The sequence below is a fragment of the Aquarana catesbeiana genome, linkage group LG11 (genome assembly GCF_042186555.1).
Source record: "Aquarana catesbeiana isolate 2022-GZ linkage group LG11, ASM4218655v1, whole genome shotgun sequence".
In the NCBI taxonomy this organism is placed as follows: Eukaryota; Metazoa; Chordata; class Amphibia; order Anura; family Ranidae; genus Aquarana; species Aquarana catesbeiana.
The window spans coordinates 39,187,861-39,259,949 of NC_133334.1; the positions used below are offsets into that span (position 1 = coordinate 39,187,861).

The 72,089-nt window shown below is 42.3% G+C and overlaps 2 protein-coding genes across 2 annotated transcripts in view; both read right to left on the reverse strand.

The window, feature by feature from the left end:
- Positions 1-19,780: 19,780 nt before the first annotated feature.
- On the reverse strand, positions 19,781-20,740 carry LOC141111694 (olfactory receptor 2K2-like). Its single transcript, XM_073603841.1, has one exon. The coding sequence runs from the start codon at positions 20,738-20,740 to the stop codon at positions 19,781-19,783; it is 960 nt and encodes a 319-aa protein (XP_073459942.1).
- Positions 20,741-66,364: 45,624 nt separating this feature from the next.
- RAG1 (recombination activating 1) overlaps positions 66,365-72,089 on the reverse strand; it is an 8,908-nt gene continuing 3,183 nt past the window's right edge. The window contains exon 2 of the mRNA XM_073604184.1: positions 66,365-70,787. Coding sequence (XP_073460285.1) covers positions 67,636-70,776 — 3,141 coding nt within the window. The 5' untranslated portion in view covers positions 70,777-70,787 and the 3' untranslated portion in view covers positions 66,365-67,635. The remainder of the gene's footprint in view (positions 70,788-72,089) is intronic.

Here is a 72,089-nt window from a genome sequence, read left to right on the forward strand (position 1 = left end):
ATTCTTATTTTCTAGTACATTTTGATAGCTTCTCCCTCATTAAAAATGTCCTGCTGCTGGCCAATTTTACACTGTGGCATAATTCGGGCTCTCTTAATTCTCAGTTAAAGTTTGATAAAAATTGACCAGCAGCAAGAAAGATTTGCATCATCTGAAAGAAGGATAGTATCAATGAACTACTGGTCAAATTGGGCCTTTCATCACTCAATGTGTCGCTGCTGAAGATACCTGAAAAAAGCTTTATTTTCCCAAACTGAAATGTAGCAGATTGGATTGCTGCTACGGTATGTGAGCCAAAAAAAAATCCAGCCATTGTACACTGTACTAAAAAAAAAAAAAAAGATATGCGCTGTCTTGTGTGTATAAAATCAATACAAAATATATATACAGTATCTCACAAAAGTAAGTACACCTTTCAAATTTTTGTAAATATTTTATTATATCTTTTTATGTGACAACACTGAAGAAATGACACTTTGCTACAATGTAAAGTAGTGAGTGTACAGCTTGTATAACAGTGCAAATTTGCTGTCCCCTCAAAATAACTCAACACACAGCCATTAATGTCATAACCGCTGGCAACAAAAGTGAGTACACCCCTAAGTGAAAATTTCCAAATTGGGCCCAAAGTGTCAATATTTTGTGTGGCCACCATTATTTTCCAGCACTGCCTTAACCCTCTAGGACATGGAGTTCACCAGACCTTCACAGGTTGCCACTCGAGTCCTCTTCCACTCCTCCATGACGATATCACAGAGCTGGTGGATGTTAGAGACCTTGCGCTCCTTCACCTTCCGTTTGAGGATGCCCCACAGATGCTCAGTAGGGTTTAGCTCTGGAGACATGCTTGGCCAGTCCATCAACTTTACTCTCAGCTTCTTTAGCAAGGCAGTGGTCATCTTGGAGGTGTGTTTGGGGGCGTTATCATGTTGGAATGCTTCCCTGTGGCCCAGTCTCTGAATCATGCTCATGCTCTGCTACAGTATGTCACAGTACATGTTGGCATTCATGGTTCCCTCAATAAACTGTAGCTCCCCAGTGCCGGCAGCACTTATGCAGCCCCAGACCATGACACTCCCACCACCATGCTTGACTGTAGGCAAGACACACTTGTCTTTGTACTTCTCACCTGGTTGCCACCACACAAGCTTGACACCATCTGAACCAAATACGTTTACCTTGGTCTCATCAGACACAGGACATGGTTCTAGTAATCCATGTCCTTAGTCTTTAGAAGAGGCTTCCTTCTGGGATGACAGTGATGCAAAACAATTTGATGCAGTGTGCAGCATATGGTCTGAGCACTGACAGGCTGAACCCCCACCCCTTCAACATCTGCAGCAATGCTGGCAGCACTCATACGTCTATTTCCCAAAGACAACCTCTGAATATGACAATGAGCACATGCACTCAACTTCTTTGGTCGATCCATGGCGAGGCCTGTTCTAAGTAGAACCTTCCCAGTTAAACCGCTGTATGGTCTTGGCCACCGTGCTGTACCTCAGTTTCAGGGTCTTGGCAATCTTCCTATAGCCTAGGCCATCTTTTTTTCAGATTCTCAGAGAGTTCTTTGCCATGAAATGCCATGTTGAACTTCCAGTGACCAGTATGAGAGAGTGAGAGCAATAACACCAAATTTAACACACCTGCTCCCCATTCACACCTGAGACCTTGTAACACTAATGAGTCACAGGGAAAATGGCTCATTGGGTCCAATTTGGACATTTTCACTTAGGGGTGTACTCACTTTTGTTGCCAGCGATTTAGACATTAATGGCTGTGTGTTGAGTTATTTTGAGGGCACAGCAAATTTACTGTTATACAACCTGTACACTCACTGCCTTTTTTTTTTTTTAACAGTAGATTTTATTGGACAATTCAGCATTACAGAACAATCGGTTTGTAGTGTTACAATAGCATACAGGTATAAACATCAGTAGTTCACGTTTCCCTACAGGGAGTCACCTCCCAGCAAACAGTATCAATCCCAGGTGTGTCAATCCCCTCTCTGCCTTTGGTAAGTGTTCCCAACCATTGTCATTGCAGGTTTCATATACCTCCGAACATAGCATTCGAGTAACAAAAACGGGCAGCATAAAGAAAAAGAGGGCAGTGGGGGATGAGAAGGGGGGGAAGGGCAAGACGGGGGGGATAACCAAAGGATATTCCAATCAGCAGTACTCATGGGGGGGGAGGGAGATGCTCAAATATTAACCACAAACATCAATCCATGTGGACCAGACTTTATCAAACTTTCCCGCTTTCATATGTGAGCCAGCCTGTATAGTGGCAGCACCAAGTTCACCGTGCTTTGCCAAGAAGTGTGAGTAGGGGGTTCCTCCGACTTTCATTTACCAGTATCTCCCATCTGGCAGCGAGAAAGTCAGGCATAGTTTGCAGTATCTGTCCCCTTCTATATTGTCCATATGGCTTAATAATAGCACCTGTGGATCTACCTGCACTCTTGCTCCACTGGTGTCACTCAGAGTGGAGGCAGCAGCCGCCCAATAGGGTTGAAGTTTGGGACAGGACCACACCATGTGCCAGAATGTTCCCACCTCTTGTTTGCACCTTTGACAGCTTCGATTTCGTTGAGGGTAAATACAAGCTAATTTCTGTGGGGTTTAATAGGCTCTATGTAATAACTTGAGTTGTGCAAATCTATCTCTAGCTGCAATCATGGTGGGAATATATGAGGAGAGACACTCCTCCCATTCTTCCTCCCCCAGGGAAGGAATGTCGGCCCTCCATCTATCCCAGGATTTAGTTAGTTTTGTGTCATATGCTACTGTTAGATATAAATACAGGGAGGAGAGAGGCTTCCCCATTACACTGGAGGTCAAAAGGCACTCGATAAAGTCTGACTCTAGGGTCAAGGGTACCGTAAATTGGGCCCCGAAGGCATGCCTCAGCTGCCAGTATCTGAACTTAAAGGTGGTTGGTATTAAGTAAAGTCGTCTAAGTTCCTGAAAGGGCATGAGTTTGCCGTCAAGTAGTATGTGCTTCACAGTGGTGATCCCTTTTTTGTCCCAGACAGGGGGATCTGGAATACTATTTAAATGTGGTAGCATAGGATTACCCAGAGCCAAACCTGGGCGGGTGCACGGGGTGCTCTGCACCCGGGCGCTGAAGAGGGGGGGCACTGAAGTGTCAGAGTGAATGCGGGAGGGAGAGACAAACAGGGCATCGTTCCTGTACTTGTCACATCACACTGATCTGCTTCCCTGTCGGGGTCACATATGACCCCCCTGTGTGTGCCTGGGCAACCCAGTGCTTTCCTGTCCCGGTGGATATGTCTGGAGTGAGAGTTAGGGCTCTTAATGTACAGGCACCTTTAGGAACTGCCCAGGGGTCCTAGGTGCATGAAAGGGTCTTGAAGTTTCCTCCCAGCAGTCACTGCCCTGCAAACAGTTCCCCTCGCTGTGGTCGGCTCTTTTACATGTCAGGTCAGTCTCCTTATCTGTTTCTTATATCTCCAGACTCCAGCTGTCGCTCACTCCCAGCAGCAGCCACTATCCTGTCCTGCTCCCTTTCATCCTCGCACAGATCCATCCGTCTCTGCCGATCACACTGCTTCCCTCTCAGGTCCTTGTTAACCCTTGCTACCTTCTCCCAACCAGCCGGTTTGCCAACATTTAGCAGCCATGCTAATTTAGCCTCTATCCAAGTGACTGGAATTCTCTTCCTGACACCTTCCCAACAATAGTCCCTCACTCCCCTACCCCCTTCCAGTCTTCTTCTCTGGAGGCACTTCACCTTCACACAGGTGTGTGCCCCCCACCCTCATACACAAACATTGCAAATGGTCAGAATCCATCCCTCTCTAGCCCCTTGACCTCCATCTATTTGCCTCTTCCCCCCCCCCTTCCCTCATGCTGTCTGCTCTACAGCGTTTGTGTGCCTTAAACCTGATCTGTGACTGATCTCTGACTATTACCTGTGGAAGACCCGGCTTACCTGTGTCCATCCAGTTATCTGCCTACACCTGATCTCGGCCTGTTTGTGACTACTCTTCTGCCTGCTCCACTGGACCTCTGCTGCCCGCCTGATATCCGACCCGGCCTGCCTGACTATCCTTGTGTTGGTCCCATCTGTTCCTGGTTCCGATCCGGTCTGCCAAGCTGATCCAGTCTGCTAAGCTGATCCAGTCTGCCAAGCTGATCCAGTCTGCTAAGCTGATCCGGTCTGCTAACCTGATCCAGTCCGCTAAGCTGATCCAGTCTGCCAAGCTGATCCAGTCTGCTAAGCTGATCCAGTCTGCTAAACTGAACCAGTCTGCTAACCTGATCCAGTCTGCTAACCTGACCCAGTCTGCTAAGCTGATTCGGTCTGCTCATCCAGCCAGGCACCCGTACCACTCTTCACTCATACCCGCTGTCATCTCCAGTTCCCACCGAGAACTTTTACGTATGGACATAATTTTTTCACCATTGTTTTCCATAATCCTCGGTATGCCTTGGCTGGAAGCCCACAACCCTGCCATCAACTGGGCCACAGGGGAAGTTACCTTCTCTTCACCTTACTGCCAGCAGTTCTGTGGCTCTCATGATCCCCAGGGGCCATCTACTCTGATATGCCTGGACTCAGAAGCCGGAATACGTCAATCTTTTCCAGAAGCCTATCATGACTTTCTTGACGTGTTCAGTAAACAAGGAGCAGAGGCTCTACCACCCCATCGAGCCTATGACTGCCCCATTGAACTGTTTCCCGGAGCTGAAATTCCACTTGGTAGATTTTTCCCTTTGACAGAGGTAGAACAAGGGGCGTTAAAAGAATACATTGAGGAGAACCTGAAGAAAGGGTATATTCGCCTGTCCACGTCTCCAGCAGGCGCGGGCATCTTTTTCGTTGAAAAAAAAGACCATACCCTTCGACCTTGTGTGGACTATGACGAATTAAATAAAATTACAGTAAAAAATCGTTATCCTCTTCCCTTGGTACAAGAGTTATTTCAGAGACTGGGGACCGCCACTATTTTCACAAAACTCGATCTCAGTGGAGCCTATAATCTGGTCCGTATCAAGGACGGGGACGAGTGGAAGACTGCCTTCCGTACCTGAGTTGGGCACTTCAAGTACTTGGTGATGCCCTTTGGGGTGTGCAATGCCCCTGCCACTTTTCAATACTTTATTAATGATGTTCTTCGGGACTTTTTGGATTTATTTGTTATCGTCTACCTAGACAATATTTTAATTTTTTCTTCTCTTAAATCCCACCGCAGGCATGTCAGAAGTGTGTTTGTCCGACTTCGACAACACGGCTTGTACGCGAAATCTGAGAAGTGTGAGTTCAAGCAGGAAAGTATACAATTTTGAGGTTAATTATCTCCAGTAAGGGCCTCAAGATGGACCCCCAGAAGATTGCTGCAATCCTGGACTGGCCAGTCCCAGCAGACAAGAAGGGAATCCAACGTTTTGTTGGATTTGCCAACTTCTATCGTAAATTTATCAGAGGGTTCTTGGCTATTATTGCACCAATCACTCAGTTAACCAAACAGGGAACCCGCTTCCATTGGTCCCCTGAAGCCCAAAAAGCCTTTGAGGCCCTCAAAGGGCTCTTTACCTCCGCCCCTATTTTGAGACATCCGGATTCCTCTCTTCCATTTGTTCTTGAGGTGGACGCACCCGAAATTGCCGTAGGGGCAATATTGTCCCAAAGACAAGGAACCAGGTCTCTGCTTCACTCAGTAGCCTTCTTCTCACGTAAACTATCAACAGCAGAGAAGAACTAGGATGTGGGGGATCAGCAGTTGTTGGCGATAAAATCTGCGCTGGAAGAATGGCATTATCTGCTGGAAGGAGCTGCCCATCCAATCCTGATATTCACTGACCACCATAGGCATGCACAGGGGGTGTGCTGGGTGTGCCTGGGCACACCCTAATCACCCTGTATGCCAGGGCCGAAGATAAGGCAGTACAGCCATGCCCCATTAGTCAAAAAGGGGAGCCCAGGCAACTGCCAAGCAGGAGGACCAGCTGTACTGCTTTATTGAAGATATCAATCCTCTTGTTATTCTCATTGCAGTGCTTCTGGCTTCTCCTCCTCTCTCTCCCTCTGGCTGCACTGTAGGGTGATTGGTTCTAGCATCTGCACCTCCATCCTATCCTCAGTCCCTTTTTAAGTCTTAAATGTAAGACATCAGGAATCTGTGTAGAATCTTGATATTTCACTAAAGCCCCCCAAAGGGGCCGTTAAAAAAAGGTTAAAAAAAGAAATAAATAAAAATGTGAAAAATTTTAAAAAAACTAAATTTCAATAAAATAATAAAAATAAAAAAAAGGACTCGCTTACATGTGCTTTGCACTTGTCACTGCCTGTGCTCTGTGTTTGATCTTTGCAATAGATCCTAATGCAATAGGCTGCGCACACCTATGCCGACCACAAGAAGCTGGAATATCTCAGGTCTGCAAAGAGGTTGAAGCCACGACAAGCCAGGTGGGTGCTCTTTTTCTCCAGGTTTTCTTTCCATGTCATCTATCGCCCAGGCTCCAAGAACACTAAGCCTGGCGCTCTGTCTCGGATGTTCCACAAATTCAAAGAACTCTCTCCTCCGGATACCATCCTCGCTCCTGGTAATTTTCTCCTGCTTCAGGAAAACCTACTTTCCCGACTCAGACAAGCTTTCGCAGGGCAGACGCCTCCTTCTTAACCACAACTTCAGGTCAGAGATGGGCTGCTTTGGCACGAGAACAAGATCTACATTCCCGAAGGCCTACGAGTATCTGTTTTAGAACTTTATCAAGACCACGCACCAGACGGGCATTTCAGCATTACCAAAACCATCGACCTGGTACAGCGTACCTTTTGGTGGACTCAGTTATGGGAAGATTGTAAAAGATTTGTAGATACCTGCACTACTTGCATCAGGAACAAGAGTCATAAAACCAAGGCCTGGGGGCTACTAAAACCCTTGCCTGTCCCAGACAGACCATGGAGGATATTATCCATAGACTTTATTGTTGAGCTACTCCCAGCAGAAGATCATACCACTATCTTTGTGGTAGTTGATCATCTGTCAAAGATGGCACACTTTGTTCCAATGAAAGGCACTCCCTCGGCTCCTGAAACAGCACAGGTATTCATTAAAGAAATCATCAGACTTAACGGGGTACCAGCCAACATCTTCTCAGATCAGGGGGTACAGTTCACCTCCCGATTCTAGAGGGCCCTCTGCAAGGCCCTGGATATTGAATTATCATTTTCTTCCACCTATCATCCCCAGACCAATGGGCAAACTGAGAGGACTAACCAAAATCTTGAGCAGTATTTACGCTGTTTTTTCTCTTTTGCACAAGATGACTGGATTTCCCTGCTTCCATTGGCCGAATTCGCCTACAATAATTCCATTCACTCCGCCACCAAGCAGACCCCATTCTTTGCCAACTTTGGCTTTCACCCTTCGTTTCTACCCAATTCCCTCCCCGAATGTACGGTGCCAGCAGTTCAGGAGAAAATAAACTTCTTCTCTTCCAATAACCAACTTTTGCAGGAAACCATGACCAGGACTCAGGAGCACAACAAAATAACTTGGGACAGGAAGAGACGAGGTGAATTAGTACTGGTACCCGGTGACCTGGTGTGACTATCTACAGTGAACTTAAGAATGGCAAGTCCTTCGAAGAAGCTGGGCCCCAAGTTCTTAGGACCATTCCCGGTTAGAAGGAAAATCAACAAAGTGGCTTACGAAGTGGAACTCCCAGATTCACTAAAGATCCATCCAGTATTCCATGTGTCACTGTTGAAACCTTCTATTTCCAATCCTTTCCCAAATCGAAGTACTGCTCCCCTTGACCCTGTCATTGTAGACGGGGAGGAAGAATTTGAAGTAGAGGCTATCCTGGACTACAGGAGGAGAGGAAACCAGAACCGGTTCCTGAGTAAATGGAAGGGGTATGGACCCGAAGAAAATTCATGGGAACCCGAGGGGAATATCCACGCTAAGAGTCTGGTACAATCCTTTAAAAGGGCCCATCCCGAGAAGTTTGCCCGAATGGGCATCCGGAGGCTGCCCTTTGGGGGGGACAATATTATGAAGATCCTGCCAGTAACAGGAGCCCCAGGTTTCCTGGTTCACGGTCGCGGGCGCCATTGCGCATGTGCGCGCGCACACACGTGCACTCCTCTGCGTCAGGCGGGCTACAGCATTTGTGTGCCTTAAACCTGATCTGTGATTATTACCTGTGGAAGACCCTGCTTACCTGTGACCATCCAGTTATCTGCCTGCACCTGATCTCTGCCTGTTTGTGACTACTCTTCTGCCTGCTCCACTGTATCTCTGCTGTCTGCCTGATATCCGACCCGGCCTGTCTGACTATCCTTGTGTTGGTCCCATCTGTTCCTGGTTCTGATCCAGTCTGCCAAGCTAAACCATCTGCTAAGCTGATCCAGTCTGCCAAGCTGATCCAGTCTGCTAAGCTGATCCAGTCTGCCAAGCTGATCCAGTCTGCCAAGCTGATCCAGTCTGCTAACCTGATCCAGTCCGCTAAGCTGATCCAGTCTGCCAAGCTTATCCAGTCTGCAAAGCTGATCCAGACTGCTAAACTGAACCAGTCTGATAACCTGATCCAGTCTGCTAACCTGACCCAGTCTGCTAAGCTGATCCAGTTTGCTAAGCTGATCCAGTTTGCTGATCCAGCCAGGCACCCGTACCACTCCTCACTCCTGTGCCTTCTGTTACCTTACCAGGGGGCCGCGAGTGGGAGCAGTAAGGGAGGTCTTCCTCTGCAATTCGGGCTCAAAACCATCAGGTACGTGACAGAGCAGCTCTGCTTGAGGAGACCATATTTGTAGTATACACTGCCCCTAAACTGTACTCTCTTGCCCTCTGTACTGTGTCTGCTTACCCACCCCCTGTACTGTGCCCTGCTGCTCCCCCCTGTATTGTACCTCCCACCCCAGGACTGTACCCTCCTAACCCATGTACTGTGCCCTCCTGCCCCCCCCGTACTGTGCTCACTTACTCTCCCTGTACTGTACCCTCCTGCCCCCCATATTGTGCCCCTACCCTTGTACTGTACCCTCCTGCCCCCCTATACTGTGCCCCTACACCTGTACTGTGCCTACTTGCTCCCCCTGTACTGTACCCTCCTAACCACTGTACTGTGTCCTCCTGCCCCCCCCCATACTGTACCTTCCTGCCCCCCTTTGTACTGTGCCCTCCTGCTACTCCATACTGTACCTTCCTAGTGTTCACTCTCAGGCTGGGTTCACACTTGCTGCCGTCCTGGCTCACAGCTGGGGGTCCGGTGCAAACCTGTCAGTGGTGGAACAACCAGGGTCGCACCAGTTGCGCTTGTGACTGGGCCTAGCGTGATCTTCTGCTGTTTACCCAGAGGCGATGATCAGAGAGCGGACTCCTCACCCAGCGTCTCCACCCATTGAGTTCTCAGCTGCACTATGTATTACTGTATACTGCCTTAGTAACTGCACAGCGGACCGCTCACCCAGAGCCACTGTGTTTGCAGCTGCAAATCTCCATAGCCATTGGGAGGCAGAAGCTGGCTACTCTTGTCAGTTGACCAGGTGGAGTGTAGGGGGAGGAGCCGGAGGAGGTCTCCGCTGTATGAAGAGATTCCTTCTTGGGACAGTGACCTGGAGACACGTGGAGGAAGCCGGAGCATACACGGAACATGAAGCACAGAGTCCCAAGCTGAAAATGAGAGAGCGAGTGCCACAGATCCCAACCCTTAGAAACACTGCTACTGATCCCATCACACCCCAGACTGCCACTTCCCCCACACAGCACTGGCACTGCTCCCATCCCACCACCAGTGTCGCATCCATCCCCCACACACACCAACACTGCCACTGATCCCCCCCTTAGTGTCTGCCACTGATCCCCCCCTAGGGTCTGCCACTGATCCCCCCCAGCATCTGCCACTGATCCCCCCCCAGTGTCTGCCACTGATCATCCCCCTAGTGTTTGCCACTGATCCCATCCCCCTAGTGTCTGCCATTGATCCCACCCCCCCCCAGCATCTACCACTGATCCCCACCCAGTGTCTGCCACTGATCCCATCCCCTAGTGTCTGCCACTATACCCCCCAGCATCTACCACTGACCCCCCCAGTGTCTGCACTGATACTCCCCTAGTGTCTGGCACTATACCACCCCAGCATCTACCACTAACCCCCCCAAGTGTCTGCACTGATCCCCCTAGTGTCTGCCACTGATCCCATTCCCACAGCATCTGCCACTAACCCCCACCCCCAGTATCTACCACTGACCCCCCCCCAGTGTCTGCCACTGATCCCATTCCCCCCCCCCAGCATCTGCCACTATACCCCCCAGCATCTACCACTGACCCCCCCCCCCCCCCCCAGTGCCTGCACTAATGCCATCCCCGCTGTATCTACCACTGATCCCCCCCAGTGTCTGCCACTGATCCCCACTAGTGTCTTCCACTGATCCCATTCCCCCCCAGCATCTGACAATCCATTCATTCATAACTGAAGCATTGTAAACTATCTTTACATTGCTTCAGTTTGTGAAAGAAAGCAAAGATTCTGTGCAGCTGAGGCTACAGAGATGGAGATTGAGGCTGTGTCCTCAATTTCCTTTCTCTGTCTCAAAGGTGGAACATCAGAGGTCTGTTTAGACCCCTGATATATCACCAAAGCTCCCCAACGGGGCTCCTAAAAATTTTTTTAAAAATATTGTGAAAAAAATGAAATAATAAAAAAATAAATACTGACACCAGTGGCAGAACTACCAGGGTCACACTTGCAACCGAACCCTGGCGCTCCGCCACCGGTGGCAGAACTACCAGGGTCACACTTGCAACCGAACCCTGGCGCTCCGCCACCGGGCTTCGGGGGAGAGGTCGCAGGCCTGTAAGAAAGGGCCCCGACCAGGGGTCAGGGGGGCCCTTCATGGTTTCTTGCACTGAAGGTTCTAGTTACACCTCTGGTCCCTGTACACCAGTGGTTCTCAACCTCAGTCCTCAAGTACCCCCAACGGGCCACGTTTTCAGGTTTTCCTTAACTTTGCACAGCTGCTTTAAATCAATATCAATGACATGGTATTGATAAGAGCTATTTTATCTAAGGGAAGTTCCCAATACATGGCCCGTTGGGGGTACTTGAGGCCTGAGGTTGAGAACCACTGCTGTACACATATTCTGGTGCAAATCAGGTCAGAATCTCTGCCTGAAATTGCACCTGATTCAGAGCCAAAGACACACAGGACCCTTCTTCGATGCAGACCGCGGCTGCCCCGGAGGTGAATGAACCGGCACTATTGAGAGCCAGTCACAGTCTCCTGTCATGCGAAATTGGATGCATGGAAACCACATCCAATTCACAGAAGTGTGAACCTATTCTTAAAGTTTTCTTTGCCTCAACAGATATTCTCATAATAACATCAAGACCAATTCTGTCTTAGCCAGTTGAAACCTGATCTAACCGTATCTCTTAATAAATACAAAAGTCTTTATCAGTTATAAAATATACCAACCACCATTGTGTGTGTCTGTGTGATTTCTCCCTGTGTTGGGTGTATTTTGGATATATTTTTATTTTGTATACAGCAGACAGCTTCTAACTTTAACACATTCTGGGCCACATGCTTTTACATTAGGGGGGCACCTTACCTTCCCCCACACACAAGACACCTTGTTCCCATATTAAATGAACAAGAACCTCATCCCCACATCTGTTCCCCAAGAGGATGTGGGCGCTTTGTAGAGGCTATGAGAATCTGTGTTCCTATATATAATAAGTGTCAACATTGTTGGTCGGCAGCATGGAAGAATTGGTAAATGGCAAGCCTTCGTAATTGACATTGGGCTTTGAATTTTTTAATTTTATTTACAATAAAGCACTTTATTATGGTATGGTTATCTTAATCTTTTTTGTAATTAGTAATTTTAAGGGGACCCCAAGCAAATTTTAAAAGGGACAATACATATTTTAAAAATGTGGGAAAAAAATGCGGGGTTCTCTTAAAATTCAAACTAGCCATGCAGCCCGGGTGGCCAGGAAAGAGAGGGCAGTGAGCATGCGCTCCCTTGCTCTACCATACCAGGCCACATGCCTTTCAATATTGGGAAGGGAAACTTGCCCAAAGTCCAACAGGTTAAGGGCATCCCCCAGGCATGATAGTTAAAGGATTTTAGCATTTTGTTTCACCTTTAGCATTGTTAAAATTACTGCTCCCCACCAAGCAGAATTTTTTCTTACATCTTTCTTTGTGCTTTGGTACATGTGCCCACCCAGGGCAGTAGTGCCCACCCTTCCATATAATTTGTTTAACAATTCTTTGCCTATTTGCCTAGAACAGTGATCTCCAAACTGTGGCCCGTGGGGCCAGATGCAGCCATTTTCTTGCTTTTATCCAGCCCTTGGGGCAGTATTTCAGCTACTGATACTAACAGTGAGGCATAATTCCCCCCACTGACACCAATGAAGGGGCACAATCCCTCCCAATGACACCAAAGATGGGTCCCAATTCCTCCCATTGGTGCCAACAATGGGGCCCAATGACACCAACAATGGGGCCCAATTCCTCCCTTAGACACCAATAATAGGGCCCAATGACACTAATGATGGGGCCCTATTTCTCCCAATGACACCAATGATGGGGTACAATTCCTTCCACTGACTACAATGATGGGGCATTGTTTTTTCCTAATGACATCAGGACCTTTTCTATGCCCAATGGCCACAACCCGGCCCCCCTAATGTCTAAAGAACCGTAAACCCTTTGAATTGAAAGTTTGGGACCCCTGGCCTAGAAAATGGCCAGGTCTTATTTTTAACATTCAGCTCTCATTGACTTTAATGGGGTTCAAATTCAGTACTAGTACATCTGTAATGTTAGCTAAACCTGCCTCAAAGCAAATTCAGGTACATTCAGCTCATCCCTAATCCTTAATATCACAGTTTGGGTTGTATAGCAATTGTATATGCTATATATTTTTTTAATTTTCTATTTTTTCCCTACAAAAGTAGAGATACGCTTTAAGCCATGGTTCAAACTGTGCAAGTTGCTTGTGGGTGTAGGAATTGCATCTGTTCCCGCACCAGCAATCACCCACAGCCAAATTGCACTGCTCTTACGAGATGCGGGGGCTGCCATTCATAGAGAGGCTATGGGCTCAGTAGTCAGGGCAAATAGCCATGGGCACCCCTGGCTGGTACCTTCCTGCAAGCAGAGTGGTTCTGACAGATTATTCACTCTGACACAAGCCAATGAGAACTTGCCAATTCATGTTAATACATTCCTTGGTGGCATCTAGTAGTGATAGGATGGCTCAAAAGTCAAGGTTATCAATAAGAATCAGTTCTATTTGCTGGATCTGGTCTGTCTAAAGCCCACACGCATATCCAAAAGTCCCAGCACTAAACATTGTGGCTGCATAATGACATAATACATATAATCTTGCTCTAGGTAGTCGAGGCCTTCTCCAGGTTATGCAAATAGCTCCAGCAGGACAATCCAATCCCTAACTCGGGTGCCCCCCTTGGTCAGAACCTCTGTGTCATTAGATCGAGATAGACTCCCCTGGATGTAGCAGGCCTTGTGTGGCAAATAGTAAATTCAGCCTATAAGATTTGGGTGGTAATTGGTCCTTTTCTGGTTTTGATAGTACTGTTATTGTAGTCTCATTTATTGGCTTTCTTTTTTTGAGGTGGGTAGTGCCCCTAGTTTATTGACTTCAGTAACATAAAGAGCAGCTCCAGGAGCAGAACTTCTCCATAATTTTAATAGATATCTATCAGTAAACCATCATTCCTTGGTGCTTTATTATTTGAGGATTCTGTCGCTGCATTTTGTAGCTCCTCAATGGTAATTGGTGAATTCAACATAGACCATCTGCCTCTTCAACCTGGTACAAAAGCACATCATAAAAAATTGACAAGAGTGTATTGGTTACAACTTTTGTATTTATTTAGATTTTCAGAACTGTTTAGATTCCCATAGGATAGAGAGGGTATAAGTGAGAAGCTGTCCTGATATAGAGGATTTGGCATCAAAATAGGTGGTACCTGTTTGTGCTTTTGCTGTCATAACCAATACACTATATGGCACATGTTTGCCCCATCCTTATAATATTCCTGGGCTGTAAAGAATCTCTTGTTCCAACTTAGTCGTAAGGACATTTTTATATAACTGCTGAGCATTAGTCTACAACTTTTGCATCTCTGGGGTGGTTCATTAACATAAGTTAGTTCACCTCTCTCTATGCTTTCATGAGATCTACTGTAATTCCCAATGACAAAATTTAATTTTTATGCGTGAGATAAGACGTAGACGAGCCTATGATGTATTCCAGACAATACAACACTATTTCTGTTTCATAATCTTATGTTGACAACTTTGACGTTTGCAATACTATGGTAATTTTTCTTTCTTGATATATTATTTTTTCTAAATATGCAATGACCCAGGGCTGGAACAAGAGGTGGGGAGGGCAGAATGGGCACGTGCCCTGGGCACAGTGTGGAGGGAGGAACACTAAGAGCTTCAGCCTCTTTGTTCTCCTGCGCCTTATTGACAGGAGTGACTGCAGTGTCACTCATTGCAGAAGGAGCAGGGGGCTTAATAGCTACTGGAGCTGCTGGACTCTGCTCTCTTCTACCTTCAATTGCAGCCTACTGTGGGCAGAAAAGAGCCGGCCTCTGCTGAGAACACAGCTTAGTCTCAGTGAGGTGCTAAAGGGAAATGAAGGCAGAAATAAGATATACCTGTATTCAGATCACATTAGCTGTACATGTAATCTACCAGGTGCTAAAGAGGTGTAACCACATTAACACTAAAAATACTGAATGAACCCTTTGCACACTGCTATGTGGTCACTTCAGATGTAGACCTTGTAGCACTCCCCCATTTTGTGTCTGTTTGCCCCATGTTAGTATTGTGTCCACAGTAGCATTTGCAAACCAGAGTAGGACTGGCTAAAGACGCAGTTGGTCAGCTTAAACATGTATTGCAATGTATGTGAACTAAATATCCCTAATTTTTTATTGCAAAGTTTGCTAGAAAGGGTATAGCAGTGTGCAGAGAGATCATCCAGTATTTTTAGGGAAATGAAGGCAGACTGCTTCTCTTCCTGTCTTTTCTTGGCAAGTGACATATGGTCTGTATTGTGAGTACACAGTGGGGATGGGTCAACCTAGTCCTAGACCTCCCCTCTTCTCCTCAGAACTCTCCAAGTGTCCTTTAGCCTCCTCCCTTCCTCCTTAGAGCTCGTCACCCCCCCCCCCCCCCCCACCTCAGTGCCCCCACCCCCAGATCTTTAGTTCAATGCACTTTTTTCCTTCTATTGACATCACCAATACAGGGACCCTTTACCTTCCACTGACACCACCAATACAGGGACTTTTTTCCTTCCGTTGACACCACCAAATCAGGGACCTCTTTCCTCCTCTTTACACCACCAACACTAGATTTCTCTAGATTGAGGACCCAGCCTAGTTACTCTAAGTACCTTAAAATGCAGAGCATATTGTGGCTTAGGTGTGTTATGGACTGTTCTATGAGTAGCAAATCGTCCAGATAAGCTGTCACAGTTATGAGCTGAGCACTTAGATTTGCCAGGGGCGGGGCTAGAACTTTTGTGAACACTCGAGGAGCGGTAGCAAGACCAAAAGGAAGGGCCACAAATTGAAAGTGGTGCCGATCCACCACAAACCTTAGGAATCTTTGGTGAGCGGGAAATATTGGAACATGCAAATATGCATCATTGATGTCTATTGATGCTAGGAATTTTCCCCCCTGAAGGGTGGAGACTACTGAGTGGATAGACACCATGTGGAAAGGACGAATGTTTAGATATTGATTCAGGTCTTTTAGATCCAGAATAGGTCTGACATCTCCATTTGGTTTTGGAACCGTAAGGAGGTTTGAGTAGAACCCTGAGCCTTGCTCTCCCGGGGCCACCCCTATAATTACTCCCTGGGATAATAGGCGTTCTAAGGCCAGAAGTAAGGGCCTTCTTTTTTCTGGATCCCTGGAGACTCTTGACCTTAGGAAACGAGATGGCAGAAGCTCCCGGAACTTTTAGCCCAGAGACACCGTGGAGGCTACCCATCTGTCCTGAATTTCTTCCCGCCAGGCGCCTGCAAACTGCAGCAGCCTCCCCCCCACTCGGCCAAGTGGGGGCGCCCCTTCACAGGGAGGCTTTGGGGTTCTATTTACCAGATCTTGGACCCCAAGGTTTCTTTTGCCCTTGGGCTTGACTTTGGACCTTTCCCCTAGTATTTGATTGGGGAGGCCGTCGCCACTGCCTAGAGGATGAAGCTCCAGGGGTGGGGGACAGAGAGCGTCTAAATGAAGGATGTTTACTCTTCCTTTTGACTGGTAAAAACAAGGTTTTACCTCCGGTAATCTTCTGGATATACTTGTCCAGATCATCCCCAAACAGGCGTTCTCCATGAAACGGGAACCCAGTTAAATATTTTTTGCATGAAGCCTCAGCAGCCCAATGTTTAGGCCAAAGGTTCTGTGCATTTGTACCAGCAGGAGAGTGAGGCAAGATGCTTGCTGAGCAGAATCCATAATGGCATCAACCATAAAACACAAGGCTTTAGGAAGGTCTGCATAAACCTCGGCTTCCTTAGTGGAAAGGAGGCTAAGCATCTGCTTCATTTGTTCCTTGAGAAACTGGCACATGCCAACTGCTGCGACCCAAGGCTGGACCATAGAGCCCGCCACAGAGAAAAAGGCTTTAAATAAAGTTTCCAGACTTTTGTCAGTTGGATCCTTAAACCCTTGAGCATTGTCCACAGGACAGGTCAGGCTCTTATTCACACAAGAAACAGCTGCATCTATAGCTGGGACTCCCCATTTCTTGGTAAAACTTTCCTCCACCGGATAAAGCATAGAAAACCTATTAGGAGGAGAAAATAGTTTATCTGGGTGACCCCAGTCCTCATATAACAATTCATCCAATAAAGGATGAGTTGGGAAGGCATACGCAGCCTGTGGGGATTTCCGGGAACCCCAGGGAGGAAACAGGGGAAATGGCAGCCTCAGCAGAGGGCAATCCGTAAGTGGTACGTACCAACTAAGTATAGTATTGCACCTGCGCTTTGAGGGCCTGGGAGGTTGAAGAGAACTTCTCCTCTTTCCCCTGATTCGTCCGACTGCACCTGATCCCTATCCTCAGATAGGGATATTTCCTCATTATTAGAATGCTCATTCGATAGAAGGAAGTAATCCTTCCTTCTAAACCATCCAATGCAGCCTTTAAAGTGTCTTCTGTGACATAAACAGGGACTGAAACATTGGGAGAGGCTGCAAAACCTGACAGGGGTACAGACTCATTCTGTGAGGCTGCCTCCAGTCTTGCAGAAGGGGATGATATCCTGCAGGCATGTCCAGAACCCCTAGATGTAGGCGGTGATTTTCTGTTGCCTCTCTTACCTCCCCATGAAGCCCTCTTACGAGGAGACATAGTCCTAAGCAGCAAAGCAGAGGTACTACTGTAAAGTGCAATCACTGTTGTGCTATAGTCTTACAATATAACCATTAGCTATAAACTGCACAACCTGATGCCGAGTAGATGTCTTAGGTTTGCCAGGATCCGATCCACTGAGATGCTTACTGCCCACAGCTCTGCGTCCCTCCGCTTACAGGAGCTCTGGCAACTTGGGCTTTAAAAAATGTCCGCTTTGCACCTGCGTGCACTGCGCTGCAGCCACACCCCCCTTCCTTCCCCGCTGACCCTGATGTAAAAGCGTGCCCCCTGCGCGTGCGTAGGACCGTCATGGTGGTGGCCGGGGCGAGGGGGGAGAAGGGAGACCACTTGAGGACTGCGTGGGACTCCCGGACTGCATGGGATCCCCCCCTTCAGTGTATGTGGCAGAGTCTGCAGCAGAGGAGGTGAGCGGCTTTACAAACCAGCTTCACTGAGCGTGTATCCTGGAAGGCATGTAAGTAAAACACCAGGTATAGTGGCGGAAACCAGGTAAGACATACAACTACTCACAGAAGATAATCCATTAATGTGTAAACTTTAGGAGGATTGTCTTCACTTACCTTATCCTCCCCGCAGGAACTGCTGAGAACAGACAGATTCCAGCCTTCACCCATCACGGCGGGTAGCGTTGTGCCAACCTTCAGGGTTCTGGGTTCCTACTCACAGGAACCTCTTCCCTGGACCTTTAGAAGACTCTGCCAGAGACTTTTCGTGAAACTGTTATATTAGTACACCAAAGCCTTGATCCCAGTGCCCAGGCCTCCAAGGAGAGACATTACAGGCAAAACCTTGTTTCTTCTTATCACGAGGCCCAGGTACGATCCATCTTAGGTGTTTTAACATTGCCCAAGGCATGGATCCAGTTTTGTAGCTCCTAGGCCCTCGTAGAGACCATCAAACAGAGCTTTCTTCTTGGCGAATCTTCAATGTGACCGACCACCAAAAACTGAGGTACTCTCCATATGGGAGGGGTTATATAGGGGAGGGTTACCAGTGTCCAATCACCTGAAGGTACTATCTAACCCACTAAGTAATTACCAAGCCTCTGTGTCCCGTGATGTATGAACAAGAATTTTTTTTTTTTTTGTTCTCTTAAAATATTTCATAACATTTCTTAGGACACAGTTTTTTAAGGTTTAACTGCCTACCACAATATGTTGCCCCTTGCATCTGCTCAACTTGCACAGTAAGTTTAGCTAAAATCCAGTCTTGGGGCTCATTCATACATCCTACATGACCATGGTGTAGCAAGTATACTACAAATACCTGCACCCGGGATCTCAGATGTTCCAATATCTGCTCAACCTGTACACCTGAGTGATGGGCTGAAAAGAGTCAAGGCTGTCTGCTGCTGTAAACATGTATCCACCTGTATCTGCACATCTAGTCCCCAGGGCCCACTAACAGGCCAGGTTTGCAAGATAACTGAAATACATCACAGGTGATATCATTTGCTGCTCAGTGATTGCAGTATTCTAGTCTGCATCTCCCCAAGGTAATACATAAAACCTGGCCTGTTAGTGGGCCCTGAGGACAGGGTTGATGACCACTGATGTAGATGATACCAAATGTGCTGCAGAAGTGCTGGCAAGGGATGGAGCTCATCCCAGCTCCTGTAGTCACTGAAGAGAAGAGAGAAAAAAACATCCCTGGTGCCACACATCCACGGAGTCCTGTGGTAATGTAGTAGTGTGATTCTGCTTTGTCCCCCGGAGCTTAACCATGGGGACCACTGGATGTACAGATACATGTTAACAGCAGTGGCTCTTTTCAGCCCATCACTCAGGTGAACAGGCTGAGCAGCTGACAAAAATTGGAACATCTGGGATCCTGGCTGGAGGTATTCATGGTATATTTGCCATTCCATGGCCATTTAGAACATATGAATGAGATCTAAAGCCTGGTTCATATGGTGAGTTTTTTTTAGTTCAACCCAGCGGGCTGAACGAAAAAAAACTAGGGGGCTTAGGAGGGGCTTGCTGTACTAATGAGTACACTACCACACCACAACTACGTGCATTGCGTTCTATTCAGTTGAATGGGGATCATTTTTGCTGCGCTGCATTGCAAAGCCTCAAGGCCCCACTCTGCTGTCACATGTTTTTATCATACCTCCCCCAACATAAAAGTCTAAATGATGCCTTTGAGTTTGAAAGACCTGAACCCCCCCCCCCCCCCCCAGGAAAAAAAATTATCTACGGCCCTGTCACCACTGTTAGCCTCTTCTTTGTCACTACCACAAACATTGGTATTATTTCAGCCGATACCAAAAACATCAGATACATTGCTGAGCCCATGCCTCTATTAGCCCCATATCCTCTTCCAAAATGTGGGGAGGCACAGTTTGCCACCTTCACCCTAAGCACTGGATGACCTTGTCCCACCACTGCTATACACAACTGCACAAAACCTTTTTAGAGATGATTTAACTTCCTTATTTCGTAGTGTATAAATCAATGGATTCAACATCGGTATAATTATTGCATAAAATACAGCAAAAAGTTTATTTATCTCAGGAGATACCTCGGATTGAGGTTTCATATAAGTGGCCATAGCTGAGCCAAAGAACATGGTAACAACAGTTATATGAGAGCCACAAGTGGAAAAAGCCTTTCTTTGTCCTGCAGAAAAGCTTATTCTAAAAATGGCTCTAAGTATTTTAATATAGGTAATGATAATAAAATTAATAGGTACAATTAGAATAATGATACCACAAACAAAAATCACAAGTTCAACGATTTTAGCATTCCCGCATCCCAATGATAAGACTCCTGGTAGTTCACACAAAAAATGGTTAATTACATTATTTACACAAAGATCCCCATTTAAGGCTAGGGATACAGGAACACTAGATAAGAGAAATGCACAGATCAATGCTCCTGCAGCTATCTTTATACACAAGGATCTGTTGATGATTGTAGAATAGTGTAAAGGGTAACAAATTGCTATATAGCGGTCATAGGCCATTATGGCTAAAAGAATACATTCTGTTTCCCCAAATGAAAGTGCCATGTACATTTGTGTACCACATTCTCCGACCAAAATATTCTTTTTGACTGACAACATATCTCTCAGCATCCGCGGTATAAGTGAGGATGAGTAGCAGATGTCCAAGATAGATAGATAAGTGAGAAAAAAATACATTGGAGTGCGAAGAGTGCTATCAGTGATCGTAGCCAAGATAATAAGAGAATTTGCAATTAAAATGATCAGGTACATGATCAAGACTATCACAAAAAGCATGGTTTGTATATTGGGATTACTGGAGAGTCCAAGAAGGATAAATTCTTTGATGATTGTGTCATTTATCCAAGCCATTCTGTAAAAGTAAAAAGTTACAAAAATAATATTTATTACACTTGACAACAAAGATTTTGCTTCCTTAATACTTTTTGGTACCTGTGACAGACCCAATCGGGACAGGGGCTTTTGGAGGGGACTAGGGGCAAGCCTCCTACCCACTGATTATGGCCCATGAAGAGACTGGGGTCTTTGTCTGCTTCTTCTGGTCAGAGCATAGACAAGAGCTCAGTTGGTTGGGTCTGTCACAGTGCCTCTAATAGATTTTTGGCTGGTAATCACCAAATTAACCTGTAATTAACATACTGTTTTATAGAAACCTTCTGTTTTTGCAATTTGCAATACCTGTTGGCTACGCTGTGTGTAGGCAGGTTGCATTGCTTTCTATTCTATGCCTATACATTAGGCAGCTAGGCAGACTTCTGCCCAGGCTGGGAAAGGGGTTTAATTTGTTTTGTTCTGTTCCTGGGCTTTTTAGCCCCAGCCTACCCATTCTGTGACATACACAGTGGTGGCCCGTCCATACAGGGCGCAGGGGCACCGCCCCCCTAATCCATGTACCCGGTCCCTAATCTACATGCAGGGCGCCGGATGCATGGATTTCAACAGTTTTTTTTTTTTAAGCATGTGATTAGAGACTGAGGCTCTATTTGCCTTCAAAAAAGGGTGGCCTCGTGGCGCAGAGCACTGTGCCCTGAGCCCACCCAGTTGTGTGACCAGGTACATAGACCGGCTACCCTGCAGCAGTATATGGGGGATCATTAAGTGGTTCATTTTATCATTTACTGAAAAAATTGTGACCCAAAAAATTACAACTTCCACAAACTTGCCATGTCTCTTACTAAATACCTTGGATTGTCTGCTTTCCAAAAAGGGGTAATTTGGGCTGTATTTGTACTGTCCTGGGATTTTAAGGACATCAAGAAACAGTACATCAGGATGGATAATTTTTCAAATATACTGTGTATACCATAGTTTGTGAATGCTATAGCTTTTCTACAGACTAAATAATATACCAGTGGCGGCCTGTCCATAGGGGGCGCATGGGCGCCGCCCCCCTCTCCCCAAAAAAAAAAAAAAAAAATGTCCCTTTAAAAAAAAAAACAACTTCCTTTAAATGCACTGTGTTCCGGGCGGGCGCCGGACACGGTGCACTATGGAAGCGTCATGCCAATGCAATCCCGTGATTGCAGGCAAGACGCTTCATTTGCGGGGTTTTTTGATGCCCTGTGGCGCTATGCAGTGCGCCTCTACACGCTGATTGGGCCATTCTCCTTTGTGTCTTCCTGTCTGGGCGGTGCTGTCTCCCGGCGGCGTGTCACTTCCTGTTTTGGGCCGCTCTGTTTGAATGGAGAAGGGAGAAGACAAGGTACTGTGTCACTGACAGCCTATTCCTCTCAGTCTGTGATCGGAGGGTGGAGGGAGCCGTGCTTCACCTCTGCCCTGCCAGGCATCAATCTCTGCTCCAGCCCTTCACCCGACAAATGTGCTGGAGCCTTCATTACACATCTGCTGTATGTGTAAATCACGGGGCTCCCAGCATTGCGTCCTACAGTCATGCTGTGCATTCTCTCTCTCTCTCTCTCTCTCTCCATCTCCATCTCTGTATATCTCTATCTAACTGCATGTCTATCTATCTGTATATCTATATAACTGTATATATCTGTCTGTCTATCTATCTATCTATCTATCTATCTATCTATCTATCTATCTATCTATCTATCTATCTATCTATCTAGCTAACTGTCTATCTATTGTATATCTGTCTGTCTGTCTATCTGTCTATCTACCTACATGTCTGTCTATCTATCTATCTGTATCTATCTATCTATCTATCTATCTATCTATCTATCTATCTATCTATCTATCTATCTATCTATCTATCTATCTATCTATCTATCTATCTATCTATCTATTTATCTATCCATCTCTGTATATCTCTATCTATCTATCTATCTATCTATCTATCTATCTATCTATCTATCTATCTATCTATCTATCTATCTATCTATCTATCTATCTATCTATCTATCTATCTATCTATATATCTATATAACTGCATATATCTATCTGTATATCTATCTATCTGTATATCTATCTTATCCATTCTATCCCTCTGTGTGTCTATAGGCCCATCACGGGCGAGTGACATCAAGGGAGGGGGGGGGGGGGGTTGGTTGGGATTTTGTTTGCGCCCCCCTAAAAAAATGGAGCACCAGCCGCCACTGTAATATACACTGATTGGGATTTGTTTTTACCACAGAATTGTAGCAAAATACATTTTGGCCCAAATTCATGACAAAATTTGATTTTATTGAATATGTTTAATGACAGAATGTAGAAAATATCCTTTTTTTTTTCAAAATGTTTAGTATTTTTTCATTTATATCACAAAAAAAAATTAAAAATCCAGTGGTGATCAAAAAGAAATCTCTATTTGTGTGAAAAAATGATACAAATTTAATTTGAGGACAGTGTTGCATGACCGTGCAATTGCCAATTAAAGTAGCACAGTGCTGAATAGCAAAAAATGCCCTGAACATGAAGGGGGCAAAACCTTCTGGAGCTTACGTGGTTACTGTAAACAAGACCAAGATTGACTTCATCTCAGACTTTAGTAAATCAGTCTTGTTTGATCATACTGTATATGCACAAACTTCTATTAAGGGGCTGCATTTGCCCAGGTCTCCTGCTGAGTGCTTTGTGTCTCAAGACTGTGACTGCCATGATCTCCCGGTTGGCAGCCCTCCTTTTTTTGTTTTAAATCTCCCCTGTCCAACCACAGTCACTCGTACATGTGTACTCTATCATCGGTGAAGCAAAATTTCAAAACTATATTGCAGGCCGCAGTGTCTGATGTGAATTATTATTATTATTATTATACAGGATTTATATAGTTTGCGCAGCACTTTAAAATATAACCATGTGACCTTCGGAAGTTTTTACCCCCTACATGACCAGGCTATTTTTTGCTATTCAGAACTGCGCTACTTTAACTGACAATTGCACGGTCATGCGACACTGTACCCAAATAAAATTTATATAATTTTTTTTACACTAATAGAGCTTTCTTTTGGTGGTAGTTGATCATCGCTGCATTTTTTTATTTTTTTGTGCTATAAGTGAAAAAAGACCAAAAATTTTGAACAAACAAACAATTTTTTTACTTTTTGCTACAAAAAAAATCCAATAAGAATTTTAAAAATCAAATTTATTGATAGATTTCAGTCAAAGTCCAGACCTAAATCCAATTGAGAATCTGTGGTAAGACTTGAAAATTGCTGTTCACAGACGCTCTCCATCAGATCTGACAGAGCTTGAGATATTTTACAAAGAAGAATGGGCAAAAATGTCACTCTCTAGATGTGCAAAACTGGTAGAGACATCCCCAAAAAGACTTGCAGCTGTAATTGCAGTGAAAGGAGGTTCTACAAAGTATTGACTCAGGGGGGCTGAATACAAATACACGCCACACTTTTCACATATTTATTTGTAAAGAAATTTTGAAAACCATTTATCATTTTCCTTCCACTTCACAATTATGTGCCACTTTGTGTTGGTCTATCACATAAAATCCCAATAAAATACATTTACGTTTTTGTTTGTAACATTACAAAATGTGCAAAATTTCAAGGGGTAAGAATACTTTTTCAAGGCATAAAAAAAAAACTATAATCCAATAGCAGATTATCAACCCTCTAGCCAATAAATTCTTTATACTAAAATGGCATGTAACATCACATATTAAATGATGAACAATTCCAATTACATCATTATGAAAACATATTCATTTAATGGAAATGTTAACAAACCAAAAAGGCAAGCAATTTTCAGGAATATGGCATTCCTCAAAGATCAATGGGCTGTTTTAAAGCAATATTGTGTTTTAGCTGAATTAAAACAAGAATAGCTAATACCTTGGGGTTGTATGTCCCAAATGAATAATTAAACTTTGAACAAATTATTTATCTGAGCAGGTGCCATAAATTACTTACAAACATCTACATTATCTAGCAATACTCTTTATTGAGACCCTGTAACATAATGATTTAAATAAAATAAATAAATTATCCTTCGTTTTGTATTACCTATGAAACATTTTACACCTATATCAGGTTATTAAAGCTTTAGCTTAAAACCCAGGTTTACCATTACCATGGGTTAGATGTGACATAGGATTCTCTTAAAACAAAAATGGGCTTTTGTTTGGGGGAGGGATATTTGGGGGTTTTCATTTACAGTATTTGCAGGGTTTATTCGTTTTTTGTTGATAGGGCCAATTTTTTTGGTTATTTTTTTCCGCAGGGTTTCTTTTTTTTTTAAATTGAGCTTTTTTTAGGGGTGTTATTTTCAGGTTTTTATTTTATTTATTTTTTGATAGGGCCTTTTTTAAGCATGGGGATCTCAAACTGGCCATTTGTTTTTGGAGCAACCTGTGCAGCCTTTTGTCACAGAACACCGCTGCATCATTTGCAAGAAATTAAAACAGTAAGATCAGTGTGCACCAAAACCACTTTATATCAATCAAATCCACCGCAGCTCTCTATTTCCATAAATAAAATAGAAGTTAGGCTCATACCAGTTAGACCTAATATCCATAATTAAAATAGTCTTGCTGCTGACCACTTTTAAACCCCTCTATCCTCTACGGTATCTTAATTCCCCAGCTTGTGCTCTTTGTCTCTTGTAAGTTTAGGCCTTGCCTTGCTATTTAACTTCTTCCCGCCTAAGGGTAAAACAAATCTTAATGCCTAAGCACAATTTTACAACTTTGACATGTGCTAGTAAAACCGTATATATCTTTACATCTACTTTGTGCATCGAGGTAGATTATACAGTAACTTATTTTTTTTTTCAGGACAAATCGGGCTTTCATTTGGTGGTAAATGGTAAAGGATATCTCCTGACAGTTTTCTATTATCAAAGGAAAACTGGCCTAAAATAGTAAAAAAAAAAAAAAATGTATTTAGCTGTATAGTTCTTGCTACCGCCATAACCTTCCACCAAAGAAAAGCCCAAAATAAATTTTCCTGCTCCTGATGATCACGGCGATACCACACATGTGTATGTTATTTGATGTTTGTACCCATAGCACAGCCCAGAAACAATGGTGTGCATTTTGACTTTTTTTATCCTACCTAAAACACACTGACACTAACTGACACAGATAAAAAAACAAAACATAAAAAATGAAAGACGTAAGCATTCAGTAGTAGACGATCACAAACAACTAGTTCCAAGAGAAGAGAAAAAAAAAACTCTAATGCAATAGCAGATTATCAACCCTGTAGCCAATAAATTCTTTTTAATAAAATGACATGTAACATCACATATTAAATGATGAATAGTTCCAATTACATCATAATAAAAACATATTCATTTAATGAAAATGTTAACAAACCAAAAAGGTAAGCCGCTTTCAGGAATATGGCATGCCTGAAAGATCAATGGGCTGTTTTAAAGCGATATTTTGTTTTATGTAGCTGCATTAAAACAAGAATAGCTACTGTAATTCCTTGGGATTGTATGTCCCAAATGAATAATTCCACTTTGAACTAATTATTTATCTGCGTAGGTGCCAGAAATTACTTAAACACATCTAAAATTATCTAGTATTACTTTTTTTATTGAGACCATAATAAAATAAATAAATCAAATCATCTCCTTTATTTTCTATTACCTGACACCAGTGGTGTGTCTTGGCCTAGGCCAACAAGGCACAGGCCTAGGGCGGCACTTTGAGGGGGGCGGCAGGAAAGCCCCCCCCCGCAGGAAAATAAGCCCCTCACCTCGGCTATGCACGGTCCCCACTCGGCTGGACTCGAGCAGGGGGCGGTCCCAGCTTATAATGAACCATGTATCTTTATCCTTTAGTTCTTGGTATGTACAAATATTACCCTGTCTCATGACATCGTTTAATTGGGCATCTTCCTTCAATATCCACTTCCCAAACATATCCTCCTTCCCAGGGGTGAAAAATTCTATATTTTTAAGTGGTATCAGTGGTGAGTTCAATTCCCATTTTTCCCTTTTATGTAATTTATCACAAATTTTTATTACGTGTCTAGTGCTCTCCGATGTTCCCGTGCTCAATTTTCTATGTGGTGGGGTCCATATTATCTTACCTAAATCTACTTCACTCTTACTATTCTCTATTTCCACCCAATGTTTTTCTCTATTATTTTTAACCCATTCTATAACGCGTGATAAGGTGATTGCCTCATAATATTTCTTGATGTCAGGTGCCCCCCAACCCCCTTTTGTCTTATCCTTAGTTAATTGTGTAAAATTTATACGAGGTTTTTTCCCTCTCCAGACAAACTTCACCAGCATAGCGCGCAAAGTATTAAAATAACCCAGTGGCAGTGGTACTGGAAGCATTTGCATTTTGTAAATAATCTTGGGTAAGATTATCATTTTATATAAATTTATTCTCTCCCCCCCAAGAAAGCTGACCTCTTGAGATTTTATTAAATTCTTTCTTAATCTCATTAAGGAGTGGGATGAAGTTAGCCTTGAATAGTGACTCTATTGTTGGGGTGTTTTTAACTCCCAAATAATTTAGTTCTTCTAATCCCCATCTGAAGGGGAAATATTTTTGATATGTAGTATCCCCATTACTATTTTTATTAATCTCCAGCGTTTTGGATTTATCTGGGTTAACCCGGAAATTGGAGAGTTGCCCATATTCTTTTAAGGCTGATACCAAGTTTGGAAGGGTGGTCCTTGGGCGGGTGACGTAGAACAAAACGTCATCCGCATAAGCAGCTAATTTGTACTCCTCATTGCCCACTTTAACCCCGCCAATGTCCGGACACCTCCTGATCTTATTTAACAGGGGTTCCAGGGCTATCACAAACAGTAGAGGGGAAAGTGGGCATCCCTGCCTAGTTCCGTTCTTCATTTCAAATGTGTCAGAGAGGGTGCTGTTTACTTTGACTTTCGCAGTGGGGTGAGAATACAGAGCCCTAATCCAATTAAGCATTCTCTCTCCCAAGCCGATTTCCTCGAGTGTGCTCCACATGAAGCCCCAGTCTGCCCTGTCAAAGGCTTTTTCAGCGTCAATTGACAGGAGTAGACCTGGGGCTCCACTTTTCTTAATCTCCTGAACAACCAATAACGTTTTGATACCATTATCCCGCCCCTCTCTGCCTGGTAAAAAACCTACCTGGTCTGGATGAATAGTCTCATTAATTATTGTTTTCATTCTTTCGGCTAATATTTTGGCAAATAGTTTTATGTCAACGTTTAGGAGTGCTATGGGCCTATAACTGGAGCATAACGTGTTATCTTTGCCTTCTTTCAGGATGATGGCTATGTTGGCTTCTAATGCTTCCCTTCTTATCTCCCATTTGTCCCCGATCCCATTCATGTATGAGCACATCCTGGGAACAAGTAGGTCCTGGTATTTTTTGTAGTATAAAACTGTCAGCCCATCGGGCCCTGGGCTTTTACCCACTGGGGTTTCCTGAAGAGCTTTCCTAAGTTCCTCTTCAGTGAAAGGGGCCTCTAACCGGTTCTTTTCCTGGTCCGTGATCTTATGTAATCGAGCCTCTTTTAAATAGTTTTTTGTTCTCTCTCTTTTTATTTCTTTGGCTTTTTGCGAGTTGTTTTTTCCTATTGCATATAGCCCGCCGTAGTACTTTTGAAAGACTTTCGCGATGTCGCTGGTTTTATGCCTAAATTCTCCCGTATTAGTCTTGATTTTTTACAATAAAGATAATAGATTTCTTTTTTCTCACAACCCCTGACAGCAATTTGCCAGGTTTATTACCATTTGTATATCTTTCTTTCTTCGTTAAATTAAACCCCTTACGTGTTTCTTGCTCTACCAGGTTCCTCAAGTCCTCTCTCTTCTTATGAAGGTTTGCCAAAACCGCGCACTCCCCCGATTTTTTGTGTTATTGTTCTAACACATAAATTTCTTTTGTCAGAGCTATCTTATCTTTCATCATTTTTCTCTTTTTCTCAGCCCCAACCATCATAAAGATACCCCTTATATAGGCTTTATGAGCCTCCCAGACTATTGCCTCGGCTACCTCCCCTGCCCCATTAATTTTAAAATACCACTCTAGTTCTTCTCTTATTCTCGTATCTATATCTTTATCATGCAGTAGGTCCTCATTTAATTTCCAACTATTACCCCATTTCTGTTGCTCCCCGATTTCTATCTGTAGGTTAATCGGCGCGTGGTCTGAGAAGGTCATAGAACCAATAGTGACCATTTCCAGTAACCTATGGTCTGTTAAGAAAAAATCTAACCTCGAGAATATCGCCTGCACAGGGGAATAATATGTGTAATCTCGTACTTTCTCATGTTGCATCCTCCAAACATCAACCAGTTGATATTGGTGCAACTTCTTTTTTAGTTTTTTCACCCAACCTTCTCCTGTCCCCCGTGCATGGGATGTATTATCTTTCGCTGGGTCCATACAGAAATTAAAGTCCCCTGCAATTATGGCCCCTCCTCTCTTAAATTCTTCAAACTTCGTCAGAACTCCCCTTATAAATCTATTTTTCTTTTTATTTGGTCCATAGATATTTGCCAATGAACATTCAAAACCATTTAATTTCCCTCTCAAAAAGAGGTATCGCCCCTCGGGATCAGTCATTCTGGCCTCGAGCTCGAATTTTACTTCCTTGGCAAACCTTCTTGCGACCCCTTTTGCAGCCCTAGTCAGGGAATCACCATAAAACCAGACTGGGAAATCTTTAGAGTAGATTTTTTGACTACTGCCCACCCACAGGTGAGTCTCCTGCAGCAGTGCCACATCAGCCTTCAGGAACTTCAACTCTCACAGAAGATTAACCCTCTTAGTGGGGTCATTCAACCCCCTAACGTTATATGTTTTTTTTTTCCCTTCCCTTTTTTTCTTTCCCTTTTTCCCTTCCTCTTCTCTTTTTCCCTTAAAAGCTCAATCAGGGGAGAAGGAGACATTATTCTGAGAAGATTAGGAGGTGTGAAGCATTGAGGTAAATGCAAGTTTCCATCCCCCCTCCCCCCCTTAGCCCCCCCTCCCACCTGTATCTTTCCCTCTCCCCTACCCTACCCTTTCCCCAACCACCCCCTCCCCCTCCCTACCACGTTGGGGTAACGGGCCAACTCATGGCCCCAATAACCGTGGCCCCACTTACACCACCCGGCCCCTCGGTTAGCCCCTTAGAGGTTGAGCTCAGCGAAGCAATCCTTGGATCCCGAGACCTCCCCCGGGGATAGGATATTGCATACCCGCCCCCCCGTCTCCCCCCAAGCCCCCCACCTCCCCTCCCCCACCAGCTATCCCACTCTTTTCCTTATTTCATTCCGAACTTATATTTTTGTGAGTCTCTTTATGACTAATTTTTCCTTGTTCCTGGGCCTTTCATTTTAAAGACTGGTTTCCAAGCCGGTGGGTCCTCTGTAGTATCTTGGCTTACTATTCTTTCCCACCAACCCAGAATTTCGACCATTGGTATGTCTAGACGCTGACAGAATTTCCGCGTCTCTTCAGGAAATCTCAATGTTGCTGAGCTACCTTCTTTGCGCCCAATTAGGCACGCTGGGAACCCCCAAGAATATTGAACGTCATGTGTTTTAAGTTGAGCCAGTAGCAGTTTGAGAACTCTTCTTCTGGCTAATGTCTCTGCTGCCAAGTCTGGGAAGATCTGCAGGTTTGTCTCTCCGAACATCACAGGTTGGCTCCTTTTCGTACTGGACCTTATCTGCTCCTTGTTCTGAGAATTGTGAAATCTTACGATTATGTTCCGTGGAGCATCCTCACTAATCTCTGTAGGTTTTCTAATCCTGTGTACTCTGTCCAGTTTAATTTTAGGTCTGTTATCTAGTGGGCTCAATAGGCCTCCAAAGATTTGGTCAATTTTTTCTTGCAGATTCTCCTTTTCTCCTTGTACCTCTGGAAGACCCCTAATCCGTAGGTTTTCCTCCTATTACGGTTCTCCTGGTCTTCCAGTCTGTACAGTAAGTTCCTCTGTTCTCGCTGGATCTCTTCCATCTGTTCCTTGAGCTTTTTTATCTCTATCCCTTGTCTGTGCATCGTTGTTTCAACCTCTTCTACTCTGTTTAAAATGTGGTTCATATCTTCACGTACTGTTTCTATTTCTCCTTTAATCGAGGTTTCCAGCCGTGCAAACATTTCTGCCATCTCACTCTTAGTTGGAAGTTGTTTGTTTTGTTGGGGTACCATAGCACTTTCTTCTGTTATCTCCGTACTTGCGGTATGTGTATCCATCTCAGCTAACTGTCTTCTCGTATTGACTTTGGGTGGATACTCAGGAGTTTTGTTTTTAGTTCCAGCTGCCTTTCCCGGGCTTTCTTTGCCACTTTCCTGAACCATATATTTTCTGATAGTGCCCAGGCTTGCACTCGTTCTAGTGGCGTTAGCTGAGTTGGCTGTAGCCCCCTTCCATGGCTTTCCCTTCATTTTTCCCCTTCTTCTTTCCTCCCCTCCCTCCAATCTACTGGGCTTCAGATGGGGGCCTGATTCCACAGGGATATTCAAAGTTATCCAGGGTTATGTACCACCACGATCTACTCCCTCCCCTTCACTCTCCTTCTGTTACCATCAGGGACAGGATCGCCCACTTCAAACCCCGCTTCAAAGCGTTTACTTAGTGGGCTAGGTGAGCAATAGGTATAGAGGAAAGGCGAATCACTCAGGAGGTCTCCAATTGGGAATAAGAGATCTCACCTACTCTTCTCTAGGGAGTCTACACAAGTGCTGATAGAAATATAAATTGCCCTGTTAAGCACTCTATGAGAAATGTCCAAAAAGTCCCAAGGAATATCCGAATAGTCCCGGTAGGGTCCTGCCCCCCCCCCAGCACACTAGTGGCATTGTGAATGGACTGTTCCTCATGTCATCACGCCCATAGACTGGCTCTAGACATGAGAACGGCAGGAACAGTCCACCACTGGACATGGGGGAGCGCTTTTTTCCCGAGGATCAAAGGATCAGATAAATAACTTTTCAGCGCGCCTCTGGACAAAACTAGCAGGTAACCTATGCAGTGTGGGCACAGTACCACTGCATGTGAGAAAAAAAATGTTTAATGGAGTTCTGCTTTAAACGATAAGTTCATCTTTGGGGAAAATGTTACATGTGCCACCCGTTTTTAGGGTGGAACATGTAACATGTTCCCATTCCTGCAGCCTCTCGTCGATCCCACCCCTAGATGTGACAGCGAGCGGGGGATCTACTCCCTGCACCCGTTGTTACAACTCTCACAGGGCCACGTCATTCATTCACAGAGATCTGTGAATGAACCACAAGTACCGACAGGCTTTGCCGCTGATGGCTTAGAGTACTCAATTAACTACTAGGGTACTAGTGATCGCTTTAGGTAGTTCACTGAGTTTTCCTGTCATTGTGTAACTGCCTGCCACGTGGTCTGCTGATCGCAGGTGCAATGCTTTTCAGGCTCCTACCAAAAAAATTGTAAATGCACATTTTTGTTTATTATTTTTTAGGCCTGGTATGAATTTTAAGGGAAATCCCACACCAATTTTCTTTTTAGAAATGGCGTAGGATCCTCTCCAAAATCTATACCAGACCATTATCCAAACATGCAGCTCGGCAGGCCAGGAAAGGGGGGGAATGAACGAGCAACCCTCCCCCTCCTGAACTATTCCAAGCCACATGCCCTCAACATAGGGGGGTGCTGTGGGGCAGGGGTGGGCTCATGTTGATGGGGACAAGGGCCTCTTTTCCACACAACCCTGGCCCAGTGGTTGCGGGGGTTTGCGGGTGGGGGCTTATCAGAATCTGGAAGCTCTCTTTAGCAAGGCGCCCCCCCCCCCCCTAAGTTAGTAAAAACATAACAACAGTTTTTGATAAGTCCTTTATCAAAAAAACATAAAAACGTCCCGAACGGAAAAAAAAAATCGCCAACGTCCAGGGACACAGGTAAATAAAGCTACAGAGGTTACCTAGTGACGTAATCGGGTGACCCCACCCCCATGTCTACCTCTCTTTGGGCGAGTGTAATTCGCCAATGACAGATAAATATGGGGCCAGGTAATCCTGCCCCTTAATGGCACTCGTCCAACATTCTTTTGTCAATTGGGGGAAACCCACTGACAGCTGATAAGTCATCAGTTGTTAAGTATGCAGCAGCTGGCTTCCCAGCCCACTCCTTAAAAACCAGCTATTCGTTAGACATGTGCAATTCATTTGTTTTTTTAACGAATTTTATCAAATTCGTTAATTCGGAAATATCCAAATTAACAAAAACCCGTTTGACGAATTTTTCTGAATATTCGAAAATCTGTAAATTCGTGTATTCGTAAATTCGTAAATTCGCACATCCATACATTCGTACATTCGTAGATTTGTAAATTCGTACATTTGTACATTCGCACAATTCGTAAATTCTCACATTCGTAAATTTGTACATTCGGAAATCTGAAATAATAATTACCTAATAATAACTTAACTATTACTAACTATTATGGGGGAAAAGAAATTGCGCTCGGTGTTCAATATGAATATGAGAACTAATGATAAAAAACCATGAAGGAAATCCTGCAGCTAAAACACAATAACCCAAATACAGGGGCATACAAACTAAACAATATAAAAAACAGTGTAGCGCTGGATTGTGAGAAAAAGCGCATATATTGATATATGCGAATATACTAAAACCCGTAAATTTAAGAAGGCTATATGTCACTATTCTAAAGTGATCAAACACACATGTGTGACTCTAAAAAGTGTTCAAATAAACCTATATAGGTATATGAACAGTGAATAATATGAACAAATACGTGTATATGATGTGGATATATTACGTGAACTAGATATCAACGTAAACAACAAAGATCAATACCGTTATGATTGGCAATATGTAATTAGGAAAATATGTCAACCACTTGATGTTGATTATTCCAAAAAAAACTTTTTAGTGCTTAACAATATTATAATTATTAGTTAATCATATGATAAAAACAAAAGACAAAAATACCCAAAAATAGTGAAAAATATATGAATAAAGGAGTGGGAAAGTTAGAACCACCCAAAAAGTTCATATACTACAAAATAAGTGTAGAGTCCCAAACTTGATGAAATTCCAGCATATAATTTCAATTCAGTGTTCCACTGCAACTGTAGCCCATCACCAAGAGAATAAGGCTGGAGGCTTACCAGACAGCCTGCGACCACCCTTATTCAGGGGGGTCTAAACAGGCTCAGTAGAGATGTATGGGTCCAGTAGATCTCACCTAGAAGGGCTCCACAGGAAGATATTGCTTGTGGTCACTGGATACTTTCCAGAGGTGTTCCTCGCTTGGCAAATCGAGGGGTTCCAGGCAAAGTACAGCAGTATTGTCAGCAGGTGCCCCAGAAAGAAAAAAAGGACTCCGATAGTGCAGACCAATCTTACTGCTTTATTTAAAAGGATGCCATCAAATATATATAAAAAATATATAAAAAATATATATAAAAACAAAACTTCTGGCAGGGGATGGTAACAAAAACAAACTCCACCGCCGTTTAAAATCAAATCGCGCATGCACGACACGAGCTCACGTTGTGACCCTACGGCCGTTTCGTCACAACTGACGTCATCAGGGGTACGTGGCCACACTCGCGCATGCGCTATAAATACACAAGCGCCGTAGCGCCATAGCTTATTCATTGGCTGAGGGAGAACGAGGGCGGACATCAATCCACTGAATCCAGTGCTGTCAATCACTCCAGCACAGTGAGACCGCCCACACATACACACCTCCTCTTTGCTTTAGATAAAGAGATGTTCACCTGGGGCAAGACCGTGTGTTACACTGCCATCTAGGGGTTGAAAAAGAGCAGAACCAAAACATATTCCAAAAAAAATAAAATGAATACTTGTTAAATGTGTAAACAAACAAGCACTCTTATAAAAAGGAAATATGTATTGCCCACTACCATCTGGTGGCTGGAAAGAACCACCAGTATGGGACCCATTAAAGTGCATAAAGAGAGGTGTATAAAAATTACGAGTGAATTTAAGTTCTCCATCAGCCAAGACATATCGCAAATTTAAATAAAATAAAAAATCGGTGAATACAAACATTTTTACAATATGTAAAAAAAGAATATGTAAAAGAGGGGGTAATGATAATGTATATCCAAAGGGAGAAAACTTTTATTTGTCCAAATATGTCTAAAGATAAATCTAATAAAAAGGAGAGGAATGTATATTTATTTCCAAATCATCAACCCAAAAGTTCCTTTCAACTGTTGTTAATAAAACAATTAATATCCCATTCTATATTCAACCCATTGGGGGCATGAGAACCAAGTTTGTAGATCCAGCTTGTTTCAGACCTGGAGATGATTCTTTTTCCATTGCTACCCCGCCAATGGGGAATATACTTTTCAATGCCGATAAACACAGTTCCCTTAGGATTCCTGTCATGTACTGCATCATAGTGCCTAGAGACACTGTGTTTATCGAAACCCTGTTTGATATTGGTAATATGTTCTGCTAGCCTCACGTTAAGTTTCCTAATCGTACGCCCAACATACTCCAACCCACATGGGCACCTGAGTAAATACACAACACATTTGGTTGTGCATGTGATAAGTGATCTAATGGGGTATGTGGCTCCTGTACCACTAGAGGTAAACTCCGTTATTCTTCTATCCCTTAGTGAGTTGATACTGCAAACATTACATCTCCTGCAGGGGGAGAACCCTTTTAAATCACCAAAAAACGTAGGACGTTTAGGTGGAACAGGGATATTCGGTGCTAGCAGATGCCTAAAACTGGTGGCTCCCCTAAATAAAATTTGCGGTTTATCCGACAAAAGGGGGCCCAAAATTCGATCGTTTTTAATAACAGACCAGTGTTTTTTGATTATCCTTTTAATGGCCCAGTGTTGGCTTGAATAGGTCGTGAGGAAAGCTAACCCAAAGTCCTCCCTGTCCGCTATCTGGGGGGGTTTATCACGTAATAATTCCTCACGCTCCCTATTTCCTATCTCAACAATCAGAGAATCAAGCATAACGGGATCGTAACCTTTGATCGAAAATTTTGATTTTAGAATTAGAGCCTCTCTATGGTACTCATTGATATCAGAACAGTTTCGTCTTAGACGCAGGAACTGGCCCTTAGGTACAGCAGACAGCCAAGATTGATGATGACAAGAATCGAGTGGTATAAAACTGTTCCTGTCTGTTGTTTTAAAGTAAGTCGAGGTGGTAATAACATCATTAACAATGGTGATAGCCAGATCCAAAAAATGGATTTGAGTAGAGCTGGCTTCATGGGTTAGTGATATGCCTCTATCATTATTATTAAGTACAGACAGAAAAGTGGTTACAGAATTGATGTCACCGTCCCAAATGAACAGGACATCATCAATGAAGCGTCTCCACATAACCAACTGGGGTGGACTGTCCTTTAGTACCACATCCTCCTCCCACTTGGCCATGAAGAGGTTGGCCATACTGGGAGCAAATTTGGCTCCCATGGCCACTCCCTTTGTTTGTAAATAGTGTGTGCCACCATACCAGAAATGGTTATGCTCCATCGAGAAGTCCAGTAGCTCCATCACGAAATTACATTGCGTGATGGAGATACTGGAGTCCCGATAGAGGAAGTGCCGTACAGCCTCATGACCTAAACTGTGGGATATTGATGTATAGAGTGACGCTACATCTGCTGTCACCAGCATATATGTAGCCTTCCACTCTATTCCTCTCAGTATATTAAGGACATGCTTAGTGTCCCTAAGGTAGGAAGGGGTGCCCACCACCAGTGGTTGTAGAAAAAAATCAATATATTTTCCAACGCGTGAGGTTACTGAATCAATACCACTGATGATGGGCCTCCCTGGTGGATTGATCAAGGTCTTATGAATTTTCGGTAATATGTACATTACCGGTAGCCGAGGGGCCAGGGGGACCAAGTACTCCCTTTCTTTTTTATCAAGAATCCCTAAATTATAACCTTTATCAATCAGGACTTTTAGTTCCCGCTTAAAACCAGAGGTCGGGTCAGAAGGTAAAGGAGAGTACGTGTTTGTATCCGAAAGGATTCTTAATATTTCATTGTTATACGAATCATGATCCAGGATTACTATCGCCCCGCCCTTATCCGCGGGGCGTATAACGATGTCCTTCCTATTCATCAAAGCCTCCAAGCCACTTTTAATATTATGTTGAGTCCGTACTGATCTAATATTTAAATTAGCCAGATCATTCAGTACCAAATCGCGAAAAACGGTGACATTCGGTGCCGTGGTACTGGGAGGGTTAAAGAGTGACGCATTCCTCAATCCTGAATGTGCAACCACAGAAGCCTCTCTACTAAGTTGCCTAGCCGGATTACTTAGAATATATCTTTTTATATTTAATTTGCGCGTGTACTTTTGCACATCAATGAACGTTTGAAACTTATTAAGATTTCGTGGTGGTACAAACTTCAAGCCCTTGCTAAGGGTAGAGAGTTCATCCTTAGAAATTACTTTTGTGCTTAAATTGATAATGCCACTTATATCCTCCTCCTTTTTGGAGTGAAGCTTCCTCCCCCCTCTGCACCCTCTCTTGCATCTCCGTTTCTTTTGTTCCTTCCCTTTCCGACCAACTGAAAATCCCGGTTAGAATGGTTGTTTCCAGTATGTCGGGTCTGGGAGGAATCTAAAGAATTATAATTCCTATTAAAACTTGATATGTTATCATTCATACCATCACGTAAAGGGGAAAATCTATTCCCTACATTGACCCCATATTGGTCACGTACCTCATCATTATCACGATAATTTTCCCAGGGCCTCTGTACATGGGAATCAGGGAATGGTTGGTTACTACCACAATTATGGTGGGCCTCCCGATCATTCAATCTCCTCCATGGTAAAGGGGACCGACGTCGTGATCGAGAGGAGGAATTCCTCCTACTTCCTCCACCTCTCCTTTGATGAGGGTGTCCTCGAGATCTCCCATTTCCCCGTAAATGGGGGGAGGGAAAATGACCTCGAGGTGTCTCCACCCTAGTGTTCCCCTGTATGCCTTGGGACACAGACCGAACCTGGGCGCCTGAAATATTATTAGAAGTAATGGGGGTGGGGGGGTCCGTGGAAGCCGGAACTTGCCACTTAAACACCAGGTTGTCCCTATAGTCCTTGGCGTCCCTATTATATTTCCTCCTCTTTTTTATTTTTTGTTCTGACTCCTCCTTGATCAGAAGTGTCTTCAGAGACTCTGATTTACGAGTGTATTCCTGATTCTCTTTAAATGGTGTGAGTTTAGCCTTAATAATATTAATCTCTATGTCCAACATAGAGAGCCTACGTTTCTTTTTGGCTATTAAAAACTGCAAAAACCCCACACCTGCTTCATTAAAATATTTGAACCATTCTGCAAGTTCGTTATCCTCCTTTTGGGGGTTTACCTCCCACCTTAGACTTCTCGGGACCATATTAACTTTTACATACTCTTCTAAATATGCAATATCCCATCTTAGGTGAACCTCAGAAATAGTGAGATTTTTCAATCTGAGAAAGCACCCTGCTAAATCATCCCCAGGGTCCTCTCTACCATCAAAAACACCCGTGGTATCTATAACCAACTGAGACCTATATTCAAAAATATCCATTTGCAGGAATACCAGCTGCAATAACTAAGTATTTAAAAGAAAAAGCAAAAATGGGGGAAAAGAAATTGCGCTCGGTGTTCAATATGAATATGAGAACTAATGATAAAAAACCATGAAGGAAATCCTGCAGCTAAAACACAATAACCCAAATACAGGGGCATACAAACTAAACAATATAAAAAACAGTGTAGCGCTGGATTGTGAGAAAAAGCGCATATATTGATATATGCGAATATACTAAAACCCGTAAATTTAAGAAGGCTATATGTCACTATTCTAAAGTGATCAAACACACATGTGTGACTCTAAAAAGTGTTCAAATAAACCTATATAGGTATATGAACAGTGAATAATATGAACAAATACGTGTATATGATGTGGATATATTACGTGAACTAGATATCAACGTAAACAACAAAGATCAATACCGTTATGATTGGCAATATGTAATTAGGAAAATATGTCAACCACTTGATGTTGATTATTCCAAAAAAAACTTTTTAGTGCTTAACAATATTATAATTATTAGTTAATCATATGATAAAAACAAAAGACAAAAATACCCAAAAATAGTGAAAAATATATGAATAAAGGAGTGGGAAAGTTAGAACCACCCAAAAAGTTCATATACTACAAAATAAGTGTAGAGTCCCAAACTTGATGAAATTCCAGCATATAATTTCAATTCAGTGTTCCACTGCAACTGTAGCCCATCACCAAGAGAATAAGGCTGGAGGCTTACCAGACAGTCTGCGACCACATTTATTCAGGGGGGTCTAAACAGGCTCAGTAGAGATGTATGGGTCCAGTAGATCTCACCTAGAAGGGCTCCACAGGAAGATATTGCTTGTGGTCACCGGATACTTTCCAGAGGTGTTCCTCGCTTGGCAAATCTGTGAACTGTGTTTATCGGCATTGAAAAGTATATTCCCCATTGGCGGGGTAGCAATGGAAAAAGAACCATCTCCAGGTCTGAAACAAGCTGGATCTACAAACTTGGTTCTCATGCCCCCAATGGGTTGAATATAGAATGGGATATTAATTGTTTTATTAACAACAGTTGAAAGGAACTTTTGGGTTGATGATTTGGAAATAAATATACATTCCTCTCCTTTTTATTAGATTTATCTTTAGACATATTTGGACAAATAAAAGTTTCCTCCCTTTGGATATACATTATCATTACCCCCTCTTTTACATATTCTTTTTTTACATATTGTAAAAATGTTTGTATTCACCGATTTTTTATTTTATTTAAATTTGCGATATGTCTTGGCTGATGGAGAACTTAAATTCACTCGTAATTTTTATACACCTCTCTTTATGCACTTTAATGGGTCCCATACTGGTGGTTCTTTCCAGCCACCAGATGGTAGTGGGCAATACATATTTCCTTTTTATAAGAGTGCTTGTTTGTTTACACATTTAACAAGTATTCATTTTATTTTTTTTGGAATATGTTTTGGTTCTGCTCTTTTTCAACCCCTAGATGGCAGTGTAACACACGGTCTTGCCCCAGGTGAACATCTCTTTATCTAAAGCAAAGAGGAGGTGTGTATGTGTGGGCGGTCTCACTGTGCTGGAGTGATTGACAGCACTGGATTCAGTGGATTGATGTCCGCCCTCGTTCTCCCTCAGCCAATGAATAAGCTATGGCGCTACGGCGCTTGTGTATTTATAGCGCATGCGCGAGCGTGGCCACGTACCCCTGATGACGTCAGTTGTGACGAAACGGCCGTAGGGTCACAACGTGAGCTCGTGTCGCGCATGCGCGATTTGATTTTAAACGGCGGTGGAGTTTGTTTTTGTTACCATCCCCTGCCAGAAGTTTTGTTTTTATATATATTTTTTATATATTTTTTATATATATTTGATGGCATCCTTTTAAATAAAGCAGTAAGATTGGTCTGCACTATCGGAGTCCTTTTTTTCTTTCTGGGGCACCTGCTGACAATACTGCTGTACTTTGCCTGGAACCCCTCGATTTGCCAAGCGAGGAACACCTCTGGAAAGTATCCGGTGACCACAAGCAATATCTTCCTGTGGAGCCCTTCTAGGTGAGATCTACTGGACCCATACATCTCTACTGAGCCTGTTTAGACCCCCCTGAATAAGGGTGGTCGCAGGCTGTCTGGTAAGCCTCCAGCCTTATTCTCTTGGTGATGGGCTACAGTTGCAGTGGAACACTGAATTGAAATTATATGCTGGAATTTCATCAAGTTTGGGACTCTACACTTATTTTGTAGTATATGAACTTTTTGGGTGGTTCTAACTTTCCCACTCCTTTATTCATATATTTTTCACTATTTTTGGGTATTTTTGTCTTTTGTTTTTATCATATGATTAACTAATAATTATAATATTGTTAAGCACTAAAAAGTTTTTTTTGGAATAATCAACATCAAGTGGTTGACATATTTTCCTAATTACATATTGCCAATCATAACGGTATTGATCTTTGTTGTTTACGTTGATATCTAGTTCACGTAATATATCCACATCATATACACGTATTTGTTCATATTGTTCACTGTTCATATACCTATATAGGTTTATTTGAACACTTTTTAGAGTCACACATGTGTGTTTGATCACTTTAGAATAGTGACATATAGCCTTCTTAAATTTACGGGTTTTAGTATATTCGCATATATCAATATATGCGCTTTTTCTCACAATCCAGCGCTACACTGTTTTTTATATTGTTTAGTTTGTATGCCCCTGTATTTGGGTTATTGTGTTTTAGCTGCAGGATTTCCTTCATGGTTTTTTATCATTAGTTCTCATATTCATATTGAACACCGAGCGCAATTTCTTTTCCCCCATTTTTGCTTTTTCTTTTAAATACTTAGTTATTGCAGCTGGTATTCCTGCAAATGGATATTTTTGAATATAGGTCTCAGTTGGTTATAGATACCACGGGTGTTTTTGATGGTAGAGAGGACCCTGGGGATGATTTAGCAGGGTGCTTTCTCAGATTGAAAAATCTCACTATTTCTGAGGTTCACCTAAGATGGGATATTGCATATTTAGAAGAGTATGTAAAAGTTAATATGGTCCCGAGAAGTCTAAGGTGGGAGGTAAACCCCCAAAAGGAGGATAACGAACTTGCAGAATGGTTCAAATATTTTAATGAAGCAGGTGTGGGGTTTTTGCAGTTTTTAATAGCCAAAAAGAAACGTAGGCTCTCTATGTTGGACATAGAGATTAATATTATTAAGGCTAAACTCACACCATTTAAAGAGAATCAGGAATACACTCGTAAATCAGAGTCTCTGAAGACACTTCTGATCAAGGAGGAGTCAGAACAAAAAATAAAAAAGAGGAGGAAATATAATAGGGACGCCAAGGACTATAGGGACAACCTGGTGTTTAAGTGGCAAGTTCCGGCTTCCACGGACCCCCCCACCCCCATTACTTCTAATAATATTTCAGGCGCCCAGGTTCGGTCTGTGTCCCAAGGCATACAGGGGAACACTAGGGTGGAGACACCTCGAGGTCATTTTCCCTCCCCCCATTTACGGGGAAATGGGAGATCTCGAGGACACCCTCATCAAAGGAGAGGTGGAGGAAGTAGGAGGAATTCCTCCTCTCGATCACGACGTCGGTCCCCTTTACCATGGAGGAGATTGAATGATCGGGAGGCCCACCATAATTGTGGTAGTAACCAACCATTCCCTGATTCCCATGTACAGAGGCCCTGGGAAAATTATCGTGATAATGATGAGGTACGCGACCAATATGGGGTCAATGTAGGGAATAGATTTTCCCCTTTACGTGATGGTATGAATGATAACATATCAAGTTTTAATAGGAATTATAATTCTTTAGATTCCTCCCAGACCCGACATACTGGAAACAACCATTCTAACCGGGATTTTCAGTTGGTCGGAAAGGGAAGGAACAAAAGAAACGGAGATGCAAGAGAGGGTGCAGAGGGGGGAGGAAGCTTCACTCCAAAAAGGAGGAGGATATAAGTGGCATTATCAATTTAAGCACAAAAGTAATTTCTAAGGATGAACTCTCTACCCTTAGCAAGGGCTTGAAGTTTGTACCACCACGAAATCTTAATAAGTTTCAAACGTTCATTGATGTGCAAAAGTACACGCGCAAATTAAATATAAAAAGATATATTCTAAGTAATCCGGCTAGGCAACTTAGTAGAGAGGCTTCTGTGGTTGCACATTCAGGATTGAGGAATGCGTCACTCTTTAACCCTCCCAGTACCACGGCACCGAATGTCACCGTTTTTCACGATTTGGTACTGAATGATCTGGCTAATTTAAATATTAGATCAGTACGGACTCAACATAATATTAAAAGTGGCTTGGAGGCTTTGATGAATAGGAAGGACATCGTTATGCGCCCCGCGGATAAGGGCGGGGCGATAGTAATCCTGGATCATGATTCGTATAACAATGAAATATTAAGAATCCTTTCGGATACAAACACGTACTCTCCTTTACCTTCTGACCCGACCTCTGGTTTTAAGCGGGAACTAAAAGTCCTGATTGATAAAGGTTATAATTTAGGGATTCTTGATAAAAAAGAAAGGGAGTACTTGGTCCCCCTGGCCCCTCGGCTACCGGTAATGTACATATTACCGAAAATTCATAAGACCTTGATCAATCCACCAGGGAGGCCCATCATCAGTGGTATTGATTCAGTAACCTCACGCGTTGGAAAATATATTGATTTTTTTCTACAACCACTGGTGGTGGGCACCCCTTCCTACCTTAGGGACACTAAGCATGTCCTTAATATACTGAGAGGAATAGAGTGGAAGGCTACATATATGCTGGTGACAGCAGATGTAGCGTCACTCTATACATCAATATCCCACAGTTTAGGTCATGAGGCTGTACGGCACTTCCTCTATCGGGACTCCAGTATCTCCATCACGCAATGTAATTTCGTGATGGAGCTACTGGACTTCTCGATGGAGCATAACCATTTCTGGTATGGTGGCACACACTATTTACAAACAAAGGGAGTGGCCATGGGAGCCAAATTTGCTCCCAGTATGGCCAACCTCTTCATGGCCAAGTGGGAGGAGGATGTGGTACTAAAGGACAGTCCACCCCAGTTGGTTATGTGGAGACGCTTCATTGATGATGTCCTGTTCATTTGGGACGGTGACATCAATTCTGTAACCACTTTTCTGTCTGTACTTAATAATAATGATAGAGGCATATCACTAACCCATGAAGCCAGCTCTACTCAAATCCATTTTTTGGATCTGGCTATCACCATTGTTAATGATGTTATTACCACCTCGACTTACTTTAAAACAACAGACAGGAACAGTTTTATACCACTCGATTCTTGTCATCATCAATCTTGGCTGTCTGCTGTACCTAAGGGCCAGTTCCTGCGTCTAAGACGAAACTGTTCTGATATCAATGAGTACCATAGAGAGGCTCTAATTCTAAAATCAAAATTTTCGATCAAAGGTTACGATCCCGTTATGCTTGATTCTCTGATTGTTGAGATAGGAAATAGGGAGCGTGAGGAATTATTACGTGATAAACCCCCCCAGATAGCGGACAGGGAGGACTTTGGGTTAGCTTTCCTCACGACCTATTCAAGCCAACACTGGGCCATTAAAAGGATAATCAAAAAACACTGGTCTGTTATTAAAAACGATCGAATTTTGGGCCCCCTTTTGTCGGATAAACCGCAAATTTTATTTAGGGGAGCCACCAGTTTTAGGCATCTGCTAGCACCGAATATCCCTGTTCCACCTAAACGTCCTACGTTTTTTGGTGATTTAAAAGGGTTCTCCCCCTGCAGGAGATGTAATGTTTGCAGTATCAACTCACTAAGGGATAGAAGAATAACGGAGTTTACCTCTAGTGGTACAGGAGCCACATACCCCATTAGATCACTTATCACATGCACAACCAAATGTGTTGTGTATTTACTCAGGTGCCCATGTGGGTTGGAGTATGTTGGGCGTACGATTAGGAAACTTAACGTGAGGCTAGCAGAACATATTACCAATATCAAACAGGGTTTCGATAAACACAGTGTCTCTAGGCACTATGATGCAGTACATGACAGGAATCCTAAGGGAACTGTGTTTATCGGCATTGAAAAGTATATTCCCCATTGGCGGGGTAGCAATGGAAAAAGAATCATCTCCAGGTCTGAAACAAGCTGGATCTACAAACTTGGTTCTCATGCCCCCAATGGGTTGAATATAGAATGGGATATTAATTGTTTTATTAACAACAGTTGAAAGGAACTTTTGGGTTGATGATTTGGAAATAAATATACATTCCTCTCCTTTTTATTAGATTTATCTTTAGACATATTTGGACAAATAAAAGTTTCCTCCCTTTGGATATACATTATCATTACCCCCTCTTTTACATATTCTTTTTTTACATATTGTAAAAATGTTTGTATTCACCGATTTTTTATTTTATTTAAATTTGCGATATGTCTTGGCTGATGGAGAACTTAAATTCACTCGTAATTTTTATACACCTCTCTTTATGCACTTTAATGGGTCCCATACTGGTGGTTCTTTCCAGCCACCAGATGGTAGTGGGCAATACATATTTCCTTTTTATAAGAGTGCTTGTTTGTTTACACATTTAACAAGTATTCATTTTATTTTTTTTGGAATATGTTTTGGTTCTGCTCTTTTTCAACCCCTAGATGGCAGTGTAACACACGGTCTTGCCCCAGGTGAACATCTCTTTATCTAAAGCAAAGAGGAGGTGTGTATGTGTGGGCGGTCTCACTGTGCTGGAGTGATTGACAGCACTGGATTCAGTGGATTGATGTCCGCCCTCGTTCTCCCTCAGCCAATGAATAAGCTATGGCGCTACGGCGCTTGTGTATTTATAGCGCATGCGCGAGCGTGGCCACGTACCCCTGATGACGTCAGTTGTGACGAAACGGCCGTAGGGTCACAACGTGAGCTCGTGTCGCGCATGCGCGATTTGATTTTAAACGGCGGTGGAGTTTGTTTTTGTTACCATCCCCTGCCAGAAGTTTTGTTTTTATATATATTTTTTATATATTTTTTATATATATTTGATGGCATCCTTTTAAATAAAGCAGTAAGATTGGTCTGCACTATCGGAGTCCTTTTTTTCTTTCTGGGGCACCTGCTGACAATACTGCTGTACTTTGCCTGGAACCCCTCGATTTGCCAAGCGAGGAACACCTCTGGAAAGTATCCGGTGACCACAAGCAATATCTTCCTGTGGAGCCCTTCTAGGTGAGATCTACTGGACCCATACATCTCTACTGAGCCTGTTTAGACCCCCCTGAATAAGGGTGGTCGCAGGCTGTCTGGTAAGCCTCCAGCCTTATTCTCTTGGTGATGGGCTACAGTTGCAGTGGAACACTGAATTGAAATTATATGCTGGAATTTCATCAAGTTTGGGACTCTACACTTATTTTGTAGTATATGAACTTTTTGGGTGGTTCTAACTTTCCCACTCCTTTATTCATATATTTTTCACTATTTTTGGGTATTTTTGTCTTTTGTTTTTATCATATGATTAACTAATAATTATAATATTGTTAAGCACTAAAAAGTTTTTTTTGGAATAATCAACATCAAGTGGTTGACATATTTTCCTAATTACATATTGCCAATCATAACGGTATTGATCTTTGTTGTTTACGTTGATATCTAGTTCACGTAATATATCCACATCATATACACGTATTTGTTCATATTATTCACTGTTCATATACCTATATAGGTTTATTTGAACACTTTTTAGAGTCACACATGTGTGTTTGATCACTTTAGAATAGTGACATATAGCCTTCTTAAATTTACGGGTTTTAGTATATTCGCATATATCAATATATGCGCTTTTTCTCACAATCCAGCGCTACACTGTTTTTTATATTATTACTAACTATTAAATTATAGGTATTGTAATTTCCTTTCAAATTTGGCTCTTAGTGAACGTAACGAATACGAATTTATCCGAAGTTATGAATTATCCGAAATAACAAATGCCGCATCTAAACAAATGGAACGTAATGAATTAATAATATTTAAATAACAATAATAATAAAAAAAAGTTTTATTATTATTATTAATTTGTTCCGTTCCATTTGTTTAAATGCGGCATTCGTTATTTCGGATAATTCAGAACTTCGGATGAATTCGTATTCGTTACATTCATTAACAGCCAAATTTGAAAGGAAATTACAATACCTATACCTAATTTAATAGTTAGTTACTATTTCAGATTTTCTCATTTTCTGATTTTCTCTTTTTGAATTTCCAAATTTCCAAATTTTCTAATTTATGAATGTACGAATGTGCGAATTTACAAATATACAAATTTTCTAATTTCCGAATGTTCAAATTTATGAATTTACGAATTCACAATTTTACGAATGAGCAAATGTACGAATTTACGAATGTACGAATTTACGAATTTACGAATGTACGAATTTACGAATGTGCGAATGTACGAATTTACGAATTGCGATCATAACGAATGATCCGAAAAACGAAAAAAAAAACAAAAAACGAATGAAATGAAAAAGAAAACGAACACATTTTTTGACAGTGCACATGTCTATGTATTCGTCACATCGATCGAATTTGGATCGATCAATCATTTTTCGACTTATCCAAATTCAAGTCGTTCTGTAAATTTGGAATTCGTTAGAAAATGAATAAATGTAATGAAACTAAATAAATCTAAACAAATTCCAAAATGAATCAAGGAAACGAACTTAGTAAGATTACAAATCAATCCGAAGTAGAACTAAACAAATGTTTCTGTTCTGCACATGTCTAATTATGGTTATGAATTTTTGTTATTAGCGCTAGTATTATTCTAGCAGCAATGGCAGCATCAGAGATATAAAATACACTAGTGTTTTATGCATATAAATACTAGGACCATCTCAATCAATTATATTGCCATGCTTACATCATTATCAGTCACAGCATTCGTTAGTTTATGACTTTTACACCTTGTACTATTTGTTAAGCAAGATGAAACTTTAACAATACGTTAATGATGATGCTAATTGACCTAAGCCTCAGTGGTATTCACAAGACCCTGTGAGAGAACAACCCCAGAGTTTAATTTCTTATTCAATATGTCTCTTAGGGAGCTACTATAAGTTAAAAGCTAAACAAAACAGACGAGGAACACTTTGCAATTTAGAAATTCCCATAACAAATAGTTCTCCTAAATAGAGCTAAACTCATGGGAATAGATGTTACACTTGAAACAAATTAAGATAATTTTTGTTACAATATAAACAATACATTTTGTTAATTAAAGTGATTGTAAAGGTTTGCTTTTTTTTTAAATAACAAACATATCATACTTACCTCCACTGTGTAGCTCGTTTTGGCCCTGAACCTCATCTTCTGCGGTCCCCCGGTGGCTCTCGTGGCTCCTCCCCGCATCGTATAACCCCCTAGGAGAAACGGAGAACGGGGAAATGCTGATGTAAACAAGCATTTCTCCGTTCTGCCTAGAGACACTGACACTGATCACCGCTCCCTGTAATCGGGAGCAGTGATCAGTGTCGTGTCACACACAGCCCCTCCCCCCCACAGTTAGAATCGCTCCCTAGGACACACTTAACCCCTACAGCGCCACCTAGTGGTTAACCCCTTCACAGCCAGTCACATTTACACAGTAATCAATGCATTTTTAGTTGCACTGATCGCTGTATAAATGTGAATGGCCCAAGAATCGCGCCAAAAGTGTCCGATCTGTCCGACATAATGTCACAGTCACGATAAAAATCGCTGATCGCCGCCATTACTAGTAAAAAAAAATTATTAATAAAAATGCCATAAAACTATCCCCTATTTTGTAGACGCTATAACTTTTGCGAAAACCAATCAATAAACGCTTATTGAGATTTTTTTACCAAAAATATGTAGAAGAATACGTATCGGCCTAAACTGAGGTAAAAAAAAAAATTTATAGATTTTTTGGGGATATTTATTATAGCAAAAAGAAAAAAATAATGCGTTTTTTTCAAAATTGTCGCTATTTTTTTGTTTATAACGCAAAAAATAAAATCCACAGAAGTGATCAAATACCACCAAAAGAAAGCTCTATTTGTGTGGAAAAAAAGGACATCAATTTTGTTTGGGAGCCACGTCGCACGACTGCGCAATTGTCAGTTAAATCAATGCAGAGCCGAATCGCAAAAAGTGCTCTGGTCTTTGGGCAGCCAAATTGTCCGGGGCTTAAGTGGTTAATTATCACAAATTGCCCCGATTTACTGAAATCGGCGTCCAAGCACACCAGCTTGCTCATCACTAATTACCTATAAAACGAACAAAAATATACATAATTTTGGGACTTTGGAGGTGCTTTCAAAGGCAAGAATTTCACACTAAATAAAGCTGGAATGATTTTAACTTGTTTAATAAAGTTGTTATACCCACAAATGTAATTTTACTTTGGATGTAATTCATTAGTTAATTTGGATGAAAAAAATGTATTATTTGGATAAAAAAATGTAACTGGCATTTCTTTGTAAGATTTTATTTTATGAATGTAGTCGCAACACTCTCCAGTATTTCTATGTTGCTCTTACACTAATGCCGTGTACACACGGACGGACTTTTCAGCATCAAAGGTCCGACGGTCTTTCTGACGGACTTTCAACGGACTTTTGATGGACTTCCAACGGACTTTCGAACGAACGGACTTGCCTACATACGATCACACCAAAGTCCGACGGATTCGTACGTGATGACGTACGACCGGACTAAAATAAGGAAGTTGACAGCCAGTAGCCAATAGCTGCCCTAGCGTTGGTTTTCGTCCGTCGGACTAGCATACAGACGAGCGGATTTTTCGACTGGACTCGAGTCCGTCAGAAAGATTTGAAACATGTTCCAAATCTAAAGTCCGTCTGATTTTCGACCGAAAAAGTCCGCTGCCGGTCCGCTGAAGCCCACACATGGTCGGATTGTCCGACGGATTTGTCCTGTTGGACCAGTCCGGTCGAAAAGTCTGCCCGTGTGTACACGGCATTATGCTCAAATGTGTCCCCTATATTTCAAATGTGGCCTTAGAAATGACCTGTGGGGCAATCCTTTATTTGCATCACCTAGATTTATCTCCTTGACTCCCTCCTTATATATCTCAATATTTTTTTTAGCTGCTGTTAGGTCAAAAATTGAGGTTGATGCTTAGCAGTTGATGGTAACCAATCATTCTCCAGATTTCTTTTACATCGTTTTCAAGCTCATTTTAACAGATTTTAGCAGAAAGCAATATTGTTTACTTGAACAGTTATCCAATATACCCCCCCACACACACCCCCCCGACGTTCACCATTCTTCCCAAATCCTGCACTTACCTGTCCCTACTCCCTATAGATCTTTACTGGGCAGTCTACAGGGAGCTGCACAAGAAAAAGTCTTCCAGCTAGGTGACATATATGCAGTAGAATAGGACATGAGTTGATGATGGCAGCTATCCAAGATCAGGTCAGAACTTGGCTGACCCCATTTATTATTTAACCAGACAAGGTCCTGTGGGGAAATGGCGCTAAGCTCCTGGCTGCCCTTTGCCAGTGAAAAAATCACATATGTGCCTTTTCTGGCAAATGTCCTTCACCAGATGGTGCAACAGTTTGTCATAAAGTACCCTGGTTTTCAGGAGGACCTTAATTAGGCCAGAAGGGAGTTGTGGCTACATTAGGCAGTCTAACCGGCCATCGCTTGCCTGGCAAAAATGCTGCACGAATATCAGCTGCATGGCAACTCTCCGATCATTGACACTTCTATTTGAAGGAACTCAAGGTTGGCCATGTTACAGAGGTAACACCAGCAGCAGCGTTCCATCAATGAGTGCCTGTGTGACTATGGTATGAGGACAAATCTTGGAGAAGTTGGGTTCCCCTCACCACATCAATGAACTATCATTTAGAACTCGTGCAGTGCATTTTGGCATTTTGAAGAGGACCACTGACCAAAGCTTACAGAGTATGTGCTAGAGTTACTGGCTTGCCCTGCAGCCAGTTTCCTGTCTAAGAATGCCTTCACTGCAGGAGATTTTGATATGGAAAGGCTAACTTGTGTAGACCAGCTGACTTTCATTAAAATGAACTAATCTTAGATTATCAATGACTACTAAATTTCTGCTGCTGATGCAACAGACTAAACTTTACAGTGGTTCTAAACCCTTATATATACCCAGTGAAGTGACTTGACTCAGGTGATACACAGAGATGAAACAAATCCTCCTACATAAGTTGTACCTGTTTATCCGCAGCCCTTTCTTATACACAGCCTTCCAAACACATATGTAGCCCCTGTTCTTAAAATTGGGCTATAGTGTAAATTTAGTTTTTGGCTGAGCTGTAAACAGCTCAGATTGATTGTATATAGTTTATTTGGTTCTGTTCTAAACTTGGCTGTGTTGTGCATTTCCCACTGCTGCCAGTAGGTGTCATGGTACCACAGGACAGTGTGAGAATTACAACTAGGTTGAGCTGTAATATGCTTTTTTCCGGAAACAGCCCAGTAGGAGGTTCCTGGCCGCTGTGCATTCTGGGAAAGGGTATTTATTGACAGAGTGCTTTAGTCAGTCCTCACCTCGTGGCCTTTCTGGCCTGAGGCTACATTGCTGCAAACTCTGCAAGTAGGCCCAGAAGCCTGTCTGGGGCCTACTAGTCTGGAGGTGGTCCTTAGGCTTTCTTGCCTGTTTGAAAGAAGCCGAGCCAAGCTGAGGAGATCCAGGGGAGGACCCTTGCTGGAGAGAGCCAGGATGAAGGCTGGTCACACAGAAGAGCCTGGTAACTCGTTTGAAGGACGCACCTACATCTAAACTATCCTTACAGTACCGCCGGGTTGGCTTAAAGCTTCTGGTACTGTCAAGCTGTTCTACAATCTAATCAAGGTAACACGCTCCTGGCTGCTAAGTTTGTGAGAGAGACTTATCCAGACATCTTACTGGTTGCTAGGTCTGTGTGAGAGACCTACCCAGGTATTCAAGATCTGCTGAAAGAAAGTTGTGTGTCCTTTGATTCAAGGAGTCTGTAAGTGATCTGCTAAAAAGGGTATCTGAAATCTCCACTCAACCTCTTTTCTACAACTTTTATCAAGTTATAATTTAAGCATTGAAAAATACCTAAAGTGACTGGCGCCCATATTCTGTTTAAACTTCCCATTATAGCCATGGACTCAGCCCTGGGGTGAATGTAAGCCCACTCCCTGTATCTGTAGGTACCTTCCTGCTCCCAGTATACCTAGGGGGGCGCTTCACATATCTTACCCAGTAACTCAGCTTAGAATTCTATCAGGGACTCATGCAGATAGCAGAGGGATCATAGATCAAAGAAGTAAAAGACCCTTGGTGTTCTGAATTTAGGCTATTACACAATATAGTAAGATTTGTGGTTTGTTCACTTTTCATGTCTGAGGTTTACAACCACTTTAGGTGTCACACTGCCAGAAATGATAACTGCCACCATTTCCAACTCCTGCCATCTTTTCAGTGCTCTGGCACTGTAAAGGTTTTTCACAGCTCAATTACAGCTGCCAAATTTGTATTATTTGTAGCAGCGTAAATCTTGTGTTACAATCAAATGTTTACAGTCTTTTCCGTTACACTGTAGAGGTGCCACACAATGTTTCTGCAGCTTGGCTGCAGCTGCCGAATTTCTGATGTTTGCTGCAAGGTAAATGTGTTGTGCCTCAGACTTTGTGGTCTGTTCCAATGCTCCCGAACTGTAAAGATGACATACAATGTTTCCGCAACTCAACCACTGCTGCACAGTTTTGAATGTTTGTAGCTGAGTATGTCTTGCGTTGCACCTCAGAGTTTGTAGCCTATTCTGATACTTAGAAACACACAAATATTTGTGGCTATTGTTACTCAGACAATACACTTAAAGGATAAGTTCACCTTTGGGAACATTTTACATGTTCCACCTGTTTTTAGGGTGGAACAAGTAACATGTTCCCAGTAGCTCTCCCCTCGATCTCCCCTCCCTGTGACAGTGGGTCAGGGATCTTCTTACCGCACCTGCTGTCACTGCTTGAAAAAAGCTAATCTACGTAGGGCTCCACCCACATAGCCGCATCATTTAATCACAGAGTTCTGTGACTGAATAGACTACAAGTACCAACATCCTTTGAGGCTGACAGCCTGTACTTCTCAATGGACTACAAAGGCACTAGTGAACGTACTCATAGTTCACCGAATCTTCCTGGACTGAAGTAACCTGCCCATATCGGAGGTAAGGGCAGACGGCTATACTGAAAGTCTGCAGGAGACTGACTTTGCACCCGCGATCTGCTGATCACAGATGCAATGCTTTATGGGCTCCTAAGAAAAAAAAGTAAATGCACATTTTATTACCTGCAAAACAATGTGCACATATCATATTTTTTTTAAAAGATGAAGATTATTTCTTGTCTTATTCCTCCCGCTTAAATTGCGGCTTAACCAAGCTGCCTATATACTATCCAGCTACTGTGCAATATTGTCCCCAAATATTGTGGCTATTGTCCCCAAATAACACAATTTAATGTTTATTTCAAAATAAAACCTGCCTCATCTCCTCTTGTTTTGTGGCCTAACCAAACTGCTTGTGTATTGTCCAGCCACTGTACAATATTTATTATATATTATTTTTATATTTATAGGTTATTTATATCAAGATAAAACCTTCCTTGTGTCTATTTACTGCCTATTCAAGTACTGTCTTGGTGCTAGGTAATTTCTACCAATCACATACCTGAAATTTATATTTGTATTTATAAAAAAGAGTGAATAAAGTCAGCAGCACAAAATGAGCAAAAAGAGATAAATCCTCCAATTATCCCAATAACGACAAAAATAAAAGTGATAGAACAGCTGGCGCTTGCTTTTTCCTGTAAACTAAATAGTCCTTCTCATAGTGGGATAAAATTTCACGCAAATTAAAACGTATGCTGGGACTGATGGAGCGTTATGGAATCTCCATGCAGAAAGCGTGGTCATACTTCTTCACAATTATATTTGATCCTGCACTGCTAATCATCCATAAAAGCCATCTGTATTAATGATTAATCAGCTAAGAATGCAAGGAATGCATTGACCTGTTTCAGGCCTGTAAGGGTCAGGCCAAGTCTAAATGTTATTTTAAAGGCCAGGTCTTGTAGGTTGAGTCAACCCTGGTTTCATATAAGTCTTAAATACTCCAACAGCGAGACCTCAGGATATCATTAACCAATCTTAAAGCTGCTCCCTCCTAATACCTATGCAGCCCCCCGGGGGGGGGGGGGGGCTGCTGAAAGTTGTGGCCCACCTGTCACTCTGCCCAGCCCGGCATTCACCTCCCAGTCACTTTGGAGACAATGAACAGTCCATGTGATTGTTTTGTATTTTTATTGAGGGATTTGAACTTGGATAGGGATAGGAATATATGGGATGCCCAATAGAACAGCAATTGGTTGATTGTATATCAGTCAGTTGGGACAACTATACACACTTAGCTACTCTAGTCTCCTCCAGCACATCTCTTGCTTGCAGACTGTTACTCTCACTCTCTCTCCTGCACAGCACTTAAAGCGGAGTTTCACCCAAAAATGGAACTTCCACTTTAAGGGAGGTGACCCCCTCACATGCCACATTTGGCATGCCATTTTTTTGGGGGGGGGGGGCGGTACCCTCTTTTTAGAGGGTCCCAGCTCCCCCTCCCTCTCGGCAATTGTCACAGGTGCCAGATGATTGTCCGGCCAGTCACGGTGCGTGCTGCAGAGAGGAGGGGGAGACAAGCGGGACTTCGTTCCCCCCGCATCTTTGGATCCCTGGACAGGTAAGTATCCGATTATTAAAAGTCAGCAGCTGCAGTATCTGTAGCTGCTGACTTTTAATTTTTTTTTAGCAGAACTCCACTTTAACTCCAGGCACAGCTAGCACATGGTTAGACCTCTGCAACTGCCTCCTGCAGGAAGGGACTGCGGGTCCCTTATAGTGTAGTGAAAATAGAATAGGAATTCTTTAGTGCTAGCTGTCCTAAGATGGACTACTGCTCCCAATAAGGCCTCTTCAGGCCCTGCCAGCCCTCATGGCTGCAGCTGCCTGACTTCATTGCCCGTGACATTGCAGTCCTCACTGGCTGCACACCCAGCTCTGACTGTTTCCATTGCAGTCCTCTAGGCTGTATAGAAAAGAATCACTCCCCTTTAAAATAATCACATTTTGTTGCTTTGCAGCCTGAAATGAAGACAGACACCATTTTTGTTCTATCCAGCTTCGTTTACTAGCGCAACTTATAACATCCAAGTGAAAGATATAATACCAACATGTCAGAAAAAAAAATTCAAAAACAGAATCACTCAGTTGGAAAAAGGATCAACCACCTTATGTCAGTATTTGGCCACTTTTGCTTTAACTACAGCCTTTAGTCTGTTGGGATATGTCTCTACTAACTTTGCACATCTAGACTTTGCAATATTTGCCCACTCTTATTTGTAGAGCTGCTCAAGTTCACAGATTTTCAATGTGGTTTAAGTCTGGACTCTGACTAGGCCATGCAAGGACATTCACCTTATCTTCCTTTAACCACTGTGTGGTCATTTTTGCTGTGTGATTTGGGTCATTGTCATATTGGAAGGTAAACCTTCTTCCCATTGACAACTTTCTGGCAGAGGGCAGCAGATTTACCTGAATGTGATGGTATTTTGCCATATCCATTTTTCCTTCTATCCTGACAAGTGCTCCAGTCTTTACTGCAGAGAAACACCCCCCCCCCCCCCCCCAATACCAGGATATTACCACCTCCATGCTTTACTGTAGCAATGGTGTTATTTGGACGGTGAACTATATTGGATTTCCGCCAGACATATCGTTTGGTGTTGAGGCCAAATAATTCAATTTTAGTCTCTTCTGGTCACCTTAAACGCACCTTGAAGATTTTGAGGCCACATGGAAAGGTTGTTATGGTCAGATGAGATTAAAATTGAATTATTTGTTTATTTTTAAATTAATTATTGAATTATATGTTTGATCATTTTCATAGCATGTAGAAGAGGAGGAACCAGGTAAGGCAAAATATAAGCAGACAATACTTTAGCTTTAAAGAAGAGGAAATTTTACTCCTGAACTTGAAATAAGGTGTAGACCCCTTTCATACTGAGGCAGTTTTCAGGCGTATTAGCGCTAGAAATAGTGCCTGTAAAGGGCCTGAAAACTGCCTCCCATTCATTGCAATGGGTGCTTTCACTCCCAGACGGTGCACTTGCGGAATGTTAGAAAAAGTCCTGCAAGCAGCATCTTTAGGGCGGTTTGGGAGCGCTGTATACAGCTCTCCCAAAACACCCCTGCTGATTGCAATTAATGAGCAGCGCTTCCAAAGCACCCGACAAAGCGTTTTGGAAGCGTCGCAACACAGGAGTTTTTAACCACTTCTTTGGGGTTAAAAGCACCCAGATAGCGGCTGAAAAGCAGTAAAGCGCCGCTCGTTGTAGCCACTGACGGCCAGCGCTGTGACAGCAGCCTTAAAATTTACCACTTGAGCCAAAGCTAAGGGTGGGTACAGATGGATCAAAATTTGGCCGTTCAACAGGGACCAGTCATCGATCAGTGTGTGGCCCTCTCTGTCCTACAGAAGTTCTGTTGAACCAACACACTGGACATATATATGTCCTGGCACGGGGGACTCCTCCATCCACCTCCCTTGTGTGGATGGGGAGCCGGTTAATTTTATTTATTTATTTAATAAAACAAACCGTCTATATCCAGCCCAAAACGAAAAACACTTTGTCTGGAGTTGGGCTTTAATACTGACTACCTTTCTGAAAACTCAATTCCAAAGTTAATATAGAGTTTTTTTGTTTCTGATTGCAGACAAAGTGGAGAAATGGTCTTACATTACCTTTTAGAATTTCCTGCAGACAAATGTGATTTGTTAATAGAATATATTCCCGTTATTGCTGTTGCACATGAACCTCAGCCGTTGTTTCAAACCTCTAAAGCAATTACCTAATTCTCCAACCGAGTACAGAGGGGGAAGAAGCTTTGTGTGAGCATAAGCTGATCAATGTAAAACTGAAAACCTATTAATTAAGCAGATCCTTTCCAGAACCCTGTTATTTTTACTTTATAGAGATTACGGCAAAGATTTTCTTTTATTTTTCTTGGGTGAAATAAAAAATGACAGAACTTGTGTTAAGGCGCATATGAGATTATCATCACCCAATCCAAGTGAATCCAGCCATGTAATCTAGTGATTATCACATAATTTTGAGCACCTGACCACGCTGGACGGTTGTTTTGAAGGCAATAGGCCACTTTAATTAATTTTGCACTGTGTCTCTGAGATAAAACTAATATAGAGAGTCAATGTGTCACCGTAAAGCCGCGTACACACGGGCGGACTTTCAACCGGACTTGTCCGACGGACTTTCTGATGGACTTTCAACGGACTTTTGACGGACTTTTTTTAACGAACGAACTTACCTACACATGATCATACCAAAGTCTGACGGATACACCGGACTAAAATAAGGAAGTTGATAGCCAGTAGCCAATAGCTACCCTAGCGTCGTTTTTTGTCCATCGGACTAGCATACAGACGAGTGGATTTCTGGGTCCGGTGGAGTTAAGACGTAAAGATTTGAAGCATGTTCCAAATCTAAAGTCCGTCAGATTTTCGACTGGAAAAGTCCGCTGAAGGTCCGATGAAGCCCACACACGATCGGATTGTCCGCCGGACTCGGTCCGTTGGACCAGTCCGGTCGAAAAGTCCGACCGTGTGTACGCTGCATAAGGGGTCACAAAGGAAATATTTGCCAGCACACCATGGATCAACAAGGTATCGTCCGAGCAAATTTTTTTTTTTTTTTGCATGATCACATCACAAGAGCAGTGCAACGTTTCAGAGTCACGCAGGTTCCCTTTGTGAGAGGGTCACGAAGGGGTCCTGCGTGACTCCAAAATGTTGCACTGTTCTTGTGATGTGATCATGCAATAAACAATCCGTCTGACTTTCTGAACCAGTTCCCAGCTGGTTGTTGCTGCAGCACCCAAACCTTTGAGAGATTATCCAGGAACATGTGCGATGGGAACATGGAGTATTACAGTAAGGGGTCAGGCTCAGAGAAGCTCTAGCAGTAGAGAGACTCCCAGCAACCAGCAGGACAGGTATACAAGCAGGGCACCCTGGCGGATGACGCGGGTTCACCCAAGTTGCAAGGTTTAGGTATTAAAGTAGTAGTAAACTCTGTTAAAACAATTATGTATACAGTGCCAGACCTTTAGAGCCCATCCTGTAAACAGCTGCTCCCCTGAGCATGAGCGAGGCTCACGTCATCGTGCCCCCGTCTACTCATGTAGCCGGAGGCTGCGAACCCAGAAGGAAGACCGGGGGAAGAGGGAAGCCCTCTCAGTGGTGACAACGTGGCGCTGGAGGGCTTAGTTTTGAGGTAAGTTTCTCATGATGTGCTAGTATGCGATGCATACTAGCACATTATGACATTGCCCTGCAGGAGATTTTTTTTCCTTCAACTGCGGTTTACTACCGCTTTAACTGGTGTTCACCAGAGCTCCTGATGATGGAGATGGGTTTTTCTGCATGTTAATACCAGGTTGCAGTCCTCAGGATCATCCCACCAAGAGTTGAACAGGTCAGGGTCCAGTAGCGGGTATAGTAGGTGGGGATCAAACAGAAATGTAGACAGTAAACAAGCCAAAGGTAAGTAACAAGTAGTTGCAGGCTGGGATCAAGCAGAAGCATAGTCGAGGAACAAGCCAAAGTTCGGTAATGAGTGGTAGCGAAGATACAGGCGGCAGCAGGAGTGACGAGAGTGAGATATTGGATGGAGAGCACAACTATCTTTCAAACAGGAAGTGCAGAGACATGGCTTAAATAGGAAGTTTATGGGAGGAGCAAAGAGTTCAAGGTTCACAAAAAACAAAGTACAAGGGAAGATTGGATCACATGGATCAGACGGGAAGCTGTTCAGCATTGCAGGTGCATCAGCAAGAAGAGTTATGCCCTGTACACATGATCGGACATTGATCCAACATTCCGACAACAAAATCCATTGGATTTTTTCCGACGGATTTTGGGCCAAACTTGTCTTGCATACACACTGTCGCACAAAGTTGTCGGAAAATCCGATCATTCTGAAGGCGATGACGTAAATCACGTACGTCGGGACTATAAACGGGGCAGTAGCCAATAGCTTTCGTCTCTTAATTTATTCTGAGCATGCGTGGCACTTTGTGCACCGGATTTGTGTACACACAATCGGAATTTAAAAGATCGGATTTTGTTGTCGGAAAATTTTATATCCTGCTTTTAAACTTTGTGTGTCGGAAATTCCAACGGAAAAAGTCAGATGGAGCCCACACACGGTCGGAATTTCCGACAACACAATCCGATCGCACTTTTTCCATCAGAAAATCCGACCGTGTGTACAGGGCATTACTGTCAGACACAGTCCTGGGTTCAGATCCAGGCCCCGACACAATGGCTGGTCCTCATCTACTGTACATTGAGGGACCCTATATGCTTAAGCAATACCACTGTGCAAGTTCCTGAGATGGTCCTTTGAATAAACAATAACAATAATTGACAATTAAAGAGGGCCTTGCACTAAACTACAAGGTCAGCTCATTACATAGGGCCTCCCCCTTTCTGAATCACATAGCTTTAAAAAGCACACCTGGGTAAAATGTTAGAAATTATACATACTATATTACTATGCTAACTCTACCTTAAAACCAGCTTCTGTTCACAGTGCCTAGACAATGGTGACATCAAGATCATTCTAGCAAGATCCTAGAAACAATGAAGATTGTCAATCTCACAAGAAGATGCTCTTGCAGTGCTCTGGCACATATTCACACAAAAAAAGTTACCCCCGACTTCCGTCCAGGGTGCCTAGGCAAGGATGACATCAAGGTCCTTCCAGAAAGATCCTTAGAGTGCTAGGGATCCTAAATCTCACAGGAAGACACTGTACTGTGCTAGAGCATCATCTACCTATCACTGACAAACTAGATAGTGGACCCTCTGTGCTACCAGCATGCTTGGAGAGGGTCTGAGCTCTAAAAAAAGGTAGAAGTGAAGAGACTAAGCACACGCCTCTAGATCTTTACCAGAGCACCTAGCAAAAGGTAATGGTCTTTCCTGGTAGTTGTACCATCTTGTGACTCTGACACACCTGTGCAGTGGTAGCTGGGTGGGGATAGAACCAGAGAATGGCACAAATTCAACAGGAAAATTCAGAAACAGGTACAGACCAAAGGTCAAGGTGAGCAGTAAACAAGTGAAGATAAAATATAAGTGGAAGTCTGTAACCAGAGAAAAAGGAATGCAGGAGCACAGAATTACCACGGACTGAATCTTTGAGCTAGGAAATGAACCTATCACTCAGGCAATGGGTGTGGGGCTGAGCTAAAAAGTGAGTTTGATTGAAAGGCAATATAGGTGCTATAAAAAACAATAAAAAGGTGGAGGGAGTAGAGAGAGCACCACTATCTAAGTGCAGTAGTAATGAGGAAAACTATGGTAATAAAGAAGAGGTAAGTATTACACTCACAAATGGATGAAACCAGCATATTAATAGGTACTGGATGTCAGTCTCAACAGGACGCAACCACATTAATTCTCCAATGGGTATAAGCCGAAAGGGGAAAAAGAGACTAAGTGTAGTAATAATGAATGACCAATATTCATGTAGAGAAGGTAGGTATTGCACTCACAGACTCATAGTTAGATACACCGTGTCAATAGGTACTCAGAGATGGCATCAGTAAAACTGGTGCAGACCGAATCTGGTGCAGCTGTGAATGGTAACCAATCAGCTTCTCACTTCAGCTTGTTCATTTAAGCTTAATCAATAAGCCCCCGTTCACGTCGGCGCAACTTGGCATGGTCAAATCGCAGCCTATTGCTGGCAATAGGAGCGTCCCAATCGGTGTGAGGCAGACTTTGCGGTGCCGCACCGATTTCAAAAAGTAGTTCCTGCACTACTTTTGGCGACTTCGGGGGCAACTTCAATAGACATCTGTGCATGAACCCACACAGATGTCTTTCAAGTCGCCCCCCCCCCCCCCCGAAGTTGGACTGAAATGCGACTTTGAAATCTTGCGAGTTCATCTGAATTTCAAAGCCATGTTCAGTGTGAACGAGGGCTAAAACCTGGAAGTCGATTAGCAACTATGCACAGCTGCACTAGATTCTGTCTGCACCAGTTTTAGTAAATCACCCTCACTGTCATGGAGGTAACAGTTTTATCAGACTGAAAATGAGGATGTATCCACAGTAATGCGCTGTTAAGTTGCGTTTGATGATTCTCATAATATTAGGCTCTTATCCCTTGAGATATTCATTGATGCACGGGCACCTGGATGCCTCCTGGTGGTGCTAAGAGATGCTCAATCTTCTGTTGATTTTTTGTAAGTTGAAATTGTAAACTAATTTAAATGTATATGTAACTACTAATGCCTAGTTACGCTTTTAAATTTCTTTGTTTCTTATATATGGATATCTTTCTTATAAAACCCACTATTATTTCTGTCCACCAGAACCCCCTGAAGAAGAATCTACAAGTTGAAACCCGTAGGGGTCACCACTGGGCCTTGCAGCCCTTATGGCAGACTTATGCCGCATACACACGATCTGACTTTCCGCCAACAATACCGTGGATTTTTGTTCGAAGGATGTTGGCTCAAACTTGTCTTGCATACACACGGTCACACAAATGTTGGCCCAAAATTCCAAACGTGAGAACGCGGTGACATACAAGATGTATGACGAGCCGAGAAAAGTTCAATAGCCAGTGCGGCTCCTGCTTGATTTCGAGCATGCGTGAACTTTTGTGCACCAGACTTGTGTACACACGATCAGACTTTCTGCCAACAAAGTTAAGTTGGCTGAAAATTTGAGAACCTGCTCTCAAACATTTGTGGTCGGACTTTCCGACAACAAGCTCACATCCAACATTTCCCGTTGGAAAGTCCGATCGTGTGTATGCGGCATTAGAGTAACATATGTTATGCCTTTTTCATATACTGAATATATTGTGTTTTACTCTCTTTGATGTTTTAAATCATGTTCTAATAAAAATGTTGTAATTTTTTTTCTTTATTTGTTGATAGTTATTGGTGCCTCAAAGTCCCCTCCATGGTGTTGTTTATTCATAATTTGTTATTAGGGATTGGCACCTCTACCTGTGAGATCCATTAGGCACAAGCGGTATTGTGACGGGTGTCACTTTGGGCGGGGGGCTGATGGAATCCAACTTACCTTGGAGAGCACTGGAATCTCCCTGTCCAGCTCCCCCGGCCCCTCCTATGTGTAAGTCACCCTGTGTCTATTAGGGGCACAGGGTGACCGAGAACCCCAGTTGGGTCTGCCTAACCCAACTCACCGTACAACCACACCAGACTCAGCATTTCCTTTTGACACTGTTGTCCTGGATTCCGTGTGTGTGGTTTGTGCTGAAGGAATGAAGGGGCTTTTTCACTTTGGGCAGTATTATTCCTGAACAATATCCCTCAAGGAATATATGAAGATAAATTTAACCTTTCCAACTGCTGGACTATAGTATGAGCTTGATCTCATAAATTGTTGTAGTCTTTTTACTAGGTTGTTTGAAGTGTGACTGCTATCCCATATTTCTAAGTTACCAGGCAGTCACACTTCTCCCAGCCAGGCTTGTGGAACTATTATCAGCCACCATTGTTACCACACCCGTCTCCTCTTTACTGTTTGTATTATGTGTATCTTGCAGGAAGACCGGGAACGGAGGAGAGAGGAGGGGGGAATTCCTCCAACAGCCTCCCTGCTGACAAGGGGTCTATTGTTGAAATGTTTGAATACCTTTCTGTCCCTTATTGCTGATTGGACAGTTTACTCCGCCCTCAAACAAAGGGAGGGGGGATGTCCCCTGAGTGTTACCTCTCTGTACATGTGTTTGAATAAACTCTGATGTTTTCCCCCCTTCACTGCTATCTCGGCAAGTATATGGGGGACTAAGGGACCTTGGATCGTGCTGGTTCCGGACAAAGGAAGAATTTACGATGGGCATAGTCCTGTTGAGGACAGGGGTCCGTCACAAATGGTGGCAGCAGTGGGATTTGATCCCACGCCCCCGAAGAGACTGGAGGATGCCAGCTATATTTTGACTGACTAGTATTCCAGCGTTTCTCTTCTCCCACGGTTTCTCTCCCTCCCTCAGTTAATGTGACCCCGGGGCTGACAGAGAGGGGCAGGAGAGGAGCAAGCAATGTCCTGCATATAAACCGATGATGTTTTTGGTTGTTAGAGTGAAAATTTTCGTGTTGCACAATGAAAACCCATGGCTTTGTGTAATTAAAAGTTAGGCTTGATCTACCTGCAGGAGTGTATACAATTTTTGGGCAATTTTTTGGACAATTTTCCAAGGTATACCTGAAGAAACCTGAAGGCACCCCAGGGTGCCTGGGCACCCTGGTTGAAAAGAGCTGCTTTAGAGGAAAGAGAGATTCAGACGCATATCTAAATCTACCCTAAGAGAGGAGAAATCTCTTGAATGGAGTCAAAACCCAACAGTTCTCATTTTTCCTGACTCAGTTCCAAAACTAAAATGATTTGACTTGACCCTATTTTCTTCTTATTTACTTGTTCTTTCCCTTCATCCTTCGGCTAATGTTTCCACATTTTTTTATTGTTCCTATGCATGCTATACAAGCATCAAAAGAGCAGCACATGGTCACTGTACATTCATGTTCACCAATGTCATTGAGATAAAAAAAAATTGTTATCAGATACTTACGGTAATTTTCCTTTCCTGGTCTATCCTCACATCAGAGCGCAATAAGTGTTAACCCATTGTGTGCTAACGTGAGATGGGCCAAAAAACACAATTTTTTTAGAGATTAGACAGGAACAAAAAAAGCTGCTGAACCAATATGGCTACCATTGTATCTTTTCCCATAATCCTTTGATGTGGTAAACATGGATTTGTCTGTAACCGGGGTGATAACCTTTGAACTATCCCCTCAACAGTCAACTCCATCTGGCTCCTGCTACTTTACTGTATGAAATTAAAAGCTAATCTACCTGTTATTTATTTTTACAAAAACAGCTCCACACAAAAGTGTTTTTTAATTCTTTATTAAAAATAATTGCATAAAAATTTCACAATCATGTTAAAATGCAGATTTTTATTACGAGATTGATGCATATGAAGCACAGTATCTCCTATTTTTGATAGCCAATGTTATGAATGTCTATTTTATTATTTAAGCCAACTTGCTTCAGCGAGGCTGCTCACCTATATCAGAATTTGCCCAACTCCCAATAGTCCCATGAGGGGGACCTGAGGGAAGTCCAAATTAGTTGGAAGCAGTGATGGCACCACACCAATGATCAGAGTCCATAAAAAGGTTCTAATAAATAATTGATAGAGAAAGAAAGCCAAAGCCAGGGATTTTTCATATAAGGTAACAGGTAACTTCAAGATTGCCTGGACTCAATGGGCTATTGTTGATATGTTTTTTACAGAATCCAGAATTAGGTAATATCATCAGCAAATTATTTAACCATGAAATACATGAATATTGATTCTGTATTTATAAGTATAGACACTATCCTATTGAGTCCAATCAATCCTGAGGTTACGTATTACATAAGCCCTGATGAAGGGGAAGTGTCTAAACTCCCGAAACCTGTTGGAGTTGGCTTCCATTTCCTACCATTTTCTTCATTAAAAACTTTTTTTTGGTTACTGGTGTGACATCAGTACTGCTTTCTACATACTTCTATTGCTGTCTGTGTCCTCCTTGTGGAGTTTCCTTCAATTCTTTTCTCTGTGATTGCGGGTCCAAGGGGCAGGAACTGCAGAAGGATGCCTCCAATGGGGACACAGACAGCAATAATAAGAATTTTTAGCAGCACAGGAAAAGATCAGAGACTTTGTTAAGATTTACTAGCTACATTTTTTATTTTCCTGGTGATCTGCCTTTCCCTTCATTTCTTGTCCTGGTGATCCCCCTTCCCTTCATTTCTTGTCCTGGTGCTCCCCTTCCCTTCATTTCTTGTCCTGGTGATCCCCCTTCCCTTCATTTCTTGTCCTGTTGATCCCCCTTCCCTTCATTTCTTGTCCTGTTGGTCCCCCTTTCCTTAATTTCTTGTCCTGGTGATACCTTCCCTTCATTTCTTGTCCTGGTGATCCCTTCCCCTCATTGTTTGCCCTGGCCATCCCCTTCCCTTCAATTCTTGTCCCGGTGATCCCCCTTCCCTTAATTTCTTGTCCTGGTGATCCCCTTCCCTTCATTTCTTGTCCTGGTGATCCCCCTTCCCTTCATTTCTTATCCTGGTGATCCCCATCCCCTTCAATTTTTGTCCTGGTGATCCCCCTTCCCTTCATTTCTTGTCCTGGTGCCACAGGTTCAAAAAATGAGGGGAAATCTTCTTAGTGTAGTTAACAATAAAAACCTGCAAAGGGTTCCAACTCTTCCCTTCTCTACCTGAAACCAAAGCTTATCTGGAGTTTGTGTTTAATAACTTAGAATCCTCTAATGATTAAACTATTATTTCATTTTAGAGCTGAAATACATAATAAAAAATATTTTCATCCCATGCAAGTTTGAAAATATAAAGACATTATCATTAAAAAATGCTTCATATTGGCTAGCCAAAGAAAATGTAAAAAAAAAAAGTTTTTTGCTAGAACCTTGTTTTTAATTGAAGTGAACACAGCTTTATCTAATTTACTAAAATCAATGAACATTTATATTTCAAAGCGGATAGTTTCTTGCCTGTGCGTGCACTTAAAAAAATCATTGGCTCAATATGCACCAATAACCAACTTAAAAAGTAACTTCAAAACGGAAAATATTTTGGATTTTTAACATTTTTTTGAGTGTTTATCTCATCAACAACTTAACAGATACTTAAAATCACAATTAAACTACTTCCACAAACTACTAATAGATAATATTGCATCAGAACATTATAGATGAGTACTGTAAATGTGAACTGTACCCCTTACTCACAAAGAAGGCACCATTTTGCCCTTAACCACCACTACAGTTTAACAGGAACCACTGACAACACTGTGAAAAAAGCCCACAGAACAGTTGCCTTGAAAAAAAAAAAGTACAAAAATAAAAGTCTAAAGCATTTAATTTTCTACAAAAGTACAGAAAAATTCCTGAGATAGAATGCCTAACACAAAGTGCAAATTCTAACTATAAAGTAACATATTGAGGTAAAACGTCTAAAAAAAAATTATATTCAAATAACGTCTAAATAATGTCTTAAACTATGAGGTGACAGAGGTTTCCAGTTTACAGTTAAGAAAAAAAAAAAAAGGCAGCAATTCCCATCGAAAATGCCACCTCATCTCTTACCACTAACTGAAACACGATAGTGAAGTCTAACAGCTGGTGGGACTGAGACACCACAAAAAAATGTAGTGTAAGGTGATTAGAGGTAGAAAACTATTACTTGCATAAGAAAAAGAGTATTCTTTCAATTAAAAAAATCAAAAACAAAAATGAAAGTGAGGTTGTGTACCAAGGATGTGCACATAAACAACATTGATTATTTGCAAAACGAATACACTTATGGAAAATGTAAAGTGGCAATTCCGCATAATAAAAAATGTATTGTTTCACATACTTCAAAGCATTTTAAATCCATTACCATCTATAATGCACTTATTAAATATAAAGAACAAAATGTTTTCAATTGTATATTTAACAGATCAAAAGGAAACAAGTAAGAAAAGTTCATTGTTAGGTTTTTCTAAACACTTCAAATGAAAAAAAAAAACACTTTCCACTATGATCATCTACATTTAGATGTAAAATTTCAGAAACCACCAATCAGCTTGTATCTTTCATCATCCTCAGTATTTAATGCTGATAAGACATAAAATCTGATTGCTGTGGAATACTGCACATCATAGCCCTTTAAAGACTGAAATGGATTAAGTTTAGAAATATCTATATTGTATTAAAAATGTCTTATTTATAAATGTAAATATATAGATATAAATGCATTGTATGCAAAAAATGTATGCATTAAAATAGATTTAAAATATAAATGCATTAAATGGACCGAGTCTAAAAATATTTATATTGTATTAAAAAGATCTCAATTCTAAATGTATAATATCTCAAATAGATTAAAAATAATAAATTCATTAAAACATTACTTTGAAAAAGATCTCGTCACCGTATCCCTGTGCACAGAATATTGACATAATCAATTCTTCTGCTTAAAACAGTTTGAACAGTTTAAAAAAAAATATATAACACTTTTAGGATCAAAGAGTTATAGGTTTAAGTACTGTACCCACGGAGGCTACACTTAAAAGTCTTCCAATAAATCCTACAATATAAACTAAATGATATTAAAAAATAAAAAAACTAAATCTGTAGAACCATTAGCAGTCCACATGACCTCTTTTTATAATAAAGTATCTTACTAAGGCTCCACTGCTTTGATGTAATTATTAAGAATGAATATATACCAAAGGACAGGGGTAGGCAACCTTGGCCCTCCAGCTGTGGTGAAACTACAAGTCCCATGAGACATTGCAAGACCCTGACAATCACAGGCATGACTTCTAGAGGCATAATGGGATTTGTAGTTTCACCACAGCTGGAGTGCTGAGGTTGCCTATCCCTGCCATAGACCTTGCAAAATCAAAAATGAGAAACTTTGGGGTCTATTTTTAAGGTTTTGGGTTGTTTTTTAGATTGTGGAATAGTTAAAACCACTGTTTGTGTCCTATTTGGAAGATTTGTCTTCACTTCCAATTCTGTATACACAACAAGAAGCTTGCTAAAATGGTAGTAATTTTCAGCCATGGGGTCATCATTGCTTACAAAATTAACCTAAAATATTGCTGCCTTACTGCTTACTACCTTAAAAAAATAACATAAAAAAATTAAACTCCTCTCGTATGTTTACTGCATGTCCATAACACCTATATTTTTAATCATCAAAGTAAATTAATGATCGCTTTCAATACAGCAAATAAAACAGATGTTTTAGTATTAGCGATCCATTTTCCCTTCATTCACAAACATTAAAAGCACTTTGAGTTTGCTTAGTATATCGATGATACTTATTCAATATTAAACAAACGCACGGCTAGTAAGGACCAATATATATATTAAAGTCCCTTCACCTGCACAAATTCTAGCACAATAACGTTACTCTGGAGCTTGATGCCCTTTGTAAGTTACTCAGTGCTCCTTAATTAACTCTTGGCACCCTTTGAAAACTGTATGACTCATACTCCTTATTGATAACCAAAGGAGTATCACTGGCACTTTAGGCTGGTAGGCCTCCATAAAAGGAACACCTGGTTAACTCTAGATGGAACATAAAACAAATGTATAGATTTCTGACAGATGAAATCAGAATTCCATTGAATCTAAATTATCAATAGAACAATCTACACCTTCCTCTTGTGTTGCTTGAGGATCTATATCTACTGTAAAACCTTGATTTTTCAAATTATTATGGGCATTCATAAACTTCTGCAGATATTTGGAGGTGTACAGCCAGTGATGCTTCAACACATCTTCCATCTCATATACTTTGGATTGACGAGCATTCATTTTTCTGAAACGTCTGAATAACTTGTTGCCAGACTCGTTTCCTTCACTGGCCCAGGCTCCAATGGAGCCATCGCGTTCAATGATTTCTGGAACGTGGGCAAGGGTTTTGTGAAAATAGTTGGTAATCTTGCCCTCATATCTGTACTTGAACTTTGTGGATAAAAGTTCTGCAAAACGTTGAGAGTGATAACTATATTGGCATAGTAGCTCAGGGCATTCTTTGGCGGGGCATGAAGAGCGCCACACTGGCTTCATTTTGAGGTACAAGTCCATTAGTTCTTTAAGCGCCAGTTGTCTCTCTTCAGATTGCACTAATTCACACACTGCTTCTATAGTCTCTTTACTCATGAGCTTCCGGGCAAAGTTTCCATTCATTCTCATTATGGGTTTTAGGTTCATCTTCTTTCTAAGGTGTTTGTCAAGTATAGTTTGCCATTTCTTTCTCTCTTCTTTGGTTGCATTGGGACTTCTGTAGACCTCCCCTATTTCTAGCTGAAATATCCTGTAAAATTCAGCTGCATTTCCAATGTCACAATGTAAGGCATCAATGGACGGAAGGGTTTCAATAAATGGCTTTGCTGAAACTCCTTTCACTCTGTCACGAAGTTCGTCAACAGATTCATTGTGAGGGTTGGTTCTCCATGTCTCATAGCGCTGTAAGTTCTCAGAATGACTTCTGGTAATAGAATGGAAGACTAAGTTCTGAGAAGCTTCCAGCCGAGTAGCATCACAGAGGGTACAAATATAGATAGAGCCTGAGGCTTCCAGTCCTTCTACTTCTCTCACAAGCTTCTCATCATACCCTGTGCCACGAAAGATAAATTTGAAATTTCTGAGGATTCCACCTATTTCTAACATTAGTTCACTGGATTTCATGGCTTCTCTCTCAGCTATTAAAGGACCCAAGATGGCTGTTAGAGTTTCGTGGTCTGATTCATCAGCAAGCATTAGACAAAGGGGTTTGCAGCAAAGTTCAGAGTTTGGTTTGGACTCTTCAAAGATTCTAACAGACCCACTGTTGTTGGGAATGCTGATGTTCATGATTGTGAATGAGAAACGTACTGCTTTCTCAGGAACTGGAGGACCACTGCCATGCTTCTCACTGACATCTCCCATTCCATCACAAGACTCTTTGACCACCACAGTAAAAGGACCGCTTAGGTATTCCTCCAAATCCTGAGATTTTAAGCCTTCAAGAATATCTTCTTCCATGTCTTTTAGAGTTGAAACTAAGGCTACATCATACCTAAATCTTTTAGAAATAGCTTCCACTGGGTATTCATCAACTGAACGATTCAGTCCTGAAAGGCCATCCATGATGCCAACATCTGTACGGGCAGAGACATTCTTCAGAGGAGGCTTCCATTCAAAGGGATGATACCCTGGCAGCAAGGCCTTCTCTGCATTTCTGAGAGCATGGAGTGGCTGAAAGATTTGACGACCAGTTATGGCTTTTACTGTTCTGTACATTTTGTGGTACTGGCTGCAGCTCAGGAAGGTGTTTACTCTTATTGCAAGACAAACAGCAGGGTGAAGACCTGCTCCTCTGCCTTCCATGATGGCCTCCAACTCATCTGCTTGCCTGTGCTCATTTCTTGCTCTTAGGGCCAGTAGAAAGAGAGTCAAGCAAACTGATTTAACATCTCCCTCTTCTTCTTTGTCAGCAAAGGTCTTTACTTGCATCTTTAGCTCTCTTAGACGGTGTTTTTGAGCTCTCCTTGTCAGCGACAGCAGGTGTTGTCTGGGGCGTCCACCTTTGTTGATATGAGCATAGGCTTCTTTACCTTTTATCTCCCTATGTTTGGAGATGTGGTGAGAGTATTTTCCAAGAGAGACCTCTTCATCACACCCAGCCACTGTACATTTTAGCACCAAGGAATTTAAAATATTCAGATAAGATTTTACTGGCGTTGTAAGGTCAGTTGGGAAGCACGTGTATCTGCAGGCTGGGCAGTAACAGCCCATGATCTTGATATACTTAAGAATGCAGTTCCTGCAAAACAGGTGCTTGCAGGCAGTTTGCACTGGATCAGAAAGAATATGTTCACACACCTGGCAAGTCACCGACTTGACAAAGTCAGAAGGATAGTCCACAACCAGGAGATTGGCATCAAGGTGAATTTTTTTGCAGTTAGCCTTTATCTGATTCAGAGCTTTACTGTTCTTCCAGAAGGATGTGGTATTTCCATTTATGTTCTTTTTTCCATGCTCTATGCTGATTTTGCGTTTTTTGGGAAGGATCGAATTCTGGAGAAGTCCTCCTTTTCTTTTTCCCCGGGTTTTGGAGGAATTGCAAACTTCACATGGGGTTGAGTGAGACTTCCACTCCACAACTTTATTGCGGGGGAAATAAACCTCACTGGAGGTATTGGTGAACTTCTGATGCATGATAGTCCAGCAGTTATGACAGAAACGCGTTGGGTGAATAGTGTCCAAGTCACCCCTGACGTCAACTTTGAAAACCTTGGAAATAAGTTCAGGCCAAGAGGTGGCTTTCTTCTCTCTCCGTCTTAGGACTTCTTGAGTATCATCATCCACAGGCCCGTGGACTGGATATTGTCTGCTCTGTTGATCCATTTTAAAAGAAACACCACAAATACGGCACAGGTGTTGTAAAGTGGCCATGTGAGCATCTTCCTCCATTCTTTTCAACTCTGAGTCATTGTCCATCATACTTTCTTCCTGCCTTATGCATTCTGAAGGTGATTGCGATAAAGTCTCCTGACTAAGGTCATCTGAACTGACATCAAAATAAGGTGATGTCTCCTGGGAGCCGATTGAGGACACTCCAGTATCATCTTCTTCCTCTTGAGAGGGGGACTTTTCCAAAGATTTCACCCGAAACAGCTTAAACTTCCAGTCAGAGAATTTCCTATATGGCTGGTGCATTTTGGTGGATACTGGATCCCATGGCACAGAGACCAAGGGATAATCCATGTTCCTGATTACTGAAATGAAAAAAGTACAATTATTAATAATCTGTGAACAGCAAATCTACATACTTTACAATTTGTTTTTGAAATTTACCTTGGAGCCTACCCAACCTTTATAAAACTTTTCTTTAACATGTTATAAACATTTTGATGCTAGTGTATTCCATAATGCTGAAGCCAAAACCCATAGACCTTGTTACGTTTATGTTAGTTTTCAGGTACTTGGCAGGTGGGTCAGAACCACTTGGCAAGCAACCTCCAAGTTTTAGGCCTACAATTGTGCACTGAACCCAATAGACAGTTCAAATTCTGAAACTAGCGGGCAGGGCATTGCAGTGTAGTTATTTAAACACTACCTGCAGAGTTCAAACCAAGGATGCATTTTATTCTAGCTTGCCTTTATGAAGGTTTGCTTGACATGTTATAAAACCTGGATTTACAAATGTTTGTTTGAAATTGATACGTTATAAAAAATGTTGCTGCTAGCGCATTCGAATATGCTGAGGCCAAAACCCATAGACTTTGGTAACTCTATGCTAGTTTTCAGGCGCTTGTCAGGTGGGTCAAAAACACATAGCAAGCAAGCAATGGGTCTAAAATTGGGTACTGAACCCCATGGATGCTAAAATGCTAAATTAGATGACAGGGCATTGCAGTGTGGTTATCTGAACACTACCTGCAGAGTTCACACCAAGGCTGCAATTTGTTCTTCATGGCAGTTTTACAGAGTGAACAAATCATATCCAGAACTCCACCCAATGTTGTGTGAATGAGAATATACTACTGGGTCAGTCTTTATGATTACCTATGCACAGACAAAAGCTAAACAGGAATGTCTATAAAACACCGTATATAGAACATGATGCACATTATGGTGGTATCATATCTATATTATGCTACCAATAAAATAGTATCTGTACTATAATACCTATATTCTTGCTTTATTGGATTTGGGTCCGACACATACTGGAAATTTTCAGTTGTCTTGAGGGTTGTCAGACTTGTGGTGTGTTGCTGGTAACCCTGCTTTTAATTGCTATATTCTGTACATGTCCCATAGTTTGGAACACAGTTGTAAGTAAGGGACTGCTGCGGTGCCTTGATGAGCTAGTGTGGCTTCACATGTATTTGCAAAGGTAAGTTTTTTATTTTGCCATTCATGAAATAAATAAATAATATATATATATATCTATATATATATTGTCCTTAGGCTGCATTTACACCTACGCAGAGCGATTCAGGCATTTTTATGTGAGTGTTTTTGAGCATTTTAGTATATTACAAGCATTTTACATATGTATTCAAACTTCAGACATT

Excerpts from the sequence above, each read along its gene's own strand:
- LOC141111694 (XM_073603841.1), bottom strand. The coding sequence starts at position 20,740 with ATGGCTTGGATAAATGACACAATCATCAAAGAATTTATCCTTCTTGGA.